Below are 69,638 nucleotides of genomic sequence, written 5' to 3'. Positions count from 1 at the left end.
TGGCCAGCAGGGCTGCGTACTCAGCAGTCTCTATAGTGGCCAGCAGGGATCTGTACTCAGTAGTCTCTATAGTGGCCAGCAAGTCTGCGTACTCAGTAGTCTCTTTTGTGGCCAACAAGGCTGCTTACTAAGTAGTGTCTATAGTGGCCTGCAGGGCTGCGTACTCAGTAGTCTCTATAGTGGCCGGCAGGGCTACGTACTCAGTAGTCTCCATAGTGGCTAGCAGGGCTGCGTACTGAGTAGTCTCTATAGTGGCCAGCAGGGCTGCACACTCAGTAGTCTTTATAGTAGTCGGCAGGGATCTGTACTGAGTAGTGTCTATAGTGGCCAGCAGGGATCCGTACTCAGTTGTCTCTATAGTGGCCGGTATGGATCTGTACTCAGTAGTCTCTATAGTGGCCAGCAGGGCTTCGTTCTCAGTAGTGTCTATAGTGGTCGGCCGCGATCTGTACTCAGTAGTCTCTATAGTGGCCAGCAGGGCTGGGTACTGAGTAGTCTCTATAGTGGTCAGCAGGGATCTGTACTCAGTAGTCTCTATAGTGGCCAGCAGGGCTGTGTACTCAGTAGTCTCCATAGTGGCCAGCAGGGATCTGTACTGAGCAGTCTCTTTTGTGGCCTGGAGGGATCTGTACTCAGTAGTATCTATAGTCGCCAGCAGGGCTTTGTACAGTATTCTCTATAGTGGCCGGGAGGGATCTGTACTCAGTAGCCTCTATAGTGGGCAGCAGGTCTGCGTACTGAGTAGTCACTATAGTTGCCGGTAGGGATCTGTATTCAGTAGTCTCTATAGTGGCAGCAGGGAGCCGTACTCAGTAGTCTCTGTTGTGGCCAGCAGGGCTGCGTACTCAGTAGTCTCTATAGTGGCCAGCAGGGCTGCGTACTCAGTAGTCTCTGTAGTGGCCAGCAGGGCTGCGTACTCAGTAGTCTCAATAGTGGCCAGCAGGGCTGCGTACTCAGTAGTCGCTATAGTGGCCAGCAGGGATCTGTACTCAGTAGTCTCTATAGTGGCCAGCAGGGCTGCGTACCTAGTAGTCTCTATATTGGCTGGCAGGGCTTCACACTCAGTAGTCTCTATAGTGGCCGGCAGCGCTTCACACTCAGTAGTCTCTATACTGGCCGGCATGGATCTGTATTGAGTAGTCTCTATAGTGGCCAGCAGGGATCCGTACTCTGTAGTCTATATAGTGGCCAGCAGGGCTGGGTACTCAGTAGTCTCTATAGTGGCCAGCAGGGCTGCGCACTCAGTAGTCTCTATAGTGGCCAGCAGGGCTGCGTGGTCAGTTATCTGTATAGTGGCCAGCAGGGCTGCTTACTCAGTAGTCTCTATAGTAGCCAGCAGGGCTGCGTACTCAGTAGTCTCTATAGTGGCCAGCAGGGCTGCGTACGCAGTAGTCTCTATAGTGGCCGGCACAGATCTGTACTCAGGAGTCTCTATAGTGGCCAGCAGGGCTGCGTACTCAGTAGTCTATATAGTGGCTGGCAGGGCTGCGTACTCAGTAGTCTCTGTAGTGGCCGGCAGGGATCTGTACTCAGTAGTCTCTATAGTGGTCGGCACGGATCTGTACTGATTAGTCTCTATAGTGGCTGGCAGGGCTGCGTACTCAGTAGTCTGTATAGTGGCGAGCAGGGCTGCGTCCTCACTATTCTCTATAATGGCCGGCAGCGATCATTACTGAGTAGTCTCTATATTGGCCAGCAGGGATCTGTACTCAGTAGTCTCTATAGTGGCCAGCCGGGCTGCGTACTGAGTAGTCTCTATAGTGGTCAGCAGGTATCTGAACTCAGTAGTCTCTATAGTGGCCAGCAGGGATCTGTACTGAGCAGTCTCCCTAGTGGCCGGCAGGGATCTGAACTCAGTCGTCTCTATAGTGGCCAAAGGGCTGCGTACGCAGTAGTCAATATAGTGGCCAACAAGGCTGCTTACTAAGTAGTCTCTATAGTAGCCTGTAGGGCTGCGTACTCAATAGTCTCTAGTGGCTGCAGGGATGCGTACTCAGTAGTCTTTATAGTGGCCGGCAGGGATCCGTATTTAGTAACCTCTATGGTGTCCGGCAGGCATCTGTGCTCAGTAGTCTCTGTAGTGGCCGCCAGGGCTGCGTACTCAGTAGTCTCTATAGTGGTCGGCAGGGATCTGTACTCAGTAGTCTCTGTAGTGGCTGGCAGGGCTGCGTACTCAGTAGTCTCTATAGTGGCTGGCAGGGCTTCACACTCAGTAGTCTTTATACTGGCCGGCAGCGGTTCACACTCAGTAGTCTCTATACTGGTCGGCAGGGATCTGTATTCAGTAGTCTCTATAGTGGCCAGCAGGGATCCGTACTCAGTAGTCTCTATAGTGGCCAGCAGGGCTGCGTACTCAGTAGTCTCTATAGTGGCCTGCAGGGCTGCGTAGTCAGTAGTCGCTATAGTGGCCAGCAGGCCTGCGTACTCAATAGTCTCTATAGTGGCCAGCAGGGCTGCGTACTCAGTAGTCTCTATAGTGGCCAGCAGGGATGTGTACTCAGTAGTCTCTATAGTGGCCAGCAGGGCTGCGTACTCAGTAGTCTCTATAGTGGCCAGCAGGGATCTGTACTGAGCAGTCTCTATAGTGGCTGGGAGGGATCTGCACTCAGTGTCTCTATAGTGGCCAGCAGGGCTTTGTACTCAGTAGTCTCTATAGTGTCCGGCAGGATCTGTACTCAGTAGTCTCTATAGTGGCCAGCAGGGCTGCGTACTCAGTAGTCTCTATAGTGGCCAGCATGGCTGCGTACTCAGTAGTCTCTATAGTGGCCAGCAGGGATCTGTATTCAGTAGTCTCTATAGTGGTCGGCACGGATCTGTACTGATTAGTCTCTATAGTGGCTGGCAGGGCTGCGTACTCAGTAGTCTGTATAGTGGCGAGCAGGGCTGCGTCCTCACTATTCTCTATAATGGCCGGCAGCGATCATTACTGAGTAGTCTCTATATTGGCCAGCAGGGATCTGTACTCAGTAGTCTCTATAGTGGCCAGCCGGGCTGCGTACTGAGTAGTCTCTATAGTGGTCAGCAGGTATCTGAACTCAGTAGTCTCTATAGTGGCCAGCAGGGATCTGTACTGAGCAGTCTCCCTAGTGGCCGGCAGGGATCTGAACTCAGTCGTCTCTATAGTGGCCAAAGGGCTGCGTACGCAGTAGTCAATATAGTGGCCAACAAGGCTGCTTACTAAGTAGTCTCTATAGTAGCCTGTAGGGCTGCGTACTCAATAGTCTCTAGTGGCTGCAGGGATGCGTACTCAGTAGTCTTTATAGTGGCCGGCAGGGATCCGTATTTAGTAACCTCTATGGTGTCCGGCAGGCATCTGTGCTCAGTAGTCTCTGTAGTGGCCGCCAGGGCTGCGTACTCAGTAGTCTCTATAGTGGTCGGCAGGGATCTGTACTCAGTAGTCTCTGTAGTGGCTGGCAGGGCTGCGTACTCAGTAGTCTCTATAGTGGCTGGCAGGGCTTCACACTCAGTAGTCTTTATACTGGCCGGCAGCGGTTCACACTCAGTAGTCTCTATACTGGTCGGCAGGGATCTGTATTCAGTAGTCTCTATAGTGGCCAGCAGGGATCCGTACTCAGTAGTCTCTATAGTGGCCAGCAGGGCTGCGTACTCAGTAGTCTCTATAGTGGCCTGCAGGGCTGCGTAGTCAGTAGTCGCTATAGTGGCCAGCAGGCCTGCGTACTCAATAGTCTCTATAGTGGCCAGCAGGGCTGCGTACTCAGTAGTCTCTATAGTGGCCAGCAGGGATGTGTACTCAGTAGTCTCTATAGTGGCCAGCAGGGCTGCGTACTCAGTAGTCTCTATAGTGGCCAGCAGGGATCTGTACTGAGCAGTCTCTATAGTGGCTGGGAGGGATCTGCACTCAGTGTCTCTATAGTGGCCAGCAGGGCTTTGTACTCAGTAGTCTCTATAGTGTCCGGCAGGATCTGTACTCAGTAGTCTCTATAGTGGCCAGCAGGGCTGCGTACTCAGTAGTCTCTATAGTGGCCAGCATGGCTGCGTACTCAGTAGTCTCTATAGTGGCCAGCAGGGATCTGTATTCAGTAGTCTCTATAGTGGCCGCAGGGCTTCACACTCAGGAGTCTTTATACTGGTCGGCAGGGATCTGTATTCAGTAGTCTCTGTCGTGGCCAGCAGGGAGCCGTACTCAGTAGTCTCTATAGTGGCCAGCAGGGCTGCGTATTCAGTAGTCTCTATAGTGGCCAGCAGGGCTGCGTACTCAGTAGTCTCTGTAGTGGCTAGTTGGGCTGCGTACTCAGTTGTCTCAATAGTGGCCAGCAGGGCTGCGTACTGAGTAGTCCCTATAGTGGCCAGCAGGGATCTGTACTCAGTAGTCTCCATAGTGGCCAGCAGGGCTGCGTACTCAGTAGTCTCTTTTGTGGCCAACAAGGCTGCTTACTAAGTAGTCTCTAGAGTGGCCGGCAGGGATCCTTATTTAGTAACCTCTATAGTGTCCGGCAGGGATCTGTACTCAGTAGTCTGTATAGTGGCCAGCAGGGCTGCGTACTTAGTAGTCTCTATAGTGGCTGGCAGGGCTTCACACTCAGTAGTCTCTATAGTGGCCGGCAGCGCTTCACACTCAGTAGTCTCTATACTGGCCGGCATGGATCTGTATTCAGTAGTCTCTATAGTGGCCAGCAGGGATTCGTACTCAGTAGTCTCTATATTGGCCAGCAGGGCTGCGTACTCAGTGGTCTCTATAATGGCCAGCAGGGCTGCGCACACAGTAGTCTCTATAGTGGCCAGCAGGGCTGCGTACTCAGTAGTCTGTATAGTGGCCAGCAGGGCTGCTTACGCAGTAGTCTTTATAGTGGCCAGCAGGGCTGCGTACTCAGTAGTCTGTATAGTGGCCAGCAGGGCTGCGTACTCAGTAGTCGCTATAGTGGCCAGCAGGGCTGCGTACTCAGTAGTCTCTATAGTGGCCAGCAGGGCTGCGTACTCAGTAGTCGCTATAGTGGCCAGCAGGGCTGCGTACTCAGTAGTCTCTATAGTGGCCAGCAGGGATCAGTACTCAGTAGTCTCTATAGTGGCCAGCAAGGCTGCGTACTCAGTAGTCTCTTTTGTGGCCAACAAGGCTGCTTACTAAGTAGTCCCTTGTGGCCTGCAGGGCTGCGTACTCAGTAGTCTCTATAGTGGCCGGCAGGGATCCGTATTCAGTAGTCTCTATAGTGGCCGGTAGGGCTTCGTATTGAGTAGTCTCTATAGTGGCCAGCAGGGATCTGTACTGAGCAGTCTCTATAGTGGCTGGGAGGGATCTGTACTCAGTAGTATCTATAGTGGCCAGCAGGGCTGCGTACTCAGTAGCCTGTATAGTGGCCAGCAGGGCTGCGCACTCAGTAATCTTTATAGTGGTCGGCAGGGATCTGTACTGAGTAGTGTCTATAGTGGCCAGCAGGGATCCGTACTCAGTTGTCTCTATAGTGGCCGGTAGGGATCTGTACTTAGTAGTCTCTATAGTGGACAGCAGGGCTTCGTTCTCAGTAGTGTCTATAGTGGTCGGCCGGGATCTGTACTCAGTAGTCTCTATAGTGGCCAGTAGGGAGCTGTACTCAGTAGTCTCTATAGTGGCCAGCAGGGATCTGTACTGAGCAGTCTCTATAGTGGCTGGGAGGGATCTGTACTCAGTAGTATCTATAGTGGCCAGCAGGGCTGCGTACTCAGTAGTCTGTATAGTGGCCAGCAGGGCTGCGCACTCAGTAGTCTTTATAGTGGTCGGCAGGGATCTGTACTGAGTAGTGTCTATAGTGGCCAGCAGGGATCCGTACTCAGTTGTCTCTATAGTGGCCGGTAGGGATCTGTACTCAGTAGTCTCTATAGTGGCCAGCAGGGCTTCGTTCTCAGTAGTGTCTATAGTGGTCGGCCGGGATCTGTACTCAGTAGTCTCTATAGTGGCCAGCAGGGATCTGTACTCAGTAGTCTCTATAGTGGCCAGCAGGGCTGCGTACTCCGTAGTCTCTATAGTGGCCGGCAGGGATCTGTACTCAGTAGTCTCTATAGTGGCCAGCAGGGCTGCGTACTCAGTAGTCACTATAGTGGCCAACAAGGCTGCTTACTAAGTAGTCTCTATAGTAGCCTGCAGGGCTGCGTACTCAGTAGTCTCTATAGTGACTGGCAGGGCTTCACACTCAGGAATCTTTATAGTGGCAGGCAGCGGTTCACACTCAGTAATCTGTATACTGGTCAGCAGGGATCTGTATTCAGTAGTCTCTATAGTGGCCAGCAGGGAGCCGTACTCAGTAGTCTCTATAGTGGCCAGCAGGGCTGCGTACTCAGTAGTCTCTATAGTGGCCAGCAGGGCTGCGTACTCTGTAGTCTCTGTAGTGGCCAGTAGGGCTGCGTACTCAGTAGTCTCAATAGTGGCCAGCAGGGCTGCGTACTCAGTAGTCGCTATAGTGGCCAGCAGGGATCTGTACTCAGTAATCTCTATAGTGGCCAGCAGGGCTGCGTACTCAGTAGTCTCTTTTGTGGCCAACAAGGCTGCTTACTAAGTAGTCTGTATAGTGGCCTGCAGGGCTGCGTACTCAGTAGTCTCTATAGTGGCCGGCAGGGATCTGTACTCAGTAGTCTATATAGTGGCCAGCAGGGCTGCGTACTCAGTAGTCTTTATAGTGGCCAGCAGGGCTGCGTACTCAGTAGTCTCTATAGTGGCCGGCAGGGATCCGTATTCAGTAGTCTCTATAGTGGCCGGTAGGGCTTCGTATTGAGTAGTCTCTATAGTGGCCAGCAGGGATCTGTACTGAGCAGTCTCTATAGTGGCTGGGAGGGATCTGTACTCAGTAGTATCTATAGTGGCCGGCAGGGCTGCGTACTCAGTAGTCTGTATAGTGGCCAGCAGGGCTGCGCACTCAGTAGTCTCTATAGTGGCCAGCAGGGATCTGTACTCAGTAGTCTCTATAGTGGCCAGCAAGTCTGCGTACTCAGTAGTCTCTTTTGTGGCCAACAAGGCTGCTTACTAAGTAGTGTCTATAGTGGCCTGCAGGGCTGCGTACTCAGTAGTCTCTATAGTGGCCGGCAGGGCTACGTACTCAGTAGTCTCCATAGTGGCTAGCAGGGCTGCGTACTGAGTAGTGTCTATAGTGGCCAGCAGGGCTGCACACTCAGTACTCTTTATAGTAGTCGGCAGGGATCTGTACTGAGTAGTGTCTATAGTGGCCAGCAGGGATCCGTACTCAGTTGTCTCTATAGTGGCCGGTATGGATCTGTACTCAGTAGTCTCTATAGTGGCCAGCAGGGCTTCGTTCTCAGTAGTGTCTATAGTGGTCGGCCGTGATCTGTACTCAGTAGTCTCTATAGTGGCCAGCAGGGCAGGGTACTGAGTAGTCTCTATAGTGGTCAGCAGGGATCTGTACTCAGTAGTCTCTATAGTGGCCAGCAGGGCTGTGTACTCAGTAGTCTCCATAGTGGCCAGCAGGGATCTGTACTGAGCAGTCTCTTTTGTGGCCTGGAGGGATCTGTACTCAGTAGTATCTATAGTCGCCAGCAGGGCTTTGTACAGTATTCTCTATAGTGGCCGGGAGGGATCTGTACTCAGTAGCCTCTATAGTGGGCAGCAGGTCTGCGTACTGAGTAGTCACTATAGTTGCCGGTAGGGATCTGTATTCAGTAGTCTCTATAGTGGCAGCAGGGAGCCGTACTCAGTAGTCTCTGTTGTGGCCAGCAGGGCTGCGTACTCAGTAGTCTCTATAGTGGCCAGCAGGGCTGCGTACTCAGTAGTCTCTGTAGTGGCCAGCAGGGCTGCGTACTCAGTAGTCTCAATAGTGGCCAGCAGGGCTGCGTACTCAGTAGTCGCTATAGTGGCCAGCAGGGATCTGTACTCAGTAGTCTCTATAGTGGCCAGCAGGGCTGCGTACCTAGTAGTCTCTATATTGGCTGGCAGGGCTTCACACTCAGTAGTCTCTATAGTGGCCGGCAGCGCTTCACACTCAGTAGTCTCTATACTGGCCGGCATGGATCTGTATTGAGTAGTCTCTATAGTGGCCAGCAGGGATCCGTACTCTGTAGTCTATATAGTGGCCAGCAGGGCTGGGTACTCAGTAGTCTCTATAGTGGCCAGCAGGGCTGCGCACTCAGTAGTCTCTATAGTGGCCAGCAGGGCTGCGTGGTCAGTTATCTGTATAGTGGCCAGCAGGGCTGCTTACTCAGTAGTCTCTATAGTAGCCAGCAGGGCTGCGTACTCAGTAGTCTCTATAGTGGCCAGCAGGGCTGCGTACGCAGTAGTCTCTATAGTGGCCGGCACGGATCTGTACTCAGGAGTCTCTATAGTGGCCAGCAGGGCTGCGTACTCAGTAGTCTATATAGTGGCTGGCAGGGCTGCGTACTCAGTAGTCTCTGTAGTGGCCGGCAGGGATCTGTACTCAGTAGTCTCTATAGTGGTCGGCACGGATCTGTACTGATTAGTCTCTATAGTGGCTGGCAGGGCTGCGTACTCAGTAGTCTGTATAGTGGCGAGCAGGGCTGCGTCCTCACTATTCTCTATAATGGCCGGCAGCGATCATTACTGAGTAGTCTCTATATTGGCCAGCAGGGATCTGTACTCAGTAGTCTCTATAGTGGCCAGCCGGGCTGCGTACTGAGTAGTCTCTATAGTGGTCAGCAGGTATCTGAACTCAGTAGTCTCTATAGTGGCCAGCAGGGCTGCGTACTCAGTAGTCTCTATAGTGGCCAGCAGGGATCTGTACTGAGCAGTCTCCCTAGTGGCCGGCAGGGATCTGAACTCAGTCGTCTCTATAGTGGCCAAAGGGCTGCGTACGCAGTAGTCAATATAGTGGCCAACAAGGCTGCTTACTAAGTAGTCTCTATAGTAGCCTGTAGGGCTGCGTACTCAATAGTCTCTAGTGGCTGCAGGGATGCGTACTCAGTAGTCTTTATAGTGGCCGGCAGGGATCCGTATTTAGTAACCTCTGTGGTGTCCGGCAGGCATCTGTGCTCAGTAGTCTCTGTAGTGGCCGCCAGGGCTGCGTACTCAGTAGTCTCTATAGTGGTCGGCAGGGATCTGTACTCAGTAGTCTCTGTAGTGGCTGGCAGGGCTGCGTACTCAGTAGTCTCTATAGTGGCTGGCAGGGCTTCACACTCAGTAGTCTTTATACTGGCCGGCAGCGGTTCACACTCAGTAGTCTCTATACTGGTCGGCAGGGATCTGTATTCAGTAGTCTCTATAGTGGCCAGCAGGGATCCGTACTCAGTAGTCTCTATAGTGGCCAGCAGGGCTGCGTACTCAGTAGTCTCTATAGTGGCCTGCAGGGCTGCGTAGTCAGTAGTCGCTATAGTGGCCAGCAGGCCTGCGTACTCAATAGTCTCTATAGTGGCCAGCAGGGCTGCGTACTCAGTAGTCTCTATAGTGGCCAGCAGGGATGTGTACTCAGTAGTCTCTATAGTGGCCAGCAGGGCTGCGTACTCAGTAGTCTCTATAGTGGCCAGCAGGGATCTGTACTGAGCAGTCTCTATAGTGGCTGGGAGGGATCTGCACTCAGTGTCTCTATAGTGGCCAGCAGGGCTTTGTACTCAGTAGTCTCTATAGTGTCCGGCAGGATCTGTACTCAGTAGTCTCTATAGTGGCCAGCAGGGCTGCGTACTCAGTAGTCTCTATAGTGGCCAGCATGGCTGCGTACTCAGTAGTCTCTATAGTGGCCAGCAGGGATCTGTATTCAGTAGTCTCTATAGTGGCCGCAGGGCTTCACACTCAGGAGTCTTTATACTGGTCGGCAGGGATCTGTATTCAGTAGTCTCTGTCGTGGCCAGCAGGGAGCCGTACTCAGTAGTCTCTATAGTGGCCAGCAGGGCTGCGTATTCAGTAGTCTCTATAGTGGCCAGCAGGGCTGCGTACTCAGTAGTCTCTGTAGTGGCTAGTTGGGCTGCGTACTCAGTTGTCTCAATAGTGGCCAGCAGGGCTGCGTACTGAGTAGTCCCTATAGTGGCCAGCAGGGATCTGTACTCAGTAGTCTCCATAGTGGCCAGCAGGGCTGCGTACTCAGTAGTCTCTTTTGTGGCCAACAAGGCTGCTTACTAAGTAGTCTCTAGAGTGGCCGGCAGGGATCCTTATTTAGTAACCTCTATAGTGTCCGGCAGGGATCTGTACTCAGTAGTCTGTATAGTGGCCAGCAGGGCTGCGTACTTAGTAGTCTCTATAGTGGCTGGCAGGGCTTCACACTCAGTAGTCTCTATAGTGGCCAGCAGCGCTTCACACTCAGTAGTCTCTATACTGGCCGGCATGGATCTGTATTCAGTAGTCTCTATAGTGGCCAGCAGGGATTCGTACTCAGTAGTCTCTATATTGGCCAGCAGGGCTGCGTACTCAGTGGTCTCTATAATGGCCAGCAGGGCTGCGCACACAGTAGTCTCTATAGTGGCCAGCAGGGCTGCGTACTCAGTAGTCTGTATAGTGGCCAGCAGGGCTGCTTACGCAGTAGTCTTTATAGTGGCCAGCAGGGCTGCGTACTCAGTAGTCTGTATAGTGGCCAGCAGGGCTGCGTACTCAGTAGTCGCTATAGTGGCCAGCAGGGCTGCGTACTCAGTAGTCTCTATAGTGGCCAGCAGGGCTGCGTACTCAGTAGTCGCTATAGTGGCCAGCAGGGCTGCGTACTCAGTAGTCTCTATAGTGGCCAGCAGGGATCAGTACTCAGTAGTCTCTATAGTGGCCAGCAAGGCTGCGTACTCAGTAGTCTCTTTTGTGGCCAACAAGGCTGCTTACTAAGTAGTCCCTTGTGGCCTGCAGGGCTGCGTACTCAGTAGTCTCTATAGTGGCCGGCAGGGATCCGTATTCAGTAGTCTCTATAGTGGCCGGTAGGGCTTCGTATTGAGTAGTCTCTATAGTGGCCAGCAGGGATCTGTACTGAGCAGTCTCTATAGTGGCTGGGAGGGATCTGTACTCAGTAGTATCTATCGTGGCCAGCAGGGCTGCGTACTCAGTAGCCTGTATAGTGGCCAGCAGGGCTGCGCACTCAGTAATCTTTATAGTGGTCGGCAGGGATCTGTACTGAGTAGTGTCTATAGTGGCCAGCAGGGATCCGTACTCAGTTGTCTCTATAGTGGCCGGTAGGGATCTGTACTCAGTAGTCTCTATAGTGGCCAGTAGGGATCTGTACTCAGTAGTCTCTATAGTGGCCAGCAGGGATCTGTACTGAGCAGTCTCTATAGTGGTCGGCAGGGATCTGTACTGAGTAGTGTCTATAGTGGCCAGCAGGGATCCGTACTCAGTTCTCTCTATAGTGGCCGGTAGGGATCTGTACTCAGTAGTCTCTATAGTGGCCAGCAGGGCTTCGTTCTCAGTAGTGTCTATAGAGGTCGGCCGGGATCTGTACTCAGTAGTCTCTATAGTGGCCAGCAGGGATCTGTACTCAGTAGTCTCTATAGTGGCCAGCAGGGCTGCGTACTCAGTAGTTTCTATAGTGGCCAGCAGGGATCTGTACTGAGCAGTCTCTATAGTGGCTGGGAGGGATCTGTACTCAGTAGTCTCTATAGTGGCCAGCAGGGCTTTGTACTCAGTAGTCTCTATAGTGGCCGGCAGGGATCTGTACTCAGTAGTCTCTATAGTGGCCAGCAGGGCTGCGTCCTCAGTAGTCACTATAGTGGCCAACAAGGCTGCTTACTAAGTAGTCTCTATAGTAGCCTGCAGGGCTGCGTACTCAGTAGTCTCTATAGTGGCTGGCAGGGCTTCACAGTCAGGAGTCTTTATAGTGGCAGGCAGCGGTTCACACTCAGTAATCTGTATACTGGTCGGCAGGGATCTGTATTCAGTAGTCTCTATAGTGGCCAGCAGGGAGCCGTACTCAGTAGTCTCTATAGTGGCCAGCAGGGCTGCGTACTCAGTAGTCTCTATAGTGGCCAGCAGGGCTGCGTACTCTGTAGTCTCTGTAGTGGCCAGTAGGGCTGCGTACTCAGTAGTCTCAATAGTGGCCAGCAGGGCTGCGTACTCAGTAGTCGCTATAGTGGCCAGCAGGGATCTGTACTCAGTAATCTCTATAGTGGCCAGCAGGGCTGCGTACTCAGTAGTCTCTTTTGTGGCCAAAAAGGCTGCTTACTAAGTAGTCTGTATAGTGGCCTGCAGGGCTGCGTACTCAGTAGTGTCTATAGTGGCCGGCAGGGATCTGTACTCAGTAGTCTCTATAGTGGCCGGCAGGGATCCGTATTCAGTAGTCTCTATAGTGGCCGGCAGGGATCAGTATTCAGTAGTCTCTATAGTGGCCGGCAGGGCTTCACACTCAGTAGTCTCTATAGTGGCCAGCAGGGCTGCGTACTCAGTAGTCTGTATAGTGGCAAGCAGGGCTGTGCCCTCAGTAGTCTCTATAATGGCCGGAAGCGATCATTACTGAGTAGTCTCTATAGTGGCCAGCAGGGATCTGTACTCATTAGTCTCTATAGTGGCCAGCAGGGCTTCGTTCTCAGTAGTCTCTATAGTGGCCAGCAGGGATCTGTACTCAGTAGTCTCCCCAGTGGCCGGCAGGGATCTGAACTCAGTCGTCTCTATAGTGGCCAAAGGGCTGCGTACTCAGTAGTCAATATAGTGGCTAACAAGGCTGCTTACTAAGTAGCCTCTATAGTAGCCTGTAGGGCTGCGTACTCAATAGTCTCTAGTGGCTGCAGGGATGCGTACTCAGTAGTCTTTATAGTGGCCGGCAGGGATCCGTATTTAGTAACCTCCATGGTGTCCGGCAGGCATCTGTACTCAGTAGTCTCTATAGTGGCCAGCAGGGCTTCGTTCTCAGTAGTCTCTATAGTGGTCGGCAGGGATCTGTACTCAGTAGTCTCTATAGTGGCCAGCCGGGCTGCGTACTGAGTAGTCTCTATAGTGGTCAGCTGGAATCTGTACTCAGTAGTCTCTATAGTGGCCAGCAGGGCTGCGTACTCAGTAGTCTCTATAGTGGCCAGCAGGGCTGAGTACTCAGTAGTCTCTATAGTGGCCAACAAGGCTGCTTGCTAAGTAGTCTCTATAGTGGCCTGCAGGGCTGCGTACTCAGTTGTCTCTATAGTGGCCGGCAGTGATCTGTACTCAGTAGTCTCTGTAGTGGCCAGCAGGGATCTGTACTCAGTAGTCTCTATAGTGGCCAGCAGGGCTGCGTACTCAGTAGTTTCTATAGTGGCCAGCAGGGATCTGTACTGAGCAGTCTCTATAGTGGCTGGGAGGGATCTGTACTCAGTAGTCTCTATAGTGGCCAGCAGGGCTGCGTACTCAGTAGTCACTATAGTGGCCAACAAGGCTGCTTACTAAGTAGTCTCTATAGTAGCCTGCAGGGCTGCGTACTCAGTAGTCTCTATAGTGGCTGGCAGGGCTTCACACTCAGGAGTCTTTATAGTGGCAGGCAGCGGTTCACACTCAGTAATCTGTATACTGGACAGCAGGGATCTGTATTCAGTAGTCTCTATAGTGGCCAGCAGGGAGCCGTACTCAGTAGTCTCTATAGTGGCCAGCAGGGCTGCGTACTCAGTAGTCTCTATAGTGGCCAGCAGGGCTGCGTACTCTGTAGTCTCTGTAGTGGCCAGTAGGGCTGCGTACTCAGTAGTCTCCATAGTGGCCAGCAGGGCTGCGTACTCAGTAGTCGCTATAGTGGCCAGCAGGGATCTGTACTCAGTAATCTCTATAGTGGCCAGCAGGGCTGCGTACTCAGTAGTCTCTTTTGTGGCCAACAAGGCTGCTTACTAAGTAGTCTGTATAGTGGCCTGCAGGGCTGCGTACTCAGTAGTGTCTATAGTGGCCGGCAGGGATCTGTACTCAGTAGTCTATATAGTGGCCAGCAGGGCTGCGTACTCAGTAGTCTTTATAGTGGCCAGAAGGGCTGCGTACTCAGTAGTCTCTATAGTGGCCGGCAGGGATCCGTATTCAGTAGTCTCTATAGTGGCCGGTAGGGCTTCGTATTGAGTAGTCTCTATAGTGGCCAGCAGGGATCTGTACTGAGCAGTCTCTATAGTGGCTGGGAGGGATCTGTACTCAGTAGTATCTATAGTGGCCAGCAGGGCTGCGTACTCAGTAGTCTGTATAGTGGCCAGCAGGGCTGCGCACTCAGTAGTCTTTATAGTGGTCGGCAGGGATCTGTACTGAGTAGTGTCTATAGTGGCCAGCAGGGATCCGTACTCAGTTGTCTCTATAGTGGCCGGTAGGGATCTGTACTCAGTAGTCTCTATAGTGGACAGCAGGGCTTCGTTCTCAGTAGTGTCTATAGTGGTCGGCCGGGATCTGTACTCAGTAGTCTCTATAGTGGCCAGTAGGGAGCTGTACTCAGTAGTCTGTATAGTGGCCAGCAGGGATCTGTACTGAGCAGTCTCTATAGTGGCTGGGAGGGATCTGTACTCAGTAGTATCTATAGTGGCCAGCAGGGCTGCGTACTCAGTAGTCTGTATAGTGGCCAGCAGGGCTGCGCACTCAGTAGTCTTTATAGTGGTCGGCAGGGATCTGTACTGAGTAGTGTCTATAGTGGCCAGCAGGGATCCGTACTCAGTTGTCTCTATAGTGGCCGGTAGGGATCTGTACTCAGTAGTCTCTATAGTGGCCAGCAGGGCTTCGTTCTCAGTAGTGTCTATAGTGGTCGGCCGGGATCTGTACTCAGTAGTCTCTATAGTGGCCAGCAGGGATCTGTACTCAGTAGTCTCTATAGTGGCCAGCAGGGCTGCGTACTCAGTAGTTTCTATAGTGGCCAGCAGGGATCTGTACTGAGCAGTCTCTATAGTGGCTGGGAGGGATCTGTACTCAGTAGTCTCTATAGTGGCCAGCAGGGCTTTGTACTCAGTAGTCTCTATAGTGGCCGGCAGGGATCTGTACTCAGTAGTCTCTATAGTGGCCAGCAGGGCTGCGTACTCAGTAGTCACTATAGTGGCCAACAAGGCTGCTTACTAAGTAGTCTCTATAGTAGCCTGCAGGGCTGCGTACTCAGTAGTCTCTATAGTGGCTGGCAGGGCTTCACACTCAGGAGTCTTTATAGTGGCAGGCAGCGGTTCACACTCAGTAATCTGTATACTGGTCGGCAGGGATCTATATTCAGTAGTCTCTATAGTGGCCAGCAGGGAGCCGTACTCAGTAGTCTCTATAGTGGCCAGCAGGGCTGCGTACTCAGTAGTGTCTATAGTGGCCAGCAGGGCTGCGTACTCTGTAGTCTCTGTAGTGGCCAGTAGGGCTGCGTACTCAGTAGTCTCAATAGTGGCCAGCAGGGCTGCGTACTCAGTAGTCGCTATAGTGGCCAGCAGGGATCTGTACTCAGTAATCTCTATAGTGGCCAGCAGGGCTGCGTACTCAGTAGTCTCTTTTGTGGCCAACAAGGCTGCTTACTAAGTAGTCTGTATAGTGGCCTGCAGGGCTGCGTACTCAGTAGGTTCTATAGTGGCCGGCAGGGATCTGTACACAGTAGTCTATATAGTGGCCAGCAGGGCTGCGTACTCAGTAGTCTCTATAGTGGCCAGCAGGGCTGCTTATTCAGTAGTCTCTATAGTAGCCAGCAGGGCTGCGTACTCAGTAGTCTCTATAGTGGCCTGCAGGGCTGCGTACTCAGTAGTCTATATAGTGGCCGGCAGGGCTGCGTACTCAGTAGCCTCTGTAGTGGCTGGCAGGGATCTGTACTCAGTAGTCCCTATAGTGGTCGGCACGGATCTGTACTGACTAGTCTCTATAGTGGCCGGCAGGGCTGCGTACTCAGTAGTGTCTATAGTGGCCGGCAGGGCTTCACACTCAGTAGTCTCTATAGTGGCCAGCAGGGCTGCGTACTCAGTAGTCTGTATAGTGGCGAGCAGGGCTGTGCCCTCAGTAGTCTCTATAATGGCCGGCAGCGATCATTACTGAGTAGTCTCTATAGTGGTCGGCAGGGATCTGTACTCAGTAGTCTCTATAGTGGCCAGCCAGGCTGCGTACTGAGTAGTTTCTATAGTGGTCAGCAGGAATCTGTACTCAGTAGTCTCTATAATGGCCAGCAGGGCTGCGTACTCAGTAGTCTCTATAGTGGCCAGCAGGGATCTGTACTGAGTAGTCTCCCCAGTGGCCGGCAGGGATCTGAACTCAGTCGTCTCTATAGTGGCCAAAGGGCTGCGTACTCAGTAGTCAATATAGTGGCTAACAAGGCTGCTTACTAAGTAGCCTCTATAGTAGCCTGTAGGGCTGCGTACTCAATAGTCTCTAGTGGCTGCAGGGATGCGTACTCAGTAGTCTTTATAGTGGCCGGCAGGGATCCGTATTTAGTAACCTCCATGGTGTCCGGCAGGCATCTGTACTCAGTAGTCTCTATAGTGGCCAGCAGGGCTTCGTTCTCAGTAGTCTCTATAGTGGTCGGCAGGGATCTGTACTCAGTAGTCTCTATAGTGGCCAGCCGGGCTGCGTACTGAGTATTCTCTATAGTGGTCAGCTGGAATCTGTACTCAGTAGTCTCTATAGTGGCCAGCAGGGCTGCGTACTCAGTAGTCTCTATAGTGGCCAGCAGGGCTGAGTACTCAGTAGTCTCTATAGTGGCCAACAAGGCTGCTTGCTAAGTAGTCTCTATAGTGGCCTGCAGGGCTGCGTACTCAGTTGTCTCTATAGTGGCCGGCAGTGATCTGTACTCAGTAGTCTCTGTAGTGGCCAGCAGGGCTGCGTACTCAGTAGTCTCTATAGTGGCTGGCTGGGACCTGTACTTAGTAGTCCGTAAAGTGGTCGGCAGGGATCTGTACTGAGTAGTGTCTATAGTGGCCAGCAGGGCTGCGTACTCAGTAGTGTCTATAGTGGCCGGCAGGGATCTGTACTCAGTCGTCTCTATAGTGGCCGGCAGCGCTTCACACTTAGTAGTCTCTATACTGGCCGACATGGATCTGTATTCAGTAGTCTATATAGTGGCCAGCAGGGCTGCGTACTCAGTAGTCTCTATAGTGGCCAGCAGGGCTGCGCACTCAGTAGTCTCTATAGTGGCCAGCAGGGCTGCGTAGTCAGTTATCTGTATAGTGGCCAGCAGGGCTGCTTACTCAGTAGTCTCTATAGTAGCCAGCAGGGCTGCGTACTCAGTAGTCTCTATAGTGGCCCGCAGGGCTGTGTACGCAGTAGTCTCTATAGTGGCCCGCAGGGCTGCGTACTCAGTAGTCTCTATAGTGGCCGGCAGGGGTGCGTACTCAGTAGTCTCTGTAGTGGCCGGCAGGGATCTGTACTCAGTAGTCCCTATAGTGGTCGGCACGGATCTGTACTGACTAGTCTCTATAGTGGCCGGCAGGGCTGTGTACTCAGTAGTCTCTATAGTGGCCAGCAGGGCTGCGTTCTCAGTAGTCTCTATAGTGGCCAGCAGGGCTGCGCACTCAGTAGTCTCTATAGTGGCCAGCAGGGCTGCGTACTCAGTAATCTGTATAGTGGCGAGCAGGGCTGCGCCCATAGTAGTCTCTATAATGGCCGGCAGCGATCATTACTGAGTAGTCTCTATAGTAGCCAGCAGGGATCTGTACTCATTAGTCTCTATAGTGGCCAGCAGGGCTTCGTTCTCAGTAGTCTCTATAGTGGTCGGCAGGGATCTGTACTCAGTAGTCTCTATAGTGGCCAGCCGGGCTGCGTACTGAGTAGTCTCTATAGTGGTCAGCAGGAATCTGTACTCAGTAGTCTCTATAATGGCCAGCAGGGCTGCGTACTCAGTAGTCTCTATAGTGGCCAGCAGGGATCTGTACTGAGCAGTCTCCCCAGTGGCCGGCAGGGATCTGTACTCAGTAGTCTCTATAGTGGTCGGCAGGGATCTGTACTAATTAGTCTCTATAGTGGCCGGCAGGGCTGCGTACTCAGTAGTCTCTATAGTGGCCGGCAGTGATCTGTACTCAGTAGTCTCTATAGTGGCCACAGGGATGCGTACTCAGTAGTCTCTATAGTGGCCGGCAGGTATCCGTATTTAGTAAACTCTACAGTCTCCGGCAGGGATCTGTACTCAGTAGTCTCTATAGTGGCCAGCAGGGCTGTGTACTTAGTAGTCTCTATAGTGGCCGGCAGCGCTTCACACTCAGTCGTCTCTATACTGGCCGGCAGGGATCTGTATTCAGTAGTGTCTATAGTGGCCAGCAGGGATCTGTACTCAGTAGTCTCTATAGTGGCCAGCAGGGCTGCGTACTCAGTAGTCTCTGTAGTGGCCGGCAGGGATCTGTACTCAGTAGTCTCTATAGTGGTCGGCAGGGATCTGTACTAATTAGTCTCTATAGTGGCCGGCAGGGCTGCGTAATCAGTAGTCTCTATAGTGGCCAGCAGGGCTGCTTACTCAGTAGTCTCTATAGTGGTCGGCAGGGATCTGTACTAATTAGTCTCTACAGTGGCCGGCAGGGCTGCGTAATCAGTAGTCTCTATAGTGGCCAGCAGGGCTGCTTACTCAGTAGTCTCTATAGTGGCCAGCAGGGCTGCGTACTCAGTAGTCTCTATAGTGGCTGGCAGGGCTTCACACTCAGTAGTCTCTATAGTGGCCGGCAGCACTTCATACTCAGTAGTCTCTATACTGGCCGGCAAGGATCTGTATTCAGTAGTCTCTATAGTGGCCAGCAGGGATCCGTACTCAGTAGTCTCTATAGTGGCCGCAGGGATGCGTACTCAGTAGTCTCTATAGTGGCCGCAGGGATCTGTACTCAGTAGTCTCTATAGTGGCCAGCAGGGCTGCGTACTCAGTAGTCTCTATAGTGGCCAACAAGGCTGCTTAGTAAGTAGTCTCTATAGTGGACTGCAGGGCTGCGTACTCAGTGGTCTCTATAGTGGCCGGCAGGGATTTGTACTCAGTAGTCTTTATAGTAGCCGCAGGGATGCGTACTCAGTAGTCACTATAGTGGCCAACAAGTCTGCTTACTAAGTAGTCTCTATAGTAGCCTGCAGGGATCTGTATTCAGTAGTCTCTATAGTGGCCGCAGGGATGCGTACTCAGTAGTCTCTATAGTGGCCGGCAGGGAACCGTATTTAGTAACCTCTATAGTGTCCCGCAGGTATCTGTACTCAGTATTCTCCGTAGTGGCCAGCAGGGCTGCGTACTCAGTAGTCGCTATAGTGGCCAGCAGGGATCTGTACTCAGTAGTCTCTATAGTGGCCAGCAGGGCTGCGTACTCAGTAGTCTCTTTTGTGGCCAACAAGGCTGCTTACTAAGTAGTCTCTATAGTGGCCTGCAAGGCTGCGTACTCAGTAGTCTCTATAGTGGCCGCAGGGATGCGTACTCAGTAGTCTCTATAGTGGCCAGCAGGGCTGCGCACTCAGTAGTCTCTATAGTGGCCAGCAGGGCTGTGTAGTCAGTAGTCTCTAAAGTGGCAAGCAGGGCTGCGTACTCAGTAGTCTCTATAGTGGCCAGCAGGGAACTGTACTGAGCAGTGTCTATAGTGGCCGGGAGGGATCTGTACTCAGTAGTCTCTATAGTGGCCAACAGGGCTGCGTGCTCAGTAGTCTCTATAGTGGCCTGCAGGGCTGCGTACTCAGTAGTCTCTATAGTGGCCGGCAGGGATCCGTATTCAGTAGTCTCTATAGTTGCCGGCAGGGCTTCACACTCAGTAGTCTCTATAGTGGTCGGTGGGATCTGTACTTAGTAGTCTCTATAGTGGCCAGCAGGGATCCGTACTCAGTTGTCTCTATAGTGGCCGGTAGGGATCAGTACTCAGTAGTCTCTATAGTGGCCAGCAGGGCTTCGTACTCAGTAGTCACTATAGTGGCCAACAAGTCTGTTTACTCAGTAGTCTCTATAGTGGCCGGCAGGGATCTGTATTCAGTAGTCTCTATAGTGGCCGCAGGGATGCGTACTCAGTAGTCTCTATAGTGGCCGGCAGGGATCCGTATTTAGTAACCTCTATAGTGTCCCGCAGGGATCTGTACTCAGTAGTCTCCGTAGTGGCCGGCAGGGCTGCATACTCATTAGTCTCTATAGTGGCTGGCAGGGCTTCACACTCAGTAGTCTCTATAGTGGCCGGCAGCAGTTCACACTCAGTAGTCTCTACACTGGTCGGCAGGGATCTGTATTCAGTAGTCTCTATAGTACCCAGCAGGGAGCCGTACTCAGTAGTCTCTATAGTGGCCAGCAGGGCTGCGTACTCAGTAGTCTCCGTAGTGGCCAGCAGGGCTGCGTACTGAATAGTCTCAATAGTGGCCAGCAGGGTGCGTACTCAGTAGTCGCTATAGTGGCCAGCAGGGATCTGTACTCAGTAGTCTCTATAGTGGCCAGCAGGGCTGCGTACTCAGTAGTCTCTTTTGTGGCCAACAAGGCTGCTTACTAAGTAGTCTCTATAGTGGCCTGCAGGGCTGCGTACTCAGTAGTCTCTATAGTGGCCGGCAGGGATCTGTACTCAGTAGTCTCTATAGTGGCCAGCAGGGCTGCGTACTCAGCAGTCTCTATAGTAGCCGGCAGCGATCTGTACTCAGTAGTCTCTACAGTGGCCAGCAGGGCTGCGAACTCAGTAGTCACTATAGTGGCCAACAAGTCTGCTTACTAAGTAGTCTTTATAGTAGCCTGCAGGGATCTGTATTCAGTAGTCTCTATAGTGGCCGCAGGGATGCGTACTCAGTAGTCTCTACAGTGGCCGGCAGGGAACCGTATTTAGTAACCTCTATAGTGTCCCGCAGGTATCTGTACTCAGTATTCTCCGTAGTGGCCGGCAGGGCTGCGTACTCAGTAGTCTCTATAGTGGCTGGCAGGGCTTCACACTCAGTAGTCTTTATAGTGGCAGGCAGCGGTTCACACACAGTAGTCTCTATACTGGTCGGCAGGGATCTGTATTCAGTAGTCTCTCTAGTGGCCAGCAGGGAGCCGTACTCAGTAGTCTCTATAGTGGCCAGCAGGGCTGCGTACTCAGTAGCCTCTATAGTGGCCAGCAGGGCTGCGTACTCAGTAGTCTCCGTAGTGGCCAGCAGGGGTGCGTACTCAGTAGTCTCAATAGTGGCCAGCAGGGCTGCGTACTCAGTAGTCGCTATAGTGGCCAGCAGGGATCTGTACTCAGTAGTCTCTATAGTGGCCAGCAGGGCTGCGTACTCAGTAGTCTCTTTTGTGGCCAACAAGGCTGCTTACTAAGTAGTCTCTATAGTGGCCTGCAAGGCTGCGTACTCAGTAGTCTCTATAGTGGCCGCAGGGATGCGTACTCAGTAGTCTCTATAGTGGCCGGCAGGGATCCGTATTTAGTAACCTCCATAGTGTCCAGCAGGGATCTGTGCTCAGTAGTCTCTATAGTGGCCAGCAGGGCTGCGTACTCAGTAGTCTCTATAGTGGCCAGCAGCGCTGCGCACTCAGTAGTCTCTATAGTGGCCAGCAGGGCTGTGTAGTCAGTAGTCTCTATAGTGGCAAGCAGGGCTGCGTACTCAGTAGTCTCTATAGTGGCCAGCAGGGAACTGTACTGAGCAGTGTCTATAGTGGCCGGGAGGGATCTGTACTCAGTAGTCTCTATAGTGACCAGCAGGGAACTGTACTGAGCAGTGTCTATAGTGGCCGGGAGGGATCTGTACTCAGTAGTGTCTATAGTGGCCAGCAGGGCTTCGTTCTCAGTAGCCTCTATAGTGGTCAGCAGGGATCTGTACTCAGTAGTCTCTATAGTGGCCAACAGGGCTGCGTGCTCAGTAGTCTCTATAGTGGCCTGCAGGGCTGCGTACTCAGTAGTCTCTATAGTGGCCGGCAGGGATCCGTATTCAGTAGTCTCTATAGTTGCCGGCAGGGCTTCACACTCAGTAGTCTCTATAGTGGCCAGCAGGGATCCGTACTCAGTTGTCTCTATAGTGGCCGGTAGGGATCAGTACTCAGTAGTCTCTATAGTGGCCAGCAGGGCTTCGCTCTCAGTAGTGTCTATAGTGGTCGGCCGGGATCTGTACTCAATAGACTCTATAGTGGCCAGCAGGGCTGGGTACTGAGTGGTCTCTATAGTGGTCAGCAGGGATCTGAACTCAGTAGTCTCTATAGTGGCCAGCAGGGCTGCGTACTCAGTAGTCTCTATAGTGGCCAGCAGGGATCTGTACTGAGCAGTCTCTATAGTGGCCAGCAGGGCTTCGTACTCAGTAGTCACTATAGTGGCCAACAAGTCTGTTTACTCAGTAGTCTCTATAGTGGCCGGCAGGGATCTGTATTCAGTAGTCTCTATAGTGGCCGCAGGGATGCGTACTCAGTAGTCTCTATAGTGGCCGGCAGGGATCCGTATTTAGTAACCTCTATAGTGTCCCGCAGGGATCTGTACTCAGTAGCCTCCGTAGTGGCCGGCAGGGCTGCGTACTCATTAGTCTCTATAGTGGCTGGCAGGGCTTCACACTCAGTAGTCTCTATAGTGGCCGGCAGCGGTTCACACTCAGTAGTCTCTATACTGGTCGGCAGGGATCTGTATTCAGTAGTCTCTATAGTAGCCAGCAGGGAGCCGTACTCAGTAGTCTCTATAGTGGCCAGCAGGGCTGCGTACTCAGTAGTCTCCGTAGTGGCCAGCAGGGGTGCGTACTCAGTAGTCTCAATAGTGGCCAGCAGGGCTGCGTACTCAGTAGTCGCTATAGTGGCCAGCAGGGATCTGTACTCAGTAGTCTCTATAGTGGCCAGCAGGGCTGCGTACTCAGTAGTCTCTATAGTGGCCAGCAGGGCTGCGCACTCAGTAGTCTCTATAGTGGCCAGCAGGGCTGTGTAGTCAGTAGTCTCTATAGTGGCAAGCAGGGCTTCGTACTCAGTAGTCTCTATAGTGGCCAGCAGGGAACTGTACTGAGCAGTGTCTATAGTGGCCGGGAGGGATCTGTACTCAGTAGTCTCTATAGTGACCATCAGGGAACTGTACTGAGCAGTGTCTATAGTGGCCGGGAGGGATCTGTACTCAGTAGTGTCTATAGTGGCCAGCAGGGCTTCGTTCTCAGTAGTCTCTATAGTGGTCAGCAGGGATCTGTACTCAGTAGTCTCTATAGTGGCCAACAGGGCTGCGTGCTCAGTAGTCTCTATAGTGGCCTGCAGGGCTGCGTACTCAGTAGTCTCTATAGTGGCCGGCAGGGATCCGTATTCAGTAGTCTCTATAGTTGCCGGCAGGGCTTCACACTCAGTAGTCTCTATAGTGGCCAGCAGGGATCCGTACTCAGTTGTCTCTATAGTGGCCGGTAGGGATCAGTACTCAGTAGTCTCTATAGTGGCCAGCAGGGCTTCGCTCTCAGTAGTGTCTATAGTGGTCGGCCGGGATCTGTACTCAATAGACTCTATAGTGGCCAGCAGGGCTGGGTACTGAGTGGTCTCTATAGTGGTCAGCAGGGATCTGAACTCAGTAGTCTCTATAGTGGCCAGCAGGGCTGCGTACTCAGTAGTCTCTATAGTGGCCAGCAGGGATCTGTACTGAGCAGTCTCTATAGTGGCCAGCAGGGCTTCGTACTCAGTAGTCACTATAGTGGCCAACAAGTCTGTTTACTCAGTAGTCTCTATAGTGGCCGGCAGGGATCTGTATTCAGTAGTCTCTATAGTGGCCGCAGGGATGCGTACTCAGTAGTCTCTATAGTGGCCGGCAGGGATCCGTATTTAGTAACCTCTATAGTGTCCCGCAGGGATCTGTACTCAGTAGTCTCCGTAGTGGCCGGCAGGGCTGCGTACTCATTAGTCTCTATAGTGGCTGGCAGGGCTTCACACTCAGTAGTCTCTATAGTGGCCGGCAGCGGTTCACACTCAGTAGTCTCTATACTGGTCGGCAGGGATCTGTATTCAGTAGTCTCTATAGTAGCCAGCAGGGAGCCGTACTCAGTAGTCTCTATAGTGGCCAGCAGGGCTGCGTACTCAGTAGTCTCCGTAGTGGCCAGCAGGGGTGCGTACTCAGTAGTCTCAATAGTGGCCAGCAGGGCTGCGTACTCAGTAGTCGCTATAGTGGCCAGCAGGGATCTGTACTCAGTAGTCTCTATAGTGGCCAGCAGGGCTGCGTACTCAGTAGTCTCTTTTGTGGCCAACAAGGCTGCTTACTAAGTAGTCTCTATAGTGGCCTGCAGGGCTGCGTACTCAGTAGTCTCTATAGTGGCCGGCAGGGATCTGTACTCAGTAGTCTCTATAGTGGCCGCAGGGATGCGTACTCAGTAGTCTCTATAGTGGCCGGCAGCGCTTCACACTCAGTAGTTTCTATACTGGCCGGCATGAATCTGTATTCAGTAGTCTCTATAGTGGCCAGCAGGGCTGCGTACTCAGTAGTCTCTATAGTGGCCAGCAGGGCTGCGCACTCAGTAGTCTCCATAGTGGCCAGCAGGGCTGTGGAGTCAGTAGTCTGTATAGTGGCCAGCAGGGCTTCGTTCTCAGTAGCGTCTATAGTGATCGGCCGGGATCTGTACTCAGTAGACTCTATAGTGGCCAGCAGGGCTGGGTACTGAGTAGTCTCTATAGTGGTCAGCAGGGATCTGTACTCAGTAGTCTCTATAGTGGCCAGCAGGGCTGCATACTCAGTTTTCTCTATAGTGGCCAGCAGGGATCTGTACTGAGCAGTCTCTATAGTGGCCGGGAGGGATCTGTACTCAGTAGTCTCTATAGTGGCCAGCAGGGCTGCGTACTCAGCAGTCTCTATAGTAGCCGGCAGCGATCTGTACTCAGTAGTCTCTATAGTGGCCAGCAGGGCTGCGTAATCAGTAGTCACTATAGTGGCCAACAAGTCTGCTTACTAAGTAGTCTCTATAGTAGCCTGCAGGGATCTGTATTCAGTAGTCTCTATAGTGGCCGCAGGGATGCGTACTCAGTAGTCTCTATAGTGGCCGGCAGGGAACCGTATTTAGTAACCTCTATAGTGTCCCGCAGGTATCTGTACTCAGTATTCTCCGTAGTGGCCGGCAGGGCTGCGTATTCAGTAGTCTCTATAGTGGCTGGCAGGGCTTCACACTCAGTAGTCTCTATAGTGGCCGGCAGCGGTTCACACTCAGTAGTCTCTATACCGGTCGGCAGGGATCTGTATTCAGTAGTCTCTCTAGTGGCCAGCAGGGAGCCGTACTCAGTAGTCTCTATAGTGGCCAGCAGGGCTGCGTACTCAGTAGCCTCTATAGTGGCCAGCAGGGCTGCGTACTGAGTAGTCTCCGTAGTTGCCAGCAGGGCTGCGTACTCATTAGTCGCTATAGTGGCCAGCAGGGATCTGTACTCAGTAGTCTCTATAGTGACCAGCAGGGCTGCGTACTCAGTAGTCTCTTTTGTGGCCAACAAGGCTGCTTACTAAGTAGTCTCTATAGTAGCCTGCAGGGATCTGTATTCAGTAGTCTCTATAGTGGCCGCAGGGATGCGTACTCAGTAGTATCTATAGTGGCCGGCAGGGAACCGTATTTAGTAACCTCTATAGTGTCCCGCAGGTATCTGTACTCAGTATTCTCCGTAGTGGCCGGCAGGGCTGCGTACTCAGTAGTCTCTATAGTGGCTGGCAGGGCTTCACACTCAGTAGTCTTTATAGTGGCAGGCAGCTGTTCACACTCAGTAGTCTCTATACTGGTCGGCAGGGATCTGTATTCAGTAGTCTCTACAGTAGCCAGCAGGGAGCCGTACTCAGTAGTCTCTATAGTGGCCAGCAGGGCTGCGTACTCAGTAGCCTCTATAGTGGCCAGCAGGGCTGCGTACTCAGTAGTCTCCGTAGTGGCCAGCAGGGGTGCGTACTCAGTAGTCTCAATAGTGGCCAGCAGGGCTGCGTACTCAGTAGTCGCTATAGTGGCCAGCAGGGATCTGTACTCAGTAGTCTCTATAGTGACCAGCAGGGCTGCGTACTCAGTAGACTCTTTTGTGGCCAACAAGGCTGCTTACTAAGTAGTCTCTATAGTGGCCTGCAAGGCTGCGTACTCAGTAGTCTCTATAGTGTCCAGCAGGGATCTGTGCTCAGTAGTCTCTATAGTGGCCAGCAGGGCTGCGTACTCAGTAGTCTCTATAGTGGCCAGCAGGGCTGCGCACTCAGTAGTCTCTATAGTGGCCAGCAGGGCTGTGTAGTCAGTAGTCTGTATAGTGGCCAGTAGGGCTACTTACTCAGTAGTCTCTGTAGTGGCCAGCAGGGATGCATACTCAGTAGTCTCTATAGTGGCCGGCAGGGATCCGTATTTAGTAACCTCTACGGTGTCCGGCAGGCATCTGTACTCAGTAGTCTCTGTAGTGGCCGGCAGGGCTGCGTACTCAGTAGTCTCTATACTGGCTGGCAGGGGTCTGTACTCAGTAGTCTCTATAGTGGCCGCAGGGATGCGTACTCAGTAGTCTCTATAGTTGCCGGCAGGGATCCGTATTTAGTAACCTCTACGGTGTCTGGCAGGCATCTGTACTCAGTAGTCACTATAGTGGCCGGCAGGGCTGCGTACTCAGTAGTCTCTATAGTGGCTGGCAGGGCTTCACACTCAGTAGTCTTTATAGTGGCCGGCAGCGGTTCACACTCAGTAGTCTCTATACTGGTCGGCAGGGATCTGTATTCAGTAGTCTCTCTAGTGGCCAGCAGGGAGCCGTACTCACTAGTCTCTATAGTGGCCAGCAGGGCTGCGTACTCAGTAGTCTCTATAGTGGCCAGCAGGGCTGCGTACTCAGAAGTCTCTGTAGTGGCCAGCAGGGCTGCGTACTCAGTAGTCTCTATAGTGGTCAGCAGGGATCTGTACTCAGTAGTCTCTATAGTGGCCAGCAGGGCTGCGTACTCAGTAGTCTCTTCTGTGTCCAACAAGGCTGCTTAATAAGTAGTATCTACAGTGGCCTGCAGGTCTGCGTACTCAGTAGTCTTCATAGTGGCCGGCAGGGATCTGTACTGAGTAGTCTCTATAGTGGCCAACAAGTCTGCTTACTAAGTAGTCTCTATAGTAGCCTGCAGGGATCTGTATTCAGTAGTCTCTATAGTGGCCGCAGGGATGCGTACTCAGTAGTCTCTATAGTGGCCGGCAGGGATCCGTATTTAGTAACCTCTATAGTGTCCCGCAGGTATCTGTACTCAGTATTCTCTGTAGTGGCCGGCATGGCTGCGTACTCAGTAGTCTCTATAGTGGCTGGCAGGGCTTCACACTCAGTAGTCTCTATAGTGGCAGGCAGCGGTTCACACTCAGTAGTCTCTATACTGGTCGGCAGGGATCTGTATTCAGTAGTCTCTCTAGTGGCCAGCAGGGAGCCGTACTCAGTAGTCTCTATAGTGGCCAGCAGGGCTGCGTACTCAGCAGCCTCTATAGTGGCCAGCAGTGCTGCGTACTGAGTAGTCTCCGTAGTGGCCAGCAAGGGTGCGTACTCAGTAGTCTCAATAGTGGCCAGCAGGGCTGCATACTCAGTAGTCGCTATAGTGGCCAGCAGGGATCTGTACTCAGTAGTCTCTATAGTGGCCTGCAAGGCTGCGTACTCAGTAGTCTCCATAGTGGCCGCAGGGATGCGTACTCAGTAGTCTCTATAGTGGCCGGCAGGGATCCGTATTTAGTAACCTCTATAGTGTCCAGCAGGGATCTGTGCTCAGTAGTCTCTTTAATGGCCAGCAGGGTTGCGTACTCAGTAGTCTCTATAGTGGCCAGCAGGGCTGTGTAGTCAGTAGTCTGTATAGTGGCCAGCAGGGCTGCTTACTCAGTAGTCTCTGTAGTGGCCAGCAGGGATGCGTACTCAGTAGTCTCTATAGTGGCCGGCAGGGATCCGTATTTAGTAACCTCTACGGTGTCCGGCAGGCATCTGTACTCAGTAGTCTCTATAGTGGCCAGCAGGGCTGCGTACTCAGTAGTCTCTATAGTGGTCGGCAGGGATCTGTACTCAGTAGTCTCTATAGTGGCCAGCAGGGATCTGCACTCAGCAGTCTCTATAGTGGCCGGGAGGGATCTGTACTCAGTAGTCTCTATAGAGGCCAACAGGGCTGCGTGCTCAGTAGTCTCTATAGTGGCCAGCAGGTCTGCGTACTCAGTAGTCTCTATAGTGGCCAGCAGTGATCTGTACTCAATAGTGTCTATAGTGGCCAAAGGGCTGCGTACTCAGTAGTCACTATAGTGGCCAACAAGGCTGCTTACTAAGTAGTCTCTATAGTAGTCTGCAGGGCTGCGTACTCAGTAGTCTCTATAGTGGCCGGCAGGGATCCGTATTTAGTAACCTCTATGGTGTCCGGCAGGCATCTGTATTCAGTAGTCTCTGTAGTGGCCGGCAGGGCTGCGTACTCAGTAGTCTCTATAGTGGCTGGCAGGGCTTCATACTCAGTAGTCTTTATAGTGGCAGGCAGCGGTTCACACTCAGTAGTCTCTATACTGGTCGGCAGGGATTTGTATTCAGTAGTCTCTATAGTGGCTAGCAGGGCTTCGTTCTCAGTAGTCTCTATAGTGGTCGGCAGGGATCTGCACTCAGTAGTCTCTATAGTGGCCAGCCGGGCTGCGTACTGAGTAGTCTCTATAGTGGTGAGCAGGAATCTGCACTCAGTAGTCTCTATAGTGGCCAGCAGGGCTGCGTACTCAGTAGTCTCTATAGTGGCCAGCAGGGATCTGCACTGAGCAGTCTCCATAGTGGCCGGCAGGGATCTGAACTCAGTAGTCTCTATAGTGGCCAGCAAAGCTGAATATTCAGTAGTCTCTATAGTGGCCAGCAGGGCTGCGTACTCAGTGGTCTCCATATTGGCCAACAAGGCTGATTACTAAGTAGTCTCTATAGTGGCCTGCAGGGCTGCATACTCAGTAGTCTCTATAGTGGTCGGCAGGGATCTGTACTCAGTAGTCTCTATAGTGGCCAGCAGGGCTGGGTACTGAGTAGTCTCTATAGTGGTCAGCAGGGATCTGTACTGAGCAGTCTCTATAGTGGCCGGGAGGGATCTGCACTCAGTAGTCTCTATAGTGGCCAGCAGGGCTGCGTACTCATTAGTCTCTATAGTGGCCGGCAGGGATCTGTACTCAGTAGACTCCATAGAGGCCAACAGGGCTGCGTGCTCAGTAGTCTCTATAGTGGCCAGCATGTCTGCGTACTCAGTAGTCTCTATAGTGGCCGGCAGGGATTTGTACTCAATAGTGTCTATAGTGGCCAAAGAGCTGCGTACTCAGTAGTCACTATAGTGGCCAACAAGGCTGCTTACTAAGTAGTCTCTATAGTAGTCTGCAGGGCTGCGTACTCAGTAGTCCCTAGTGGCCGCAGGGATGCGTACTCAGTAGTCTCTATAGTGGCTGGTAGGGATCCGTATTTAGTAACCTCTATGGTGTCCGGCAGGCATCTGTACTCAGTAGTCTCTGTAGTGGCCGGCAGGGCTGCGTACTCAGTAGTCTCTATACTGGCTGGCAGGGGTCTGTACTCAGTAGTCTCTATAGTGGCCGCAGGGATGCGTACTCAGTAGTCTCTATAGTTGCCGGCAGGAATCCGTATTTAGTAACCTCTACGGTGTCTGGCAGGCATCTGTACTCAGTAGTCACTATAGTGGCCGGCAGGGCTGCGTACTCAGTAGTCTCTATAGTGGCTGGCAGGGCTTCACACTCAGTAGTCTTTATAGTGGCCGGCAGCGGTTCACACTCAGTAGTCTCTATACTGGTCGGCAGGGATCTGTATTCAGTAGTCTCTCTAGTGGCCAGCAGGGAGCCGTACTCACTAGTCTCTATAGTGGCCAGCAGGGCTGCGTACTCAGTAGTCTCTATAGTGGCCAGCAGGGCTGCGTACTCAGAAGTCTCTGTAGTGGCCAGCAGGGCTGCGTACTCAGTAGTCGCTATAGTGGTCAGCAGGGATCTGTACTCAGTAGTCTCTATAGTGGCCAGCAGGGCTGCGTACTCAGTAGTCTCTATAGTGGCCAGCAGGGCTGCGTACTCAGTAGTCTCTTCTGTGTCCAACAAGGCTGCTTAATAAGTAGTATCTACAGTGGCCTGCAGGTCTGCGTACTCAGTAGTCTTCATAGTGGCCGGCAGGGATCTGTACTGAGTAGTCTCTATAGTGGCCAACAAGTCTGCTTACTAAGTAGTCTCTATAGTAGCCTGCAGGGATCTGTATTCAGTAGTCTCTATAGTGGCCGCAGGGATGCGTACTCAGTAGTCTCTATAGTGGCCGGCAGGGATCCGTATTTAGTAACCTCTATAGTGTCCCGCAGGTATCTGTACTCAGTATTCTCTGTAGTGGCCAGCAGGGCTGCGTACTCAGTAGTCTCTATAGTGGCTGGCAGGGCTTCACACTCAGTAGTCTCTATAGTGGCAGGCAGCGGTTCACACTCAGTAGTCTCTATACTGGTCGGCAGGGATCTGTATTCAGTAGTCTCTCTAGTGGCCAGCAGGGAGCCGTACTCAGTAGTCTCTATAGTGGCCAGCAGGGCTGCGTACTCAGCAGCCTCTATAGTGGCCAGCAGTGCTGCGTACTGAGTAGTCTCCGTAGTGGCCAGCAAGGGTGCGTACTCAGTAGTCTCAATAGTGGCCAGCAGGGCTGCATACTCAGTAGTCGCTATAGTGGCCAGCAGGGATCTGTACTCAGTAGTCTCTATAGTGGCCTGCAAGGCTGCGTACTCAGTAGTCTCCATAGTGGCCGCAGGGATGCGTACTCAGTAGTCTCTATAGTGGCCGGCAGGGATCCGTATTTAGTAACCTCTATAGTGTCCAGCAGGGATCTGTGCTCAGTAGTCTCTTTAATGGCCAGCAGGGTTGCGTACTCAGTAGTCTCTATAGTGGCCAGCAGGGCTGTGTAGTCAGTAGTCTGTATAGTGGCCAGCAGGGCTGCTTACTCAGTAGTCTCTGTAGTGGCCAGCAGGGATGCGTACTCAGTAGTCTCTATAGTGGCCGGCAGGGATCCGTATTTAGTAACCTCTACGGTGTCCGGCAGGCATCTGTACTCAGTAGTCTCTATAGTGGCCAGCAGGGCTGCGTACTCAGTAGTCTCTATAGTGGTCGGCAGGGATCTGTACTCAGTAGTCTCTATAGTGGCCAGCAGGGATCTGCACTCAGCAGTCTCTATAGTGGCCGGGAGGGATCTGTACTCAGTAGTCTCTATAGAGGCCAACAGGGCTGCGTGCTCAGTAGTCTCTATAGTGGCCAGCAGGTCTGCGTACTCAGTAGTCTCTATAGTGGCCAGCAGTGATCTGTACTCAATAGTGTCTATAGTGGCCAAAGGGCTGCGTACTCAGTAGTCACTATAGTGGCCAACAAGGCTGCTTACTAAGTAGTCTCTATAGTAGTCTGCAGGGCTGCGTACTCAGTAGTCTCTATAGTGGCCGGCAGGGATCCGTATTTAGTAACCTCTATGGTGTCCGGCAGGCATCTGTATTCAGTAGTCTCTGTAGTGGCCGGCAGGGCTGCGTACTCAGTAGTCTCTATAGTGGCTGGCAGGGCTTCATACTCAGTAGTCTTTATAGTGGCAGGCAGCGGTTCACACTCAGTAGTCTCTATACTGGTCGGCAGGGATTTGTATTCAGTAGTCTCTATAGTGGCTAGCAGGGCTTCGTTCTCAGTAGTCTCTATAGTGGTCGGCAGGGATCTGCACTCAGTAGTCTCTATAGTGGCCAGCCGGGCTGCGTACTGAGTAGTCTCTATAGTGGTGAGCAGGAATCTGCACTCAGTAGTCTCTATAGTGGCCAGCAGGGCTGCGTACTCAGTAGTCTCTATAGTGGCCAGCAGGGATCTGCACTGAGCAGTCTCCATAGTGGCCGGCAGGGATCTGAACTCAGTAGTCTCTATAGTGGCCAGCAAAGCTGAATATTCAGTAGTCTCTATAGTGGCCAGCAGGGCTGCGTACTCAGTGGTCTCCATATTGGCCAACAAGGCTGATTACTAAGTAGTCTCTATAGTGGCCTGCAGGGCTGCATACTCAGTAGTCTCTATAGTGGTCGGCAGGGATCTGTACTCAGTAGTCTCTATAGTGGCCAGCAGGGCTGGGTACTGAGTAGTCTCTATAGTGGTCAGCAGGGATCTGTACTGAGCAGTCTCTATAGTGGCCGGGAGGGATCTGCACTCAGTAGTCTCTATAGTGGCCAGCAGGGCTGCGTACTCATTAGTCTCTATAGTGGCCGGCAGGGATCTGTACTCAGTAGACTCCATAGAGGCCAACAGGGCTGCGTGCTCAGTAGTCTCTATAGTGGCCAGCATGTCTGCGTACTCAGTAGTCTCTATAGTGGCCGGCAGGGATTTGTACTCAATAGTGTCTATAGTGGCCAAAGAGCTGCGTACTCAGTAGTCACTATAGTGGCCAACAAGGCTGCTTACTAAGTAGTCTCTATAGTAGTCTGCAGGGCTGCGTACTCAGTAGTCCCTAGTGGCCGCAGGGATGCGTACTCAGTAGTCTCTATAGTGGCTGGTAGGGATCCGTATTTAGTAACCTCTATGGTGTCCGGCAGGCATCTGTACTCAGTAGTCTCTATAGTGGCCAGCAGGGCTGCGTACTCAGTAGTCTCTATAGTGGCCAGCAGGGCTGTGTACTCAGTAGTCTCTTTTGTGGCCAACAAGGCTGCTTACTAAGTAGTCTCTATAGTGGCCTGCAGGGCTGCGTACTCAGTAGTCTCTATGGTGGCCGGCAGGGATCTCTACTCAGTAGTCTCTATAGTGGCCGCAGGGGTGCGTACTCAGTAGTCTCTAGAGTGGCCGGTAGGGATCCGTATTTAGTAACCTCTATAGAGTCCGGCAGGGATCTGTACTCAGTAGTCTCTATAGTGGCCAGCAGGGCTGCGTACTTAGTAGTCTCTATAGTGGCTGGCAGGGCTTCACACTCAGTAGTCTCTATAGTGGCCGGCAGCACTTCACACTTAGTAGTCTCTATAATGGCCGGCATGGATCTGCATTCAGTAGTCTCTATAGTGGCCAGCAGGGCTGCGTACTCAGTAGTCTGTATAGTGGCCAGGAGGGCTGCTTACGCAGTAGTCTCTATAGTGGCCAGCAGGGCTGTGTACTGAGTAGTTTCTATAGTGGCCAGCAGGGCTGCGTACTGAGTAGTTGCTATAGTGGCCAGCAGGGCTGCCTACTCAGTAGTCTCTATAGTGGCCAGCAGGGCTGCGTACTCAGTAGTCTCTATGGTGGCCAGCAGGGATCTGTACTCAGTAGTCTCTATACTGGCCAGCAGGCCTGCGTACTCAGTAGTCTCTATTGTGGCCAGCAGGGATCTGTATTCAGTAGTCTCTATAGTGGCCAGCAGGGCTGCGTACTCAGTAGTCTCTATAGTGGCCGGAAGGGATCCGTATTCAGTAGTCTCTATACAAGCCGGTAGGGCTTCATATTCAGTAGTCTCTATAGTGGTCAGCAGGGATCTGTACTCAGCAGTCTCTATAGTGGCCGGGAGGGATCTGCACTCAGTAGTCTCTATAGTGGCCAGCAGGGCTGCGTACTCAGTAGTCACAAGAGTGGCCAACAAGGCTGCTTACTAAGTAGTCTCTATAGTAGCCTGCAAGGCTGCGTACTCAGTAGTCTCTATAGTGGCCGGCAGGGATCTGTATTCAGTAGTCTCTATAGTGGCCAGCAGTGATCCGTACTCAATAGTCTCTATAGTGGCCAGCAGGGCTGCGTACTCAGTAGTCTCTTTTGTGGCCAACAAGGCTGCTTACTAAGTAGTCTCTATAGTGGCCGGTAGGGCTTCACACTCAGTAGTCTCTATAGTGGCCAGCAGGGATCTGCACTCAGCAGTCTCTATAGTGGCCGGGAGGGATCTGTACTCAGTAGTCTCTATAGAGGCCAACAGGGCTGCGTGCTCAGTAGTCTCTATAGTGGCCAGCAGGTCTGCGTACTCAGTAGTCTCTATAGTGGCCAGCAGTGATCTGTACTCAATAGTGTCTATAGTGGCCAAAGGGCTGCGTACTGAGTAGTTGCTATAGTGGCCAGCAGGGCTGCCTACTCAGTAGTCTCTATAGTGGCCAGCAGGGATCGGTACTCAGTTGTGTCTATAGTGGCCGGTAGGGATCTGTACTCAGTAGTCTCTATAGTGGCCAGCAGGGCTTCGTTCTCAGTAGTGTCTATAGTGGTCGGCCGGGATCCGTACTCAGTAGTCTCTATAGTGGCCAGCAGGGCTGGGTACTGAGTAGTCTCTATAGTGGTCAGCAGGGATCTGTACTCAGTAGTCTGTATAGTGGCCAGCAGGGTTGCGTACTCAGTAGTTTCTACAGTGGCCAACAGGGATCTGTACTGAGCAGTCTCTATATTGGCCGGGAGGGATCTGTACTCAGTAGTCTCTATAGTGACCAGCAGGGCTGCGTACTCAGTAGTCTCTATAGTGGCCGGCTGGGATCTGTACTCAGTAGTCTCTGTAGTGGCCAGCAGGGCTGCGTACTCAGTAGTCCCTATAGTGGCCAGCAGGGCTGCGTACTCAGTAGTCTCTATAGTGGCCGGCAGGGATCTGTACTCAGTAGTCTCTATAGTGGCCAGCAGTGCTGAGTACTCAGTAGTCACTATAGTGGCCAACAAGGCTGCTTACTAACTAGTCTCTATAGTAGTCTGCAGGGCTGCGTACTCAGTAGTCTCTAGTGGCCGCAGGGATGCGTACTCAGTAGTCTCTATAGTGGCCGGCAGGGATCCATATTTAGTAACCTCTGTGGTGTCCGGCAGGCATCTGTACTCAGTAGTCTCTATAGTGGCCAGCAGGGCTGCGTACTCAGTAGTCTCTATGGTGGCTGGCAGGGCTTCACACTCAGTAGTCTTTATACTGGTCGGCAGGGATCGGTATTCAGTAGTCTCTATAGTGGCCAGCAGGGATCCGTACTCAGTAGTCTCTATAGTGGCCAGCAGGGATTCGTACTCAGTAGTCTCTATATTGGCCAGCAGGGCTGCGTACTCAGTAGTCTCTATAGTGGCTGGCAGGGATCTGTTCTCAGCAGTCTCTATAGTGGCCAGCAGGGCTGCGTACTCAGTAGTCTCCATATTGGCCAACAAGGCTGATTACTAAGTCGTATCTATAGTGGCCTGCAGGGCTGCGTACTCAGTAGTCTCTATAGTGGTCGGCAGGGATCTATACTCAGTAGTCTCTATAGTGGCCAGCAGGGCTGGGTACTGAGTAGTCTCTATAGTGGACAGCAGGGATCTGTACTCAGTAGTCTGTATACTGGCCAGCAGGGCTGCGTACTCAGTAGTCTGTATAGTGGCCAGCAGGGCTGCGTACTCAGTAGTCTATATAGTGGCCAGCAGGGCTGCCTACTCAGTAATCTCTGTAGTGGCCGGCAGGTCTGCGTACTCAGTTGTCTCTATAGTGGCCAGCAGGGCTGCGTTCTCAGTAGTCTCTATAGTGGCCGGCAGGGATCCGTATTCAGTAGTCTCGAAAGTAGCCAGCAGGGCTGCGTACTCAGTAGCCTGTATAGTGGCCAGCAGGGCTGCGCCCTCAGTAGTCTCTATAATGGCCAGCAGCGATCATTACTGAGTAGTCTCTATAGTGGTCAGCAGGGATCAGTACTCAGTCGTCTCTATAGTGGCCAGCAGGGCTGCGTACTCTGTAGTCTCTATAGTGGCCAGCAGGGATCTGCACTGAGCAGTCTCCATAGTGGCCGGCAGGGATCTGAACTCAGTAGTCTCTATAGTGGGCAGCAGGGCTGAATATTCAGTAGTCTCTATAGTGGCCAGCAGGGCTGCGTACTCAGTAGTCTCCATATTGGCCAACAAGGCTGATTACTAAGTAGTCTCTATAGTGGCCTGCAGGGCTGCGTACTCAGTAGTCTCTATAGTGGTCGGCAGGGATCTGTACTCAGTAGTCTCTATAGTGGCCAGCAGGGCTGGGTACTGAGTAGTCTCTATAGTGGTCAGCAGAGATCTGTACTCAGTAGTCTCTATAGTGGCCAGCAGGGATCTGCACTCAGCAGTCTCTATAGTGGCCGGGAGGGATCTGTACTCAGTAGTCTCTATAGAGGCCAACAGGGCTGCGTGCTCAGTAGTCTCTATAGTGGCCAGCAGGTCTGCGTACTCAGTAGTCTCTATAGTGGCCAGCAGTGATCTGTACTCAATAGTGTCTATAGTGGCCAAAGGGCTGCGTACTCAGTAGTCACTATAGTGGCCAACAAGGCTGCTTACTAAGTAGTCTCTATAGTAGTCTGCAGGGCTGCGTACTCAGTAGTCTCTATAGTGGCCGGCAGGGATCCGTATTTAGTAACCTCTATGGTGTCCGGCAGGCATCTGTATTCAGTAGTCTCTGTAGTGGCCGGCAGGGCTGCGTACTCAGTAGTCTCTATAGTGGCTGGCAGGGCTTCATACTCAGTAGTCTTTATAGTGGCCGGCAGCGGTTCACACTCAGTAGTCTCTATACTGGTCGGCAGGGCTGCGTACTCAGTAGTCTCTATAGTGGCTGGCAGGGCTTCATACTCAGTAGTCTTTATAGTGGCCGGCAGCGGTTCACACTCAGTAGTCTCTATACTGGTCGGCAGGGATTTGTATTCAGTAGTCTCTATAGTGGCTAGCAGGGCTTCGTTCTCAGTAGTCTCTATAGTGGTCGGCAGGGATCTGCACTCAGTAGTCTCTATAGTGGCCAGCCGGGCTGCGTACTGAGTAGTCTCTATAGTGGTGAGCAGGAATCTGCACTCAGTAGTCTCTATAGTGGCCAGCAGGGCTGCGTACTCAGTAGTCTCTATAGTGGCCAGCAGGGATCTGCACTGAGCAGTCTCCATAGTGGCCGGCAGGGATCTGAACTCAGTAGTCTCTATAGTGGCCAGCAAAGCTGAATATTCAGTAGTCTCTATAGTGGCCAGCAGGGCTGCGTACTCAGTAGTCTCCATATTGGCCAACAAGGCTGATTACTAAGTAGTCTCTATAGTGGCCTGCAGGGCTGCATACTCAGTAGTCTCTATAGTGGTCGGCAGGGATCTGTACTCAGTAGTCTCTATAGTGGCCAGCAGGGCTGGGTACTGAGTAGTCTCTATAGTGGTCAGCAGGGATCTGTACTGAGCAGTCTCTATAGTGGCCGGGAGGGATCTGCACTCAGTAGTCTCTATAGTGGCCAGCAGGGCTGCGTACTCATTAGTCTCTATAGTGGCCGGCAGGGATCTGTACTCAGTAGACTCCATAGAGGCCAACAGGGCTGCGTGCTCAGTAGTCTCTATAGTGGCCAGCATGTCTGCGTACTCAGTAGTCTCTATAGTGGCCGGCAGGGATTTGTACTCAATAGTGTCTATAGTGGCCAAAGAGCTGCGTACTCAGTAGTCACTATAGTGGCCAACAAGGCTGCTTACTAAGTAGTCTCTATAGTAGTCTGCAGGGCTGCGTACTCAGTAGTCCCTAGTGGCCGCAGGGATGCGTACTCAGTAGTCTCTATAGTGGCTGGTAGGGATCCGTATTTAGTAACCTCTATGGTGTCCGGCAGGCATCTGTACTCAGTAGTCTCTATAGTGGCCAGCAGGGCTGCGTACTCAGTAGTCTCTATAGTGGCCAGCAGGGCTGTGTACTCAGTAGTCTCTTTTGTGGCCAACAAGGCTGCTTACTAAGTAGTCTCTATAGTGGCCTGCAGGGCTGCGTACTCAGTAGTCTCTATGGTGGCCGGCAGGGATCTCTACTCAGTAGTCTCTATAGTGGCCGCAGGGGTGCGTACTCAGTAGTCTCTAGAGTGGCCGGTAGGGATCCGTATTTAGTAACCTCTATAGAGTCCGGCAGGGATCTGTACTCAGTAGTCTCTATAGTGGCCAGCAGGGCTGCGTACTTAGTAGTCTCTATAGTGGCTGGCAGGGCTTCACACTCAGTAGTCTCTATAGTGGCCGGCAGCACTTCACACTTAGTAGTCTCTATAATGGCCGGCATGGATCTGCATTCAGTAGTCTCTATAGTGGCCAGCAGGGCTGCGTACTCAGTAGTCTGTATAGTGGCCAGCAGGGCTGCTTACGCAGTAGTCTCTATAGTGGCCAGCAGGGCTGTGTACTCAGTAGTTTCTATAGTGGCCAGCAGGGCTGCGTACTGAGTAGTTGCTATAGTGGCCAGCAGGGCTGCCTACTCAGTAGTCTCTATAGTGGCCAGCAGGGCTGCGTACTCAGTAGTCTCTATGGTGGCCAGCAGGGATCTGTACTCAGTAGTCTCTATACTGGCCAGCAGGCCTGCGTACTCAGTAGTCTCTATTGTGGCCAGCAGGGATCTGTATTCAGTAGTCTCTATAGTGGCCAGCAGGGCTGCGTACTCAGTAGTCTCTATAGTGGCCGGCAGGGATCCGTATTCAGTAGTCTCTATACAAGCCGGTAGGGCTTCATATTCAGTAGTCTCTATAGTGGTCAGCAGAGATCTGTACTCAGCAGTCTCTATAGTGGCCGGGAGGGATCTGCACTCAGTAGTCTCTATAGTGGCCAGCAGGGCTGCGTACTCAGTAGTCACAAGAGTGGCCAACAGGGCTGCTTACTAAGTAGTCTCTATAGTAGCCTGCAAGGCTGCGTACTCAGTAGTCTCTATAGTGGCCGGCAGGGATCTGTATTCAGTAGTCTCTATAGTGGCCAGCAGTGATCCGTACTCAATAGTCTCTATAGTGGCCAGCAGGGCTGCGTACTCAGTAGTCTCTTTTGTGGCCAACAAGGCTGCTTACTAAGTAGTCTCTATAGTGGCCGGTAGGGCTTCACACTCAGTAGTCTCTATAGTGGCCAGCAGGGATCTGCACTCAGCAGTCTCTATAGTGGCCGGGAGGGATCTGTACTCAGTAGTCTCTATAGAGGCCAACAGGGCTGCGTGCTCAGTAGTCTCTATAGTGGCCAGCAGGTCTGCGTACTCAGTAGTCTCTATAGTGGCCAGCAGTGATCTGTACTCAATAGTGTCTATAGTGGCCAAAGGGCTGCGTACTGAGTAGTTGCTATAGTGGCCAGCAGGGCTGCCTACTCAGTAGTCTCTATAGTGGCCAGCAGGGATCGGTACTCAGTTGTGTCTATAGTGGCCGGTAGGGATCTGTACTCAGTAGTCTCTATAGTGGCCAGCAGGGCTTCGTTCTCAGTAGTGTCTATAGTGGTCGGCCGGGATCCGTACTCAGTAGTCTCTATAGTGGCCAGCAGGGCTGGGTACTGAGTAGTCTCTATAGTGGTCAGCAGGGATCTGTACTCAGTAGTCTCTATAGTGGCCAGCAGGGTTGCGTACTCAGTAGTTTCTACAGTGGCCAACAGGGATCTGTACTGAGCAGTCTCTATATTGGCCGGGAGGGATCTGTACTCAGTAGTCTCTATAGTGACCAGCAGGGCTGCGTACTCAGTAGTCTCTATAGTGGCCGGCTGGGATCTGTACTCAGTAGTCTCTGTAGTGGCCAGCAGGGCTGCGTACTCAGTAGTCCCTATAGTGGCCAGCAGGGCTGCGTACTCAGTAGTCTCTATAGTGGCCGGCAGGGATCTGTACTCAGTAGTCTCTATAGTGGCCAGCAGTGCTGAGTACTCAGTAGTCACTATAGTGGCCAACAAGGCTGCTTACTAACTAGTCTCTATAGTAGTCTGCAGGGCTGCGTACTCAGTAGTCTCTAGTGGCCGCAGGGATGCGTACTCAGTAGTCTCTATAGTGGCCGGCAGGGATCCGTATTTAGTAACCTCTGTGGTGTCCGGCAGGCATCTGTACTCAGTAGTCTCTATAGTGGCCAGCAGGGCTGCGTACTCAGTAGTCTCTATAGTGGCTGGCAGGGCTTCACACTCAGTAGTCTTTATACTGGTCGGCAGGGATCGGTATTCAGTAGTCTCTATAGTGGCCAGCAGGGATCCGTACTCAGTAGTCTCTATAGTGGCCAGCAGGGATTCGTACTCAGTAGTCTCTATATTGGCCAGCAGGGCTGCGTACTCAGTAGTCTCTATAGTGGCTGGCAGGGATCTGTTCTCAGCAGTCTCTATAGTGGCCAGCAGGGCTGCGTACTCAGTAGTCTCCATATTGGCCAACAAGGCTGATTACTAAGTCGTATCTATAGTGGCCTGCAGGGCTGCGTACTCAGTAGTCTCTATAGTGGCCGGCAGGGATCTGTACTCAGTAGTCTCTATAGTGGCCAGCAGTGCTGAGTACTCAGTAGTCACTATAGTGGCCAACAAGGCTGCTTACTAACTAGTCTCTATAGTAGTCTGCAGGGCTGCGTACTCAGTAGTCTCTAGTGGCCGCAGGGATGCGTACTCAGTAGTCTCTATAGTGGCCGGCAGGGATCCGTATTTAGTAACCTCTGTGGTGTCCGGCAGGCATCTGTACTCAGTAGTCTCTATAGTGGCCAGCAGGGCTGCGTACTCAGTAGTCTCTATAGTGGCTGGCAGGGCTTCACACTCAGTAGTCTTTATACTGGTCGGCAGGGATCGGTATTCAGTAGTCTCTATAGTGGCCAGCAGGGATCCGTACTCAGTAGTCTCTATAGTGGCCAGCAGGGATTCGTACTCAGTAGTCTCTATATTGGCCAGCAGGGCTGCGTACTCAGTAGTCTCTATAGTGGCTGGCAGGGATCTGTTCTCAGCAGTCTCTATAGTGGCCAGCAGGGCTGCGTACTCAGTAGTCTCCATATTGGCCAACAAGGCTGATTACTAAGTCGTATCTATAGTGGCCTGCAGGGCTGCGTACTCAGTAGTCTCTATAGTGGTCGGCAGGGATCTATACTCAGTAGTCTCTATAGTGGCCAGCAGGGCTGGGTACTGAGTAGTCTCTATAGTGGACAGCAGGGATCTGTACTCAGTAGTCTGTATACTGGCCAGCAGGGCTGCGTACTCAGTAGTCTGTATAGTGGCCAGCAGGGCTGCGTACTCAGTAGTCTATATAGTGGCCAGCAGGGCTGCCTACTCAGTAATCTCTGTAGTGGCCGGCAGGTCTGCGTACTCAGTTGTCTCTATAGTGGCCAGCAGGGCTGCGTTCTCAGTAGTCTCTATAGTGGCCGGCAGGGATCCGTATTCAGTAGTCTCGAAAGTGGCCAGCAGGGCTGCGTACTCGGTAGCCTGTATAGTGGCCAGCAGGGCTGCGCCCTCAGTAGTCTCTATAATGGCCAGCAGCGATCATTACTGAGTAGTCTCTATAGTGGTCAGCAGGGATCAGTACTCAGTCGTCTCTATAGTGGCCAGCAGGGCTGCGTACTCTGTAGTCTCTATAGTGGCCAGCAGGGATCTGCACTGAGCAGTCTCCATAGTGGCCGGCAGGGATCTGAACTCAGTAGTCTCTATAGTGGCCAGCAGGGCTGAATATTCAGTAGTTTCTATAGTGGCCAGCAGGGCTGCGTACTCAGTAGTCTCCATATTGGCCAACAAGGCTGATTACTAAGTAGTCTCTATAGTGGCCTGCAGGGCTGCGTACTCAGTAGTCTCTATAGTGGTCGGCAGGGATCTGTACTCAGTAGTCTCTATAGTGGCCAGCAGGGCTGTGTACTGAGTAGTCTCTATAGTGGTCAGCAGAGATCTGTACTCAGTAGTCTCTATAGTGGCCAGCAGGGCTGCGTACTCAGTAGTCTCTATAGTGGCTAGCAGGGATCTGTACTGAGCAGTCTCTATAGTGGCCGGGAGGGATCTGTACTCAGTAGACTCTATAGAGGCCAACAGGGTTGCGTGCTCAGTAGTCTCTATAGTGGCCAGCAGGTTTGCGCACTCAGTAGTCTCTATAGTGACCAGCAGGGCTGCGTACCCAGTAGTCACTATAGTGGCCAACAAGGCTGCTTACTAAGCAGTCTCTATAGTAGCCTGCAGGGCTGCGTACTCAGTAGTCTCTATAGTGGCCGGCAAGGATCTGTACTCAGTAGTCTCTATAGTGGCCGCAGGAATGCGTACTCAGTAGTCTCTATAGTGGTCGGCAGGGCTGCGTACTCAGCAGTCTGTATAGTGGCCAGCAGGGCTGCGTACTCAGTAGTCGCTATAGTGGTCAGCAGGGATCTGTACTCAGTAGTCTCTATAGTGGCCGGCAGGGATCTGTACTCAGTAGTCTCTATAGTGGCCGCAGGGATGCATACTCAGTAGTCTCTATAGTTGCAGGCAGGTATCCGTATTTAGTAACCTCTATAGTGTCCAGCAGGGATCTGTACTCAGTAGTCTCTATAGTGGCCAGCAGGTCTGCGTACTCAGTAGTCTCTATAGTGGCCAACAAGGCTGCTTACTAAGTAGTCTCTAGTGGCCGCAGGGATGCGTACTCACTAGTCTCTATAGTGGTCAGCAGGGATCTGTACTGAGCAGTCTCTATAGTGGCCGGGAGGGATCTGCACTCAGTAGTCTCTATAGTGGCCAGCAGGGCTGCGTACTCATTAGTCTCTATAGTGGCCGGCAGGGATCTCTACTCAGTAGACTCTATAGAGGCCAACAGGGCTGCGTGCTCAGTAGTCTCTATAGTGGCCAGTATGTCTGCGTACTCAGTAGTCTCTATAGTGGCCGGCAGGGATCTGTACTCAATAGTGTCTATAGTGGCCAAAGGGCTGCATACTCAGTAGTCACTATAGTGGCCAACAAGGCTGCTTACTAAGTAGTCTCTATAGTAGTCTGCAGGGCTGCGTACTCAGTAGTCTCTAGTGGCCGCAGGGATGCGTACTCAGTAGTCTCTATAGTGGCTGGTAGGGATCCGTATTTAGTAATCTCTATGGTGTCCGGCAGGCATCTGTACTCAGTAGTCTCTGTAGTGGCCAGCAGGGCTGCGTACTCAGTGGTCTCTATTGTGGCCAGCAGGGATCTGTACTCAGTAGTCTGAATAGTGGCCAGCAGGGCTGTGTACTCAGTAGTCTCTTTTGTGGCCAACAAGGCTGCTTACTAAGTAGTCTCTATAGTGGCCGGCAGGGCTGCGTACTCAGTAGTCTCTATAGTGGCCGGCAGGGATCTCTACTCAGTAGTCTCTATAGTGGCCGCAGGGGTGCGTACTCAGTAGTCTCTAGAGTGGCCGGCAGAGATCCGTATTTAGTAACGTCTATAGAGTCCGGCAGGGATCTGTACTCAGTAGTCTCTATAGTGGCCAGCAGGGCTGCGTACTTAGTAGTCTCTATAGTGGCTGGCAGGTCTTCACACTCAGTAGTCTCTATACTGGCCGGCATGGATCTGCATTCAGTAGTCTCTATAGTGGCCAGCAGGGCTGCGTACTCAGTAGTCTCTATTGTGGCCAGCAGGGATCTGTACTCAGTAGTCTCTATAGTGGCCAGCAGGGCTGTGCACTCAGTAGTCTCTTTTGTGGCCAACAAGGCTACTTACTAAGTAGTCTCTATAGTGGCTGGCAGGGCTGCGTACTCAGTAGTCTCTATAGTGGCCGGCAGGGATCTGTACTCAGTAGTCTCTATCGTGGCCAGCAGGGATCTGTACTCAGTAGTCTCTATAGTGGCCGCAGGGGTGCGTACTCAGTAGTCTCTATAGTGGCCAGCAGGGCTGCGTACTTAGTAGTCTCTATAGTGGCTGGCAGGGCTTCACACTCAGTAGTCTCTATAGTGGCCGGCAGCGCTTCACACTTAGTAGTCTCTATACTGGCCGGCATGGATCTGCATTCAGTAGTCTCTATAGTGGCCAGCAGGGATTCGTACTCAGTAGTCTCTATATTGGCCAGCAGGGCTGCGTACTCAGTGGTCTCTCGTGGCCAGCAGGGCTACGTACTCAGTAGTCTCTATAGTGGCCAGCAGGGCTGCGTACTCAGTAGTCTGTATAGTGGCCAGCAGGGCTGCTTACGCAGTAGTTTCTATAGTGGCCAGCAGGGCTGCGTGTTGAGTAGTTGCTATAGTGGCCAGCAGGGCTGCCTACTCAGTAGTCTCTATAGTGGCCAGCAGGGCTGCGTACTCAGTAGTCTCTATGGTGGCCAGCAGGGATCTGTACTCAGTAGTCTCTATAGTGGCCAGCAGGGCTGCGTACTCAGTAGTCTCTTTTGTGGCCAACAAGGCTGCTTACTAAGTAGTCTCTATAGTGGCCTGCAGGGCTGCGTACTCAGTAGTCTCTATAGTGGCCGGCAGGGATCCGTACTGAGTAGTCTCTATAGTGGCCAGCAGGGATCGGTACTCAATTGTGTCTATAGTGGCCGGTAGGGATCTGTACTCAGTAGTCTCTATGGTGGCCAGCAGGGCTTCGTTCTCAGTAGTGTCTATAGTGGTCGGCCGGGATGTGTACTCAGTAGTCTCTATAGTGGCCAGCAGGGCTGGGTACTGAGTAGTCTCTATAGTGGTCAGCAGGGATCTGTACTCAGTAGTCTCTATAGTGGCCAGCAGGGTTGCGTACTCAGTAGTTTCTACAGTGGCCAACAGGGATCTGTACTGAGCAGTCTCTATATTGGCCGGGAGGGATCTGTACTCAGTAGTCTCTATAGTGACCAGCAGGGCTGCGTACTCAGTAGTGTCTATAGTGGCCGGCAGGGATCTGTACTCAGTAGTCTCTGTAGTGGCCAGCAGGGCTGCGTACTCAGTAGTCTCTATAGCGGCCAGCAGGGCTGCGTACTCAGTAGTCTCTATAGTGGCCGGCAGGGATCTGTACTCAGTAGTCTCTATAGTGGCCAGCAGTGCTGAGTACTCAGTAGTCACTATAGTGGCCAACAAGGCTGCTTACTAACTAGTCTCTATAGTAGTCTGCAGGGCTGCGTACTCAGTAGTCTCTAGTGGCCGCAGGGATGCGTACTCAGTAGTCTCTATAGTGGCCGGCAGGGATCCGTATTTAGTAACCTCTATGGTGTCCGGCAGGCATCTGTACTCAGTAGTCTCTATACTGGTCGGCAGGGATCTGTATTCAGTAGTCTCTATAGTGGCCAGCAGGGATCCGTACTCAGTAGTCTCTATAGTGGCCAGCAGGGCTGCGTGCTCAGTAGTCTCTATAGTGGCCAGCAGGGCTGCGTAGTCAGTAGTCTCTTTTGTGGCCAACAAGGCTGCTTACTAAGTAGTCTCTATAGTGGCCTGCAGGGCTGCGTACTCAGTAGTCTCTATAGTGGCCGGCAGGGATCTCTGCTCAGTAGTCTCTAAAGTGGCCGCAGGGATGCGTACTGAGTAGTCTCTAGAGTGGCCGGCAGGGATCCGTATTTAGTAACCTCTATAGAGTCCGGCAGGGATCTGTACTCAGTAGTCTCTATAGTGGCCAGCAGGGCTGCGTACTTAGTAGTCTCTATAGTGGCTGGCAGGGCTTCACGCTCAGTAGTCTCTATAGTGGCCGGCAGCGCTTCACACTCAGTAGTCTCTATACTGGCCGGCATGGATCTGTATTCAGTAGTCTCTATAGTGGCCAGCAGGTCTGCGTACTCAGTAGTCTCTATAGTGGCCAGCAGTGATCTGTACTCAATAGTGTCTATAGTGGCCAAAGGGCTGCGTACTCAGTAGTCACTATAGTGGCCAACAAGGCTGCTTACTAAGTAGTCTCTATAGTAGTCTGCAGGGCTGCGTACTCAGTAGTCTCTAGTGGCCGCAGGGATGCGTACTCAGTAGTCTCTATAGTGGCCGGCAGGGATCCGTATTTAGTAACCTCTATGGTGTCCGGCAGGCATCTGTACTCAGTAGTCTCTGTGGTGGCCGGCAGGGCTGCGTACTCAGTAGTCTCTATAGTGGCCTGCAGGGCTGCGTATTCAGTAGTCTCTATAGTGGCCGGCAGCGGTTCACACTCAGTAGTCTCTATACTGGTCGGCAGGGATCTGTATTCAGTAGTCTCTATAGTGGCTAGCAGGGCTTCGTTCTCAGTAGTCTCTATAGTGGTCGGCAGGGATCTGTACTCAGTAGTCTCTATAGTGGCCAGCCGGGCTGCGTACTGAGTAGTCTCTATAGTGGTCAGCAGGAATCTGCACTCAGTAGTCTCTATAGTGGCCAGCAGGGCTGCGTACTCAGTAGTCTCTATAGTGGACAGCAGGGAACTGCACTGAGCAGTCTCCATAGTGGCCGGCAGGGATCTGAACTCAGTAGTCTCTATAGTGGCCAGCAAAGCTGAATATTCAGTAGTCTCTATAGTGGCCAGCAGGGCTGCGTACTCAGTAGTCTCTATAGTGGCTGGCAGGGATCTGTACTCAGCAGTCTCTATAGTGGCCAGCAGGGCTGCGTACTCAGTAGTCTCCATATTGGCCAACAAGGCTGATTACTAAGTAGTCTCTATAGTGGCCTGCAGGGCTGCGTACTCAGTAGTCTCTATAGTGGTCGGCAGGGATCTGTACTCAGTAGTCTCTATAGTGGCCAGCAGGGCTGCGTACTCAGTAGTCTCTATAGTGGCCAACAGGGATCTGTACTGAGCAGTCTCTATAGTGGCCGGGAGGGATCTGTACTCAGTAGACTCTATAGAGGCCAACAGGGCTGCGTGCTCAGTAGTCTGTATAGTGGCCAGCATGTCTGCGTACTCAGTAGTCTCTATAGTGGCCGGCAGGGATCTGTACTCAATAGTCTCTATAGGGGCTGGCAGGGCTTCACACTCAGTAGTCTCTATAGTGGCCAGCAGGGCTGCGTACTTAGTAGTCTCTATAGTGGCTGGCAGGGCTTCACGCTCAGTAGTCTCTATAGTGGCCGGCAGCGCTTCACACTCAGTAGTCTCTATACTGGCCGGCATGGATCTGTATTCAGTAGTCACTATAGTGGCCAGCAGGGCTGCGTACTCAGTAGTCTCTATAGTGGCCAGCAGTGATCTGTACTCAATAGTGTCTATAGTGGCCAAAGGGCTGCGTACTCAGTAGTCACTATAGTGGCCAACAAGGCTGCTTACTAAGTAGTCTCTATAGTAGTCTGCAGGGCTGCGTACTCAGTAGACTGTAGTGGCCGCAGGGATGCGTACTCAGTAGTCTCTATAGTGGCCGGCAGGGATCCGTATTTCGTAACCTCTATGGTGTCCGGCAGGCATCTGTACTCAGTAGTCTCTGTAGTGGCCGGCAGGGCTGCGTACTCAGTAGTCTCTATAGTGGCCTGCAGGGCTGCGTATTCAGTAGTCTCTATAGTGGCCGGCAGCGGTTCACACTCAGTAGTCTCTATACTGGTCGGCAGGGATCTGTATTCAGTAGTCTCTATAGTGGCTAGCAGGGCTTCGTTCTCAGTATTCTCTATAGTGGTCGGCAGGGATCTGTACTCAGTAGTCTCTATAGTGGCCAGCCGGGCTGCGTACTGAGTAGTCTCTATAGTGGTCAGCAGGAATCTGCACTCAGTAGTCTCTATAGTGGCCAGCAGGGCTGCGTACTCAGTAGTCTCTATAGTGGACAGCAGGGAACTGCACTGAGCAGTCTCCATAGTGGCCGGCAGGGATCTGAACTCAGTAGTCTCTATAGTGGCCAGCAAAGCTGAATATTCAGTAGTCTCTATAGTGGCCAGCAGGGCTGCGTACTCAGTAGTCTCTATAGTGGCTGGCAGGGATCTGTACTCAGCAGTCTCTATAGTGGCCAGCAGGGCTGCGTACTCAGTAGTCTCCATATTGGCCAACAAGGCTGATTACTAAGTAGTCTCTATAGTGGCCTGCAGGGCTGCGTACTCAGTAGTCTCTATAGTGGTCGGCAGGGATCTGTACTCAGTAGTCTCTATAGTGGCCAGCAGGGCTGCGTACTCAGTAGTCTCTATAGTGGCCAACAGGGATCTGTACTGAGCAGTCTCTATAGTGGCCGGGAGGGATCTGTACTCAGTAGACTCTATAGAGGCCAACAGGGCTGCGTGCTCAGTAGTCTGTATAGTGGCCAGCATGTCTGCGTACTCAGTAGTCTCTATAGTGGCCGGCAGGGATCTGTACTCAATAGTCTCTATAGTGGCTGGCAGGGCTTCACACTCAGTAGTCTCTATAGTGGCCGGCAGCGGTTCACACTTAGTAGTCTCTATACTGGCCGGCATGGATCTGCATTCAGTAGTCTCTATAGTGGCCAGCAGGGATTCGTACTCAGTAGTCTCTATATTGGCCAGCAGGGCTGCGTACTCAGTGGTCTCTCGTGGCCAGCAGGGCTACGTACTCAGTAGTCTCTATAGTGGCCAGCAGGGCTGCGTACTCAGTAGTCTGTATAGTGGTAAGCAGGGCTGCTTACGCAGTAGTCTCTATAGTGGCCAGCAGGGCTGTGTACTCAGTAGTTTCTATAGTGGCCAGCAGGGCTGCGTACTGAGTAGTCGCTATAGTGGCCAGCAGGGCTGCCTACTCAGTAGTCTCTATAGTGGCCAGCAGGGCTGCGTACTCAGTAGTCTCTATGGTGGCCAGCAGGGAGCTGTACTCAGTAGTCTCTATAGTGGCCAGCAGGGCTGCGTACTCAGTAGTCTCTTTTGTGGCCAACAAGGCTGCTTACTAAGTAGTCTCTATAGTGGACTGCAGGGCTGCGTACTCAGTAGTCTCTATAGTGGCCGGCAGGGATCCGTATTCAGTAGTCTCTATAATGGCCGGTAGGGCTTCATATTCAGTAGTCTCTATAGTGGTCAGCAGGGATCTGTACTGAGCAGTCTCTATAGTGGCCGGGAGGGATCTGCACTCAGTAGTCTCTATAGTGGCCAGCAGGGCTGCGTACTCATTAGTCTCTATAGTGGCCGGCAGGGATCTCTACTCAGTAGACTCTATAGAGGCCAACAGGGCTGCGTGCTCAGTAGTCTCTATAGTGGCCAGCATGTCTGCGTACTCAGTAGTCTCTATAGTGGCCGGCAGGGATCTGTACTCAATAGTGTCTATAGTGGCCAAAGGGCTGCATACTCAGTAGTCACTATAGTGGCCAACAAGGCTGCTTACTAAGTAGTCTCTATAGTAGTCTGCAGGGCTGCGTACTCAGTAGTCTCTAGTGGCCGCAGGGATGCGTACTCAGTAGTCTCTATAGTGGCTGGTAGGGATCCGTATTTAGTAATCTCTATGGTGTCCGGCAGGCATCTGTACTCAGTAGTCTCTGTAGTGGCCAGCAGGGCTGCGTACTCAGTGGTCTCTATTGTGGCCAGCAGGGATCTGTACTCAGTAGTCTGTATAGTGGCCAGCAGGGCTGTGTACTCAGTAGTCTCTTTTGTGGCCAACAAGGCTGCTTACTAAGTAGTCTCTATAGTGGCCGGCAGGGCTGCGTACTCAGTAGTCTCTATAGTGGCCGGCAGGGATCTCTACTCAGTAGTCTCTATAGTGGCCGCAGGGGTGCGTACTCAGTAGTCTCTAGAGTGGCCGGCAGAGATCCGTATTTAGTAACCTCTATAGAGTTCGGCAGGGATCTGTACTCAGTAGTCTCTATAGTGGCCAGCAGGGCTGCGTACTTAGTAGTCTCTATAGTGGCTGGCAGGTCTTCACACTCAGTAGTCTCTATACTGGCCGGCATGGATCTGCATTCAGTAGTCTCTATAGTGGCCAGCAGGGATTCGTACTCAGTAGTCTCTATATTGGCCAGCAGGGCTGCGTACTCAGTAGTCTCTCGTGGTCAGCAGGGCTACGTACTCAGTAGTCTCTATAGTGGCCAGCAGGGCTGCGTACTCAGTAGTCTCTATAGTGGCCAGCAGGGCTGCGTACTCAGTAGTCTCTATTGTGGCCAGCAGGGATCTGTACTCAGTAGTCTCTATAGTGGCAAGCAGGGCTGTGTACTCAATAGTCTCTTTTGTGGCCAACAAGGCTACTTACTAAGTAGTCTCTATAGTGGCTGGCAGGGCTGCGTACTCAGTAGTCTCTATAGTGGCCGGCAGGGATCTGTACTCAGTAGTCTCTATAGTGGCCAGCAGGGATCTGTACTCAGTAGTCTCTATAGTGGCCGCAGGGGTGCGTACTCAGTAGTCTCTATAGTGGCCAGCAGGGCTGCGTACTTAGTAGTCTCTATAGTGGCTGGCAGGGCTTCACACTCAGTAGTCTCTATAGTGGCCGGCAGCGCTTCACACTTAGTAGGCTCTATACTGGCCGGCATGGATCTGCATTCAGTAGTCTCTATAGTGGCCAGCAGGGATTCGTACTCAGTAGTCTCTATATTGGCCAGCAGGGCTACGTACTCAGTAGTCTCTATAGTGGCCAGCAGGGCTGCGTACTCAGTAGTCTGTATAGTGGCCAGCAGGGCTGCTTACGCAGTAGTTTCTATAGTGGCCAGCAGGGCTGCGTACTGAGTAGTTGCTATAGTGGCCAGCAGGGCTGCCTACTCAGTAGTCTCTATAGTGGCCAGCAGGGCTGCGTACTCAGTAGTCTCTATGGTGGCCAGCAGGGATCTGTACTCAGTAGTCTCTATAGTGGCCAGCAGGGCTGCGTACTCAGTAGTCTCTTTTGTGGCCAACAAGGCTGCTTACTAAGTAGTCTCTATAGTGGCCTGCAGGGCTGCGTACTCAGTAGTCTCTATAGTGGCCGGCAGGGATCCGTACTGAGTAGTCTCTATAGTGGCCAGCAGGGATCGGTACTCAATTGTGTCTATAGTGGCCGGTAGGGATCTGTACTCAGTAGTCTCTATGGTGGCCAGCAGGGCTTCGTTCTCAGTAGTGTCTATAGTGGTCGGCCGGGATGTGTACTCAGTAGTCTCTATAGTGGCCAGCAGGGCTGGGTACTGAGTAGTCTCTATAGTGGTCAGCAGGGATCTGTACTCAGTAGTCTCTATAGTGGCCAGTAGGGTTGCGTACTCAGTAGTTTCTACAGTGGCCAACAGGGATCTGTACTGAGCAGTCTCTATATTGGCCGGGAGGGATCTGTACTCAGTTGTCTCTATAGTGACCAGCAGGGCTGCGTACTCAGTAGTCTCTATAGTGGCCGGCAGGGATCTGTACTCAGTAGTCTCTGTAGTGGCCAGCAGGGCTGCGTACTCAGTAGTCTCTATAGTGGCCAGCAGGGCTGCGTACTCAGTAGTCTCTATAGTGGCCGGCAGGGATCTGTACTCAGTAGTCTCTATAGTGGCCAGCAGTGCTGAGTACTCAGTAGTCACTATAGTGGCCAACAAGGCTGCTTACTAACTAGTCTCTATAGTAGTCTGCAGGGCTGCGTACTCAGTAGTCTCTAGTGGCCGCAGGGATGCGTACTCAGTAGTCTCTATAGTGGCCGGCAGGGATCCATATTTAGTAACCTCTATGGTGTCCGGCAGGCATCTGTACTCAGTAGTCTCTATACTGGTCGGCAGGGATCTGTATTCAGTAGTCTCTATAGTGGCCAGCAGGGATCCGTACTCAGTAGTCTCTATAGTGGCCAGCAGGGCTGCGTGCTCAGTAGTCTCTATAGTGGCCAGCAGGGCTGCGTACTCAGTAGTCTCTTTTGTGGCCAACAAGGCTGCTTACTAAGTAGTCTCTATAGTGGCCTGCAGGGCTGCGTACTCAGTAGTCTCTATAGTGGCCGGCAGGGATCTCTACTCAGTAGTCTCTATAGTGGCCGCAGGGATGCGTACTCAGTAGTCTCTAGAGTGGCCGGCAGGGATCCGTATTTAGTAACCTCTATAGAGTCCGGCAGGGATCTGTACTCAGTAGTCTCTATAGTGGCCAGCAGGGCTGCGTACTTAGTAGTCTCTATAGTGGCTGGCAGGGCTTCACGCTCAGTAGTCTCTATAGTGGCCGGCAGCGCTTCACACTCAGTAGTCTCTATACTGGCCGGCATGGATCTGTATTCAGTAGTCTCTATAGTGGCCAGCAGGTCTGCGTACTCAGTAGTCTCTATAGTGGCCAGCAGTGATCTGTACTCAATAGTGTCTATAGTGGCCAAAGGGCTGCGTACTCAGTAGTCACTATAGTGGCCAACAAGGCTGCTTACTAAGTAGTCTCTATAGTAGTCTGCAGGGCTGCGTACTCAGTAGACTGTAGTGGCCGCAGGGATGCGTACTCAGTAGTCTCTATAGTGGCCGGCAGGGATCCGTATTTAGTAACCTCTATGGTGTCCGGCAGGCATCTGTACTCAGTAGTCTCTATAGTGGCCAGCAGGGCTGCGTACTTAGTAGTCTCTATAGTGGCTGGCAGGGCTTCACGCTCAGTAGTCTCTATAGTGGCCGGCAGCGCTTCACACTCAGTAGTCTCTATACTGGCCGGCATGGATCTGTATTCAGTAGTCTCTATAGTGGCCAGCAGGTCTGCGTACTCAGTAGTCTCTATAGTGGCCAGCAGTGATCTGTACTCAATAGTGTCTATAGTGGCCAAAGGGCTGCGTACTCAGTAGTCACTATAGTGGCCAACAAGGCTGCTTACTAAGTAGTCTCTATAGTAGTCTGCAGGGCTGCGTACTCAGTAGACTGTAGTGGCCGCAGGGATGCGTACTCAGTAGTCTCTATAGTGGCCGGCAGGGATCCGTATTTAGTAACCTCTATGGTGTCCGGCAGGCATCTGTACTCAGTAGTCTCTGTAGTGGCCGGCAGGGCTGTGTACTCAGTAGTCTCTATAGTGGCCTGCAGGGCTGCGTATTCAGTAGTCTCTATAGTGGCCGGCAGCGGATCACACTCAGTAGTCTCTATACTGGTCGGCAGGGATCTGTATTCAGTAGTCTCTATAGTGGCTAGCAGGGCTTCGTTCTCAGTATTCTCTATAGTGGTCGGCAGGGATCTGTACTCAGTAGTCTCTATAGTGGCCAGCCGGGCTGCGTACTGAGTAGTCTCTATAGTGGTCAGCAGGAATCTGCACTCAGTAGTCTCTATAGTGGCCAGCAGGGCTGCGTACTCAGTAGTCTCTATAGTGGACAGCAGGGAACTGCACTGAGCAGTCTCCATAGTGGCCGGCAGGGATCTGAACTCAGTAGTCTCTATAGTGGCCAGCAAAGCTGAATATTCAGTAGTCTCTATAGTGGCCAGCAGGGCTGCGTACTCAGTAGTCTCTATAGTGGCTGGCAGGGATCTGTACTCAGCAGTCTCTATAGTGGCCAGCAGGGCTGCGTACTCAGTAGTCTCCATATTGGCCAACAAGGCTGATTACTAAGTAGTCTCTATAGTGGCCTGCAGGGCTGCGTACTCAGTAGTCTCTATAGTGGTCGGCAGGGATCTGTACTCAGTAGTCTCTATGGTGGCCAGCAGGGCTGCGTACTCAGTAGTCTCTATAGTGGCCAACAGGGATCTGTACTGAGCAGTCTCTATAGTGGCCGGGAGGGATCTGTACTCAGTAGACTCTATAGAGGCCAACAGGGCTGCGTGCTCAGTAGTCTGTATAGTGGCCAGCATGTCTGCGTACTCAGTAGTCTCTATAGTGGCCGGCAGGGATCTGTACTCAATAGTCTCTATACTGGCCGGCATGGATCTGCATTCAGTAGTCTCTATAGTGGCCAGCAGGGATTCGTACTCAGTAGTCTCTATAGTGGCCAGCAGGGCTGCGTACTCAGTAGTCTGTATAGTGGCCAGCAGGGCTGCTTACGCAGTAGTCTCTATAGTGGCCAGCAGGGCTGTGTACTCAGTAGTTTCTATAGTGGCCAGCAGGGCTGCGTACTGAGTAGTCGCTATAGTGGCCAGCAGGGCTGCCTACTCAGTAGTCTCTATAGTGGCCAGCAGGGCTGCGTACTCAGTAGTCTCTATGGTGGCCAGCAGGGAGCTGTACTCAGTAGTCTCTATAGTGGCCAGCAGGGCTACGTACTCAGTAGTCTCTTTTGTGGCCAACAAGGCTGCTTACTAAGTAGTCTCTATAGTGGACTGCAGGGCTGCGTACTCAGTAGTCTCTATAGTGGCCGGCAGGGATCCGTATTCAGTAGTCTCTATAATGGCCGGTAGGGCTTCATATTCAGTAGTCTCTATAGTGGTCAGCAGGGATCTGTACTGAGCAGTCTCTATAGTGGCCGGGAGGGATCTGCACTCAGTAGTCTCTATAGTGGCCAGCAGGGCTGCGTACTCATTAGTCTCTATAGTGGCCGGCAGGGATCTGTACTCAGTAGTCTGTATAGTGGCCAGCAGGGCTGCGTACTCAGTAGGCTCTATAGTGGCCAGCAGGGCTGCGTACTCAGTAGTCTCTATAGTGGCCAGCAGGGCTGCGTACTCAGTAGTCTCTATTGTGGCCAGCAGGGATCTGTACTCAGTAGTCTCTATAGTGGCCAGCAGGGCTGTGTACTCAGTAGTCTCTTTTGTGGCCAACAAGGCTACTTACTAAGTAGTCTCTATAGTGGCTGGCAGGGCTGCGTACTCAGTAGTCTCTATAGTGGCCGGCAGGGATCTGTACTCAGTAGTCTCTATAGTGGCCAGCAGGGATCTGTACTCAGTAGTCTCTATAGTGGCCGCAGGGGTGCGTACTCAGTAGTCTCTATAGTGGCCAGCAGGGCTGCGTACTTAGTAGTCTCTATAGTGGCTGGCAGGGCTTCACACTCAGTAGTCTCTATAGTGGCCGGCAGCGCTTCACACTTAGTAGTCTCCATACTGGCCGGCATGGATCTGCATTCAGTAGTCTCTATAGTGGCCAGCAGGGATTCGTACTCAATAGTCTCTATATTGGCCAGCAGGGCTGCGTACTCAGTGGTCTCTCGTGGCCAGCAGGGCTACGTACTCAGTAGTCTCTATAGTGGCCAGCAGGGCTGCGTACTCAGTAGTCTGTATAGTGGCCAGTAGGGCTGCTTACGCAGTAGTTTCTATAGTGGCCAGCAGGGCTGCGTACTGAGTAGTTGCTATAGTGGCCAGCAGGGCTGCCTACTCAGTAGTCTCTATAGTGGCCAGCAGGGCTGCGTACTCAGTAGTCTCTATGGTGGCCAGCAGGGATCTGTACTCAGTAGTCTCTATAGTGGCCAGCAGGGCTGCGTACTCAGTAGTCTCTTTTGTGGCCAACAAGGCTGCTTACTAAGTAGTCTCTATAGTGGCCTGCAGGGCTGCGTACTCAGTAGTCTCTATAGTGGCCGGCAGGGATCCGTACTGAGTAGTCTCTATAGTGGCCAGCAGGGATCGGTACTCAATTGTGTCTATAGTGGCCGGTAGGGATCTGTACTCAGTAGTCTCTATGGTGGCCAGCAGGGCTTCGTTCTCAGTAGTGTCTATAGTGGTCGGCTGGGATGTGTACTCAGTAGTCTCTATAGTGGCCAGCAGGGCTGGGTACTGAGTAGTCTCTATAGTGGTCAGCAGGGATCTGTACTCAGTAGTCTCTATAGTGGCCAGCAGGGTTGCGTACTCAGTAGTTTCTACAGTGGCCAATAGGGATCTGTACTGAGCAGTCTCTATATTGGCCGGGAGGGATCTGTACTCAGTAGTCTCTATAGTGACCAGCAGGGCTGCGTACTCAGTAGTCTCTATAGTGGCCGGCAGGGATCTGTACTCAGTAGTCTCTGTAGTGGCCAGCAGGGCTGCGTACTCATTAGTCTCTATAGTGGCCAGCAGGGCTGCGTACTCAATAGTCTCTATAGTGGCCGGCAGGGATCTGTACTCAGTAGTCTCTATAGTGGCCAGCAGTGCTGAGTACTCAGTAGTCACTATAGTGGCCAACAAGGCTGCTTACTAACTAGTCTCTATAGTAGTCTGCAGGGCTGCATACTCAGTAGTCTCTAGTGGCCGCAGGGATGCGTACTCAGTAGTCTCTATAGTGGCCGGCAGGGATCCGTATTTAGTAACCTCTATGGTGTCCGGCAGGCATCTGTACTCAGTAGTCTCTATACTGGTCGGCAGGGATCTGTATTCAGTAGTCTCTATAGTGGCCAGCAGGGATCCGTACTCAGTAGTCTCTATAGTGGCCAGCAGGGCTGCATGCTCAGTAGTCTCTATAGTGGCCAGCAGGGCTGCGTACTCAGTAGTCTCTTTTGTGGCCAACAAGGCTGCTTACTAAGTAGTCTCTATAGTGGCCTGCAGGGCTGCGTACTCAGTAGTCTCTATACTGGTCGGCAGGGATCTGTATTCAGTAGTCTCTATAGTGGCCAGCAGGGATCCGTACTCAGTAGTCTCTATAGTGGCCAGCAGGGCTGCGTGCTCAGTAGTCTCTATAGTGGCCAGCAGGGCTGCGTACTGAGTAGTCTCTTTTGTGGCCAACAAGGCTGCTTACTAAGTAGTCTCTATAGTGGCCTGCAGGGCTGGGTACTGAGTAGTCTCTATAGTGGTCAGCAGGGATCTGTACTCAGTAGTCTCTATAGTGGCCAGTAGGGTTGCGTACTCAGTAGTTTCTACAGTGGCCAACAGGGATCTGTACTGAGCAGTCTCTATATTGGCCGGGAGGGATCTGTACTCAGTTGTCTCTATAGTGACCAGCAGGGCTGCGTACTCAGTAGTCTCTATAGTGGCCGGCAGGGATCTGTACTCAGTAGTCTCTGTAGTGGCCAGCAGGGCTGCGTACTCAGTAGTCTCTATAGTGGCCAGCAGGGCTGCGTACTCAGTAGTCTCTATAGTGGCCGGCAGGGATCTGTACTCAGTAGTCTCTATAGTGGCCAGCAGTGCTGAGTACTCAGTAGTCACTATAGTGGCCAACAAGGCTGCTTACTAACTAGTCTCTATAGTAGTCTGCAGGGCTGCGTACTCAGTAGTCTCTAGTGGCCGCAGGGATGCGTACTCAGTAGTCTCTATAGTGGCCGGCAGGGATCCATATTTAGTAACCTCTATGGTGTCCGGCAGGCATCTGTACTCAGTAGTCTCTATACTGGTCGGCAGGGATCTGTATTCAGTAGTCTCTATAGTGGCCAGCAGGGATCCGTACTCAGTAGTCTCTATAGTGGCCAGCAGGGCTGCGTGCTCAGTAGTCTCTATAGTGGCCAGCAGGGCTGCGTACTCAGTAGTCTCTTTTGTGGCCAACAAGGCTGCTTACTAAGTAGTCTCTATAGTGGCCTGCAGGGCTGCGTACTCAGTAGTCTCTATAGTGGCCGGTAGGGATCTCTACTCAGTAGTCTCTATAGTGGCCGCAGGGATGCGTACTCAGTAGTCTCTAGAGTGGCCGGCAGGGATCCGTATTTAGTAACCTCTATAGAGTCCGGCAGGGATCTGTACTCAGTAGTCTCTATAGTGGCCAGCAGGGCTGCGTACTTAGTAGTCTCTATAGTGGCTGGCAGGGCTTCACGCTCAGTAGTCTCTATAGTGGCCGGCAGCGCTTCACACTCAGTAGTCTCTATACTGGCCGGCATGGATCTGTATTCAGTAGTCTCTATAGTGGCCAGCAGGTCTGCGTACTCAGTAGTCTCTATAGTGGCCAGCAGTGATCTGTACTCAATAGTGTCTATAGTGGCCAAAGGGCTGCGTACTCAGTAGTCACTATAGTGGCCAACAAGGCTGCTTACTAAGTAGTCTCTATAGTAGTCTGCAGGGCTGCGTACTCAGTAGACTGTAGTGGCCGCAGGGATGCGTACTCAGTAGTCTCTATAGTGGCCGGCAGGGATCCGTATTTAGTAACCTCTATGGTGTCCGGCAGGCATCTGTACTCAGTAGTCTCTGTAGTGGCCGGCAGGGCTGCGTACTCAGTAGTCTCTATAGTGGCCTGCAGGGCTGCGTATTCAGTAGTCTCTATAGTGGCCGGCAGCGGTTCACACTCAGTAGTCTCTATACTGGTCGGCAGGGATCTGTATTCAGTAGTCTCTATAGTGGCTAGCAGGGCTTCGTTCTCAGTATTCTCTATAGTGGTCGGCAGGGATCTGTACTCAGTAGTCTCTATAGTGGCCAGCCGGGCTGCGTACTGAGTAGTCTCTATAGTGGTCAGCAGGAATCTGCACTCAGTAGTCTCTATAGTGGCCAGCAGGGCTGCGTACTCAGTAGTCTCTATAGTGGACAGCAGGGAACTGCACTGAGCAGTCTCCATAGTGGCCGGCAGGGCTCTGAACTCAGTAGTCTCTATAGTGGCCAGCAAAGCTGAATATTCAGTAGTCTCTATAGTGGCCAGCAGGGCTGCGTACTCAGTAGTCTCTATAGTGGCTGGCAGGGATCTGTACTCAGCAGTCTCTATAGTGGCCAGCAGGGCTGCGTACTCAGTAGTCTCCATATTGGCCAACAAGGCTGATTACTAAGTAGTCTCTATAGTGGCCTGCAGGGCTGCGTACTCAGTAGTCTCTATAGTGGTCGGCAGGGATCTGTACTCAGTAGTCTCTATAGTGGCCAGCAGGGCTGCGTACTCAGTAGTCTCTATAGTGGCCAACAGGGATCTGTACTGAGCAGTCTCTATAGTGGCCGGGAGGGATCTGTACTCAGTAGACTCTATAGAGGCCAACAGGGCTGCGTGCTCAGTAGTCTGTATAGTGGCCAGCATGTCTGCGTACTCAGTAGTCTCTATAGTGGCCGGCAGGGATCTGTACTCAATAGTCTCTATACTGGCCGGCATGGATCTGCATTCAGTAGTCTCTATAGTGGCCAGCAGGGATTCGTACTCAGTAGTCTCTATAGTGGCCAGCAGGGCTGCGTACTCAGTAGTCTGTATAGTGGCCAGCAGGGCTGCTTACGCAGTAGTCTCTATAGTGGCCAGCAGGGCTGTGTACTCAGTAGTTTCTATAGTGGCCAGCAGGGCTGCGTACTGAGTAGTCGCTATAGTGGCCAGCAGGGCTGCCTACTCAGTAGTCTCTATAGTGGCCAGCAGGGCTGCGTACTCAGTAGTCTCTATGGTGGCCAGCAGGGAGCTGTACTCAGTAGTCTCTATAGTGGCCAGCAGGGCTGCGTACTCAGTAGTCTCTTTTGTGGCCAACAAGGCTGCTTACTAAGTAGTCTCTATAGTGGACTGCAGGGCTGCGTACTCAGTAGTCTCTATAGTGGCCGGCAGGGATCCGTATTCAGTAGTCTCTATAATGGCCGGTAGGGCTTCATATTCAGTAGTCTCTATAGTGGTCAGCAGGGATCTGTACTGAGCAGTCTCTATAGTGGCCGGGAGGGATCTGCACTCAGTAGTCTCTATAGTGGCCAGCAGGGCTGCGTACTCATTAGTCTCTATAGTGGCCGGCAGGGATCTCTACTCAGTAGACTCTATAGAGGCCAACAGGGCTGCGTGCTCAGTAGTCTCTATAGTGGCCAGCATGTCTGCGTACTCAGTAGTCTCTATAGTGGCCGGCAGGGATCTGTACTCAATAGTGTCTATAGTGGCCAAAGGGCTGCATACTCAGTAGTCACTATAGTGGCCAACAAGGCTGCTTACTAAGTAGTCTCTATAGTAGTCTGCAGGGCTGCGTACTCAGTAGTCTCTAGTGGCCGCAGGGATGCCTACTCAGTAGTCTCTATAGTGGCTGGTAGGGATCCGTATTTAGTAATCTCTATGGTGTCCGGCAGGCATCTGTACTCAGTAGTCTCTGTAGTGGCCAGCAGGGCTGCGTACTCAGTGGTCTCTATTGTGGCCAGCAGGGATCTGTACTCAGTAGTCTGTATAGTGGCCAGCAGGGCTGCGTACTCAGTAGGCTCTATAGTGGCCAGCAGGGCTGCGTACTCAGTAGTCTCTATAGTGGCCAGCAGGGCTGCGTACTCAGTAGTCTCTATTGTGGCCAGCAGGGATCTGTACTCAGTAGTCTCTATACTGGCCAGCAGGGCTGTGTACTCAGTAGTCTCTTTTGTGGCCAACAAGGCTACTTACTAAGTAGTCTCTATAGTGGCTGGCAGGGCTGCGTACTCAGTAGTCTCTATAGTGGCCGGCAGGGATCTGTACTCAGTAGTCTCTATAGTGGCCAGCAGGGATCTGTACTCAGTAGTCTCTATAGTGGCCGCAGGGGTGCGTACTCAGTAGTCTCTATAGTGGCCAGCAGGGCTGCGTACTTAGTAGTCTCTATAGTGGCTGGCAGGGCTTCACACTCAGTAGTCTCTATAGTGGCCGGCAGCGCTTCACACTTAGTAGTCTCCATACTGGCCGGCATGGATCTGCATTCAGTAGTCTCTATAGTGGCCAGCAGGGATTCGTACTCAATAGTCTCTATATTGGCCAGCAGGGCTGCGTACTCAGTGGTCTCTCGTGGCCAGCAGGGCTACGTACTCAGTAGTCTCTATAGTGGCCAGCAGGGCTGCGTACTCAGTAGTCTGTATAGTGGCCAGTAGGGCTGCTTACGCAGTAGTTTCTATAGTGGCCAGCAGGGCTGCGTACTGAGTAGTTGCTATAGTGGCCAGCAGGGCTGCCTACTCAGTAGTCTCTATAGTGGCCAGCAGGGCTGCGTACTCAGTAGTCTCTATGGTGGCCAGCAGGGATCTGTACTCAGTAGTCTCTATAGTGGCCAGCAGGGCTGCGTACTCAGTAGTCTCTTTTGTGGCCAACAAGGCTGCTTACTAAGTAGTCTCTATAGTGGCCTGCAGGGCTGCGTACTCAGTAGTCTCTATAGTGGCCGGCAGGGATCCGTACTGAGTAGTCTCTATAGTGGCCAGCAGGGATCGGTACTCAATTGTGTCTATAGTGGCCGGTAGGGATCTGTACTCAGTAGTCTCTATGGTGGCCAGCAGGGATTCGTTCTCAGTAGTGTCTATAGTGGTCGGCTGGGATGTGTACTCAGTAGTCTCTATAGTGGCCAGCAGGGCTGGGTACTGAGTAGTCTCTATAGTGGTCAGCAGGGATCTGTACTCAGTAGTCTCTATAGTGGCCAGCAGGGTTGCGTACTCAGTAGTTTCTACAGTGGCCAATAGGGATCTGTACTGAGCAGTCTCTATATTGGCCGGGAGGGATCTGTACTCAGTAGTCTCTATAGTGACCAGCAGGGCTGCGTACTCAGTAGTCTCTATAGTGGCCGGCAGGGATCTGTACTCAGTAGTCTCTGTAGTGGCCAGCAGGGCTGCGTACTCATTAGTCTCTATAGTGGCCAGCAGGGCTGCATACTCAATAGTCTCTATAGTGGCCGGCAGGGATCTGTACTCAGTAGTCTCTATAGTGGCCAGCAGTGCTGAGTACTCAGTAGTCACTATAGTGGCCAACAAGGCTGCTTACTAACTAGTCTCTATAGTAGTCTGCAGGGCTGCATACTCAGTAGTCTCTAGTGGCCGCAGGGATGCGTACTCAGTAGTCTCTATGGTGGCCGGCAGGGATCCGTATTTAGTAACCTCTATGGTGTCCGGCAGGCATCTGTACTCAGTAGTCTCTATACTGGTCGGCAGGGATCTGTATTCAGTAGTCTCTATAGTGGCCAGCAGGGATCCGTACTCAGTAGTCTCTATAGTGGCCAGCAGGGCTGCGTGCTCAGTAGTCTCTATAGTGGCCAGCAGGGCTGCGTACTCAGTAGTCTCTTTTGTGGCCAACAAGGCTGCTTACTAAGTAGTCTCTATAGTGGCCTGCAGGGCTGCGTACTCAGTAGTCTCTATACTGGTCGGCAGGGATCTGTATTCAGTAGTCTCTATAGTGGCCAGCAGGGATCCGTACTCAGTAGTCTCTATAGTGGCCAGCAGGGCTGCGTGCTCAGTAGTCTCTATAGTGGCCAGCAGGGCTGCGTACTGAGTAGTCTCTTTTGTGGCCAACAAGGCTGCTTACTAAGTAGTCTCTATAGTGGCCTGCAGGGCTGCGTACTCAGTAGTCTCTATAGTGGCCGGCAGGGATCTCTACTCAGTAGTCTCTATAGTGGCCGCAGGGATGTGTACTCAGTAGTCTCTAGAGTGGCCGGCAGGGATCCGTATTTAGTAACCTCTATAGAGTCCGGCAGGGATCTGTACTCAGTAGTCTCTATAGTGGCCAGCAGGGCTGCGTACTTAGTAGTCTCTATAGTGGCTGGCAGGGCTTCACGCTCAGTAGTCTCTATAGTGGCCGGCAGCGCTTCACACTCAGTAGTCTCTATACTGGCCGGCATGGATCTGTATTCAGTAGTCTCTATAGTGGCCAGCAGGGATTCGTACTCAGTAGTCTCTATATTGGCCAGCAGGGCTGCGTACTCAGTAGTCTCTATAGTGGCTGGCAGGGATCTGTTCTCAGCAGTCTCTATAGTGGCCAGCAGGGCTGCGTACTCAGTAGTCTCCATATTGGCCAACAAGGCTGATTACTAAGTCGTATCTATAGTGGCCTGCAGGGCTGCGTACTGAGTAGTCTCTATAGTGGTCGGCAGGGATCTATACTCAGTAGTCTCTATAGTGGCCAGCAGGGCTGGGGACTGAGTAGTCTCTATAGTGGACAGCAGGGATCTGTACTCAGTAGTCTCTATAGTGGCCAGCAGGGCTGCGTACTCAGTAGTCTATATAGTGGCCAGCAGGGCTGCCTACTCAGTAATCTCTGTAGTGGCCGGCAGGTCTGCGTACTCAGTTGTCTCTATAGTGGCCAGCAGGGCTGCGTTCTCAGTAGTCTCTATAGTGGCCGGCAGGGATCCGTATTCAGTAGTCTCGAAAGTGGCCAGCAGGGCTGCGTACTCAGTAGCCTGTATAGTGGCCAGCAGGGCTGCGCCCTCAGTAGTCTCTATAATGGCCGGCAGCGATCATTACTGAGTAGTCTCTATAGTGGTCAGCAGGGATCAGTACTCAGTAGTCTCTATAGTGGCCAGCAGGGCTGCGTACTCAGTAGTCTCCATAGTGGCCAGCAGGGATCTGCACTGAGCAGTCTCCATAGTGGCCGGCAGGGATCTGAACTCAGTAGTCCCTATAGTGGCCAGCAGGGCTGCGTACTCAGTAGTCTCCAGATTGGCCAACATGGCTGATTACTAAGTAGTCTCCATAGTGGCCTGCAGGGCTGCGTACTCAGTAGTCTCTATAGTGGTTGGCAGGGATCTGTACTCAGTAGTCTCTATAGTGGCCAGCAGGGCTGGGTACTGAGTAGTCTCTATAGTGGTCAGCAGAGATCTGTACTCAGTAGTCTCTATAGTGGCCAGCAGGGCTGCGTACTCAGTAGTCTCTATAGTGGCTAGCAGGGATCTGTACTGAGCAGTCTCTATAGTGGCCGGGAGGGATCTGTACTCAGTAGACTCTATAGAGGCCAACAGGGCTGCGTGCTCAGTAGTCTCTATAGTGGCCAGCAGGTTTGCGCACGCAGTAGTCTCTATAATGGCCGGCAGGGATCTGTACTCAGTAGTCTCTATAGTGACCAGCAGGGCTGCGTACCCAGTAGTCACTATAGTGGCCAACAAGGCTGCTTACTAAGCTGTCTCTATAGTTGCCTGCAGGGCTGCGTACTCAGTAGTCTCTATAGTGGCCGGCAATGATCTGTACTCAGTAGTCTCTATAGTGGCCGCAGGGATGCGTACTCAGTAGTCTCTATAGTGGTCGGCAGGGCTGCGTACTCAGCAGTCTGTATAGTTGCCAGCAGGGCTGCGTACTCAGTAGTCTCCATAGTGGTCAGCAGGGATCTGTACTCAGTAGTCTCTATAGTGGCCAGCAGGGCTGCGTACTTAGTAGTCTCTATAGTGGCCGGCAGGGATCTGTACTCAGTAGTCTCTATAGTGGCCGCATGGATGCGTACTCATGAGTCTCTATAGTTGCAGGCAGGGATCCGTATTTAGTAACCTCTATAATGTCCAGCAGGGATCTGTACTCAGTAGTCTCTATAGTGGCCAGCAGGGCTGCGTACTTAGTAGTCTCTAAAGTGACTGGCAGGGCTTCACAGTCAGTAGTTTCTATAGTGGCCGGCAGCGCTTCACACTCAGTAGTCTCTATACTGGCCGGCATGGATCTGTATTCAGTAGTCTCTATAGTGGCCAGCAGGGATCCGTACTCAGTAGTCTCTATAGTGACCAGCAGGGCTGCGTACTCAGTAGTCTCTATAGTGGCCAGCAGGGCTGCGCACTCAGTAGTCTCTATAGTGGCCAGCAGGGCTGCGTACTCAGTAGTCTGTATAGTGGCCAGCAGGGCTGCTTACTCAGTAGTCTCTATAGTGACCAACAGGGCTGCGTACTCAGTATTCTCTATAGTGGCTAGCATGGCTGCGTACGCAGTAGTCTCTATAGTGGCCGGCAGGGATCTGTACTCAGGAGTCTCTATAGTGGACAGCAGGGCTGCGTACTCAGTAGTCTCTATAGTGGCCAGCAGGGCTGCGTACTCAGTAATCTCTGTAGTGGCCGGCAGGGATCTGTACTCAGTAGTCTGTATAGTGGCCAGCAGGGCTGCGCCCTCAGTAGTCTCTATAAGGCCGGCAGCGATCATTATTGAGTAGTCTCTATAGTGGCCAGCAGGGATCTGTACTCAGTAGTCTCTACAGTGGCCAGCAGGGCTTTGTTCTCAGTAGTCTCTATAGTGGTCGGCAGGGATCTGTACTCAGTAGTCTCTATAGTGGCCAGCCGGGGTGCGTACTGAGTAGTCTCTATAGTGGTCAGCAGGAATCTGTACTCAGTAGTCTCTGTAGTGGCCAGCAGGGCTGCGTACTCAGTAGTCTCTATAGTGGCCAGCAGGGCTGCGTACTCAGTAGTCTCTATAGTGGCTGGCAGGGATCTGAACTCAGCAGTCTCTATAGTGGCCAGCAGGGCTGCGTACTCAGTAGTCTCCATATTGGCCAACAAGGCTGCTTACTAAGTAGTCTCTATAGTGGCCTGCAGGGCTGCGTACTCAGTAGTCTCTATAGTGCCCGGCAGGGATCTCTACTCAGTAGTCTCTATAGTGGCCGCAGGGGTGCGTACTCAGTAGTCTCTAGAGTGGCCGGCAGGGATCTTTACTCAGTAGTCTCTATAGTGGCCAGCAGGGCTGCGTAATTAGTAGTCTCTATAGTGGCTGGCAGGGCTTCACACTCAGTAGTCTCTATAGTGGCCGGCAGCGCTTCACACTTAGTAGTCTCTATACTGGCCGGCATGGATCTGCATTCAGTAGTCTCTATAGTGGCCAGCAGGGATTCGTACTCAGTAGTCTCTATATTGGCCAGCAGGGCTGCGTACTCAGTGGTCTCTCGTGGCCAGCAGGGCTACGTACTCAGTAGTCTCTATAGTGGCCAGCAGGGCTGCGTACTCAGTAGTCTGTATAGAGGCCAGCAGGGCTGCTTACGCAGTAGTCTCTATAGTGGCCAGCAGGGCTGTGTACTCAGTAGTCTCTATAGTGGCCAGCAGGGCTGCGTACTCAGTAGTCTCTTTTGTGGCCAACAAGGCTGCTTACTAAGTAGTCTCTATAGTGGCCTGCAGGGCTGCGTACTCAGTAGTCTCTATAGTAGCCGGCAGGGATCCGTATTCAGTAGTCTCTATACTGGCCGGTAGGGCTTCATATTCAGTAGTCTCTATAGTGGTCAGCAGGGATCTGTACTGAGCAGTCTCTATAGTGGCCGGGAGGGATCTGCACTCAGTAGTCTCTATAGTGGCCAGCAGGGCTGCGTACTCATTAGTCTCTATAGTGGCCGGCAGAGATCTGTACTCAGTAGTCTCAATAGTGGCCAGCAGGGCTGCGTACTCAGTAGTCACAAGAGTGGCCAACAAGGCTGCTTACTAAGTAGTCTCTATAGTAGCCTGCAGGGCTGCGTACTCAGTAGTCTCTATAGTGGCCGGCAGGGCTTCACACTCAGTAGCCTCTATAGTGGCCAGCAGGGCTGCGTACTCAGTAGCCTGTATAGTGGCCAGCAGGGCTGCGCCCTCAGTAGTCTCTATAGTGGTCGGCAAGGATCTGTACTGAATAGTCTCTATAGTGGACAGCAGGGATCGGTACTCAGTTGTGTCTATAGTGGCCGGTAGGGATCTGTACTCAGTAGTCTCTATAGTGGCCAGCAGGGCTTAGTTCTCAGTAGTGTCTATAGTGGTCGTCCGGGATCTGTACTCAGTAGTATCTATAGTGGCCAGCAGGGCTGGGTACTGAGTAGTCTCTATAGTGGTCAGCAGGGATCTGTACTCAGTAGTCTCTATAGTGGCCAGCAGGGTTGCGTACTCAGTAGTTTCTACAGTGGCCAACAGGGATCTGTACTGAGCAGTCTCTATATTGGCCGGGAGGGATCTGTACTCAGTAGTCTCTATCGTGACCAGCAGGGCTGCGTACTCAGTAGTCTCTATAGTGGCCGGCAGGGATCTGTACTCAGTAGTCTCTGTAGTGGCCAGCAGGGCTGCGTACTCAGTAGTCTCTATAGTGGCCAGCAGGGCTGCGTACTCAGTAGTCTCTATAGTGGCCGGCAGGGATCTGTACTCAGTAGTCTCTATAGTGGCCAGCAGTGCTGAGTACTCAGTAGTCACTATAGTGGCCAACAAGGCTGCTTACTAACTAGTCTCTATAGTAGTCTGCAGGGCTGCGTACTCAGTAGTCTCTAGTGGCCGCAGGGATGCGTACTCAGTAGTCTCTATGGTGTCCGGCAGGCATCGGTACTCAGTAGTCTCTGTAGTAGCCGGCAGGGCTACGTACTCAGTAGTCTCTATAGTGGCCGGCAGCGGTTCACACTCAGTAGTCTCTATACTGGTCGGCAGGGATCTGTATTCAGTAGTCTCTATAGTGGCCAGCAGGGATCTGTACTCAGTAGTCTCTATAGTGGCCAGCAGGGCTGCGTACTCAGTAGTCTCTTTTGTGGCCAACAAGGCTGCTTACTAAGTAGTCTCTATAGTGGCCTGCAGGGATCTCTACTCAGTAGTCTCCATAATGGCCGCAGGGATGCGTACTCAGTAGTCTCTAGAGTGGCCGGCAGGGATCCGTATTTAGTAACCTCTATAGAGTCCGGCAGGGATCTGTACTCAGTAGTCTCTATAGTGGCCAGCAGGGCTGTGTACTTAGTAGTCTCTATAGTGGCTGGCAGGGCTTCACATTCAGTAGTCTCTATAGTGGCCGGCAGCGCTTCACACTCAGTAGTCTCTATACTGGCCGGCATGGATCTGCATTCAGTAGTCTCTATAGTGGCCAGCAGGGGTTCGTACTCAGTAGTCTCTATAGTGGCCAGCAGGGCTGCGTGCTCAGTAGTCTCTATAGTGGCCAGCAGGGGTTCGTACTCAGTAGTCTCTATATTGGCCAGCAGGGCCGCGTACTCAGTAGTCTCTATAGTGGCTGGCAGGGATCTGTTCTCAGCAGTCTCTATAGTGGCCAGCAGGGCTGCGTACTCAGTAGTCTCCATATTGGCCAACAAGGCTGATTTCTAAGTCGTATCTATAGTGGCCTGCAGGGCTGCGTACTCAGTAGTCTCTATAGTGGTCGGCAGGGATCTATACTCAGTAGTCTCTATAGTGGCCAGCAGGGCTGGGTACTGCGTAGTCTCTATAGTGGACAGCAGGGATCTGTACTCAGTAGACTCTATAGTGGCCAGCAGGGCTGCGTACTCAGTAGTCTGTATAGTGGCCAGCAGGGCTGCGTACTCAGTAGTCTATATAGTGGCCAGCAGGGCTGCCTACTAAGTAATCTCTCTAGTGGCCGGCAGGTCTGCGTACTCAGTTGTCTCTATAGTGGCCAGCAGGGCTGCGTTCTCAGTAGTCTCTATAGTGGCCGGCAGGGATCCGTATTCAGTAGTCTCGAAAGTGGCCAGCAGGGCTGCGTACTCAGTAGCCTGTATACTGGCCAGCAGGGCTGCGCCCTCAGTAGTCTCTATAATGGCCGGCAGCAATCATTACTGAGTAGTCTCTATAGTGGTCAGCAGGGATCAGTACTCAGTAGTCTCTATAGTGGCCAGCAGGGCTGCATACTCAGTAGTCTCTATAGTGGCCAGCAGGGATCTGCACTGAGCAGTCTCCATAGTGGCCGGCAGGGATCTGAACTCAGTAGTCTCTATAGTGGCCAGCAGGGCTGAATATTCAGTAGTCTCTATAGTGGCCAGCAGGGCTGCGTACTCAGTAGTCTCCATATTGGCCAACAAGGCTGATTACTAAGTAGTCTCTATAGTGGCCTGCAGGGCTGCGTACTCAGTAGTCTCTATAGTGGTCGGCAGGGATCTGTACTCAGTAGTCTCTATAGTGGCCAGCAGGGCTGGGTACTGAGTAGTCTCTATAGTGGTCAGCAGAGATCTGTACTCAGTAGTCTCTATAGTGGCCAGCAGGGCTGCGTACTCAGTAGTCTCTATAGTGGCTAGCAGGGATCTGTACTGAGCAGTCTCTATAGTGGCCGGGAGGGATCTGTACTCAGTAGACTCTATAGAGGCCAGCAGGGCTGCGTGCTCAGTAGTCTCTATAGTGGCCAGCAGGGCTGCGTACTCAGTAGTCTCTTTTGTGGCCAACATGGCTGCTTACTAAGTAGTCTCTATAGTGGCCTGCAGGGCTGCGTACTCAGTAGTCTCTATAGTGGCCGGCAGGGATCTCTACTCAGTAGTCTCTATAGTGGCCGCAGGGATGCGTACTCAGTAGTCTCTATAGAGTCCGGCAGGGATCTGTACTTAGTAGTCTCTATAGTGGCTGGCAGGGCTTCACACTCAGTAGTCTCTATACTGGCCGGCATGGATCTGCATTCAGTAGTCGCTATAGTGGCCAGCAGGGGTTCGTACTCAGTAGTCTCCATATTGGCCAGCAGTGCTGCGTACTCAGTAGTCTCTATAGTGGCCAGCAGGGGTTCGTACTCAGTAGTCTCTATATTGGCCAGCAGGGCTGCGTACTCAGTAGTCTCTATAGTGGCTGGCAGGGATCTGTACTCAGCAGTCTCTATAGTGGCCAGCAGGGCTGCGTACTCAGTAGTCTCCATATTGGCCAACAAGGCTGATTTCTAAGTCGTATCTATAGTGGCCTGCAGGGCTGCGTACTCAGTAGTCTCTATAGTGGTCAGCAGGGATCTATACTCAGTAGTCTCTATAGTGGCCAGCAGGGCTGGGTACTGAGTAGTCTCTATAGTGGACAGCAGGGATCTGTACTCAGTAGTCTCTATAGTGGCCAGCAGGGCTGCGTACTCAGTAGTCTGTATAGTGGCCAGCAGGGCTGCGTACTCAGTAGTCTATATAGTGGCCAGCAGGGCTGCCTACTCAGTAATCTCTGTAGTGGCCGGCAGGTCTGCGTACTCAGTTGTCTCTATAGTGGCCAGCAGGGCTGCGTTCTCAGTAGTCTCTATAGTGGCCGGCAGGGATCCGTATTCAGTAGTCTCGAAAGTGGCCAGCAGGGCTGCGTACTCAGTAGCCTGTATAGTGGCCAGCAGGGCTGCGCCCTCAGTAGTCTCTATAATGGCCGGCAGCGATCATTACTGAGTAGTCTCTATAGTGGTCAGCAGGGATCAGTACTCAGTAGTCTCTATAGTGGCCAGCAGGGCTGCGTACTCAGTAGTCTCTATAGTGGCCAGCAGGGATTCGTACTCAGTAGTCTCTATATTGGCCAGCAGGGCTGCGTACTCAGTGGTCTCTCGTGGCCAGCAGGGCTACGTACTCAGTAGTCTCTATAGTGGCTAGCAGGGCTGCGTACTCAGTAGTCTGTATAGTGGCCAGCAGGGCTGCTTACGCAGTAGTCTCTATAGTGGCCAGCAGGGCTGTGTACTCAGTAGTTTCTATAGTGGCCAGCAGGGCTGCGTACTCAGTAGTCTCTATGGTGGCCAGCAGGGATCTGTACTCAGTAGTCTCTATAGTGGCCAGCAGGGCTGCGTACTCAGTAGTCTCTTTAGTGGCCAACAAGGCTGCTTACTAAGTAGTCTCTATAGTGGACTGCAGGGCTGCGTACTCAGTAGTCTCTATAGTGGCCGGCAGGGATCCGTATTCAGTAGTCTCTATAATGGCCGGTAGGGCTTCATATTCAGTAGTCTCTATAGTGGTCAGCAGGGATCTGTACTGAGCAGTCTCTATAGTGGCCGGAAGGGATCTGCACTCAGTAGTCTCTATAGTGGCTGGCAGGGATCTGTACTCAGCAGTCTCTATAGTGGCTAGCAGTGCTGCGTACTCAGTAGTCTCCATATTGGCCAACAAGGCTGATTACTAAGTACTCTCTATAGTGGCCTGCAGGGCTGCGTACTCAGTAGTCTCTATAGTGGTCGGCAGGGATCTGTACTCAGTAGTCTCTATAGTGGCCAGCAGGGCTGGGTACTGAGTAGTCTCTATAGCGGTCAGCAGGGATCTGCACTCAGCAGTCTCTATAGTGGCCGGGAGGGATCTGTACTCAGTAGTCTCTATAGAGGCCAACAGGGCTGCGTGCTCAGTAGTCTCTATAGTGGCCAGCAGGTCTGCGTACTCAGTAATCTCTTTTGTGGCCAGCAGTGATCTGTACTCAATGGTGTCTATAGTGGCCAAAGGGCTGCGTACTCAGTAGTCACTATAGTGGCCAACAAGGCTGCTTACTAAGTAGTCTCTATAGTAGTCTGCAGGGCTGCGTACTCAGTAGTCTCTAGTGGCCGCAGGGATGTGTACTCAGTAGTCTCTATAGTGGCCGGCAGGGATCCGTATTTAGTAACCTCAATGGTGTCCGGCAGGCATCTGTACTCACTAGTCTCTGTAGTGGCCGGCAGGGCTGCGTACTCAGTAGTCTCTATAGTGGCCAGCAGGGATCTGTACTCAGTAGTCTCTATAGTGGCCAGCCGGGCTGCGTACTGAGTAGCCTCTATAGTGGTCAGCAGGAATCTGCACTCAGTAGTCTCTATAGTGGTCAGCAGGAATCTGCACTCAGTAGTCTCTATAGTGGCCAGCAGGGCTGCGTACTCAGTAGTCTCTATAGTGGACAGCAGGGAACTGCACTGAGCAGTCTCCATAGTGGCCGGCAGGGATCTGAACTCAGTAGTCTCTATAGTGGCCAGCAAAGCTGAATATTCAGTAGTCTCTATAGTGGCCAGCAGG

The sequence above is a fragment of the Mobula birostris genome, chromosome 22 (assembly GCF_030028105.1).
Source record: "Mobula birostris isolate sMobBir1 chromosome 22, sMobBir1.hap1, whole genome shotgun sequence".
In the NCBI taxonomy this organism is placed as follows: domain Eukaryota; kingdom Metazoa; phylum Chordata; class Chondrichthyes; order Myliobatiformes; family Myliobatidae; genus Mobula; species Mobula birostris.
Note: the sequence above shows the minus strand (reverse complement) of the source record.